At 47.4% G+C, this 72,089-nt stretch overlaps 1 protein-coding gene across 2 annotated transcripts; it reads left to right on the forward strand.

The window, feature by feature from the left end:
* The first annotated feature begins 1,838 nt into the window (after positions 1-1,838).
* LOC123121307 (uncharacterized) lies at positions 1,839-6,381 on the forward strand. 2 transcript variants are annotated; one of them, XM_044541238.1, is made up of 10 exons: positions 1,839-2,152; positions 3,046-3,071; positions 3,751-3,835; positions 3,923-4,132; positions 4,472-4,594; positions 4,911-4,968; positions 5,048-5,121; positions 5,547-5,635; positions 5,720-5,791; positions 5,991-6,381. In XM_044541238.1, exons 1-9 carry the CDS (start codon positions 2,066-2,068, stop codon positions 5,787-5,789), a joined length of 822 nt encoding a protein of 273 aa, XP_044397173.1. In that variant the 5' UTR covers positions 1,839-2,065; the 3' UTR covers positions 5,790-5,791; positions 5,991-6,381. The 2 variants fall into 2 exon arrangements, with proteins under 2 accessions (XP_044397173.1, XP_044397172.1); XM_044541237.1 differs by having other exon boundaries at positions 1,841-2,152; positions 6,063-6,381.
* Positions 6,382-72,089: the final 65,708 nt, after the last annotated feature.

Genomic DNA, 72,089 nt, shown 5'->3' on the forward strand with positions numbered 1-72,089 from the left:
CAATTGCAATAGGCAACAGAGAGTTTGCAAGCCCATCTCGGTGAGACCGAGATCCCATCGGTGAGACCGAGATCCCATCGGTGAGACCGAACTGATTAGGGTTTCTGGCAGTGGCTCTGTCACGTGAACTCGGTGGCGCCGGATGAATCAAATCGGTGGGGCCAAGTTTGACTTTAGGTTTTGGACATATATGGAATTTGAGAAAGTGGTTGAGGGTTTTGGAGCATATCACTAAGCACTTTGAGCAAGTAGACCATTAAGCAACACCTCATCCCCTTTTAATAGTATTGGCTTTCATATGGACTCAATGTGATCTTGGACCACTAAAATATAAATGAAGAGTCTTGAGCTTTTGCCAATCTCCTGTCCTTAGCATCTAGAAGGGGTTCCACATCCTCTTGTCCATGACACGTCTTTGCCGAACTTTCTGAAATATACTAGATGAAAATATTAGTCCAACCAGAGATATGTTGACATTGATTACCAAAATCACTTAGGAAGCACTTGTGCTTTCAGTCGGTTATCCGGATCGGACGACGACGATGTCTCGGCGTTGTTCTCCTTCCTGAAGGTGCTGTCTTGTTTGCTCGCGGTGTCTTCGGTTCTAGATCTGGATAAGTTAGTCATCTTGTTGTTGGTGTGGGCTACTTCTCAGGATGGCGAGTTTAGTTGTGTTTTTCTCTATTTGAGCTGAGCATCCCATGTCTTTTTGCGCCGCGCACCATGTTCACGCCTCTTGTGTCTGTGCCATGTGTTGTACACCTCTTGTACTCGCTCTAATTTCTTCTATCAATGAAATGATACGCAAACTTTATGTATTCGTGAAAAACGAAGATGGCAGAAGCTGGTTCGTACTGCGCAACCATAAAAGGCAAAATCTAGAATATGGTGCGTGTAAGGTATATGCAATGTAATATTGATGTTGAACTACTAAAATATGCAGGACTTTGATAAGTGCCACACGTTACGGAAATCCAATTCGGCTCTTGGGAGCATATGCTCCTGCCCGTGAAAAATGTTTTTTCCAAATGTAAAAAAATAGAAAAAATAGATATGATCGTTGTCACACGAAAGCGCTACGTGCAATTTTTTAGCAGGGAAGGTTAAGTATTTTGATCTGTGCAAAAAAAAAAGCCAAGTCGAACGACAAATGATACCTCCAAATATTACACTTATTTTTGTTTTTTTCACCGACGAATCACCGCCATCCCGTTTCGCATGAAAATTGGCAAGCACTCTTGTTACACTAACAAGAACATCTATGGAAATTTCAGAATTTTTAAATTTTTATTTTGAATTTACTGTTCATTAGGGAGCATATGTTCCCAAGAGCCAAAACTGCCTTCCCCATATGTTAGGTGCAACTACATGGCAATTTCAAATGTTTTCGACGGGCAAGTTCAGTGACACGAGTATAACAACTTTCGTGCTTTAGTTTTTTGATAGAAATTTACCGTGTGTTACATGCCAACAGTGTGTGACTAGAATTGTCATCGGAAAACCTCAGAGCTAGAGTGCCAAGCACCTTAAGGCCTTGTACTACGCTGATGCTTGGAGACCGGTGCTAGTTGCGTCGCTCCTAGAAAATTTCTTTGATCCACAACGCGTAGTGCTTGGTATGGGTGCTAGCTGGACCATTTTTCTTATTTTTTTTCCTGCCGATGGAGGCACTGAGTCAAGGCATCGTGACTTGAGTGAGCGGTTATTTCTTGTAAGCATCGGCTGGCACCGGAAGCAAAACTTTGCTTCTGCCACCCGTCCTAAGCACCCGTGTAATCCAATTGTAGGAAAAAAAACCGGGTTTTTCTCTCAAGCACCTACGTAAGGACCTGCCGTTGTACAGGGCCTAAGTGGGAGTGCCAAGCACCTTAAGTATGGCTAGATGCAGTTTGTATGGATTCGAGGATGAGAAGTGGGGGTCAAATTAGGCAATCTCGGTTGGAGATGCTCTGACCGCGCCGCCGGAACCCTTCCGCACGCAGTAGCTCCTCCTCAGCCCGTCTGCTTGACTGGCGCGGAGTGGAGGGCAGATCCATCCGGGCTGACGATTCTAGGGGCTTCGAGGATGAGGAGCTGGGCTAATCGCCCCCACTCATCCCTTCTCGCCTCTTTCCTCGCGGCCTCTTGGCTTCTCGTGGCCGCATCGCCTCAGGTACATCTCTATCACTGTTACCCCCTCCCCTCTGTTGCTGGATTCTGGATTTGTACGCGCAATTCTTGCTTCGCCAGCTGTTACGACGCAAATGGGTACTTATTTCGTGTAAAAATCAGTCTTTGAACCGCTCAGATTTAGCAAGTTAGGAATTTTGGGGTGAAATCTAGAGCTTTGTTCTGTATTTGTGGGCGGCCTGCGAACCCTAGTATTTCGTCGTACTACAGAGTACAGACCATGTCACTAGTGTGACTGTGTGAGGCATGTGGTTCGTTCTGGACGCTGCTCAGCAAGGTCCAAGCCATCTTTGTATCGTCCGAGTGATTATTGTGTCGGTCCTTGCAAGAATATTTGCTACTCTTTGGGTTTGGAGGCCCAACGCTATGCACACAAGCTTACATAACTTCTTTTGCATGAAGAATTTGCTCTCTGACATGTGGTATGCTTGCAATTGACAATTTGTTAAATCAACAGGGCTGGTCCAAATCTTTTGCAAGGCAAAAGCTAGTTTTATTGTGCATTGTGTGTGTGTGTGTGTGTGGGGGGGGGGGGGGGGGGGGGGATGTCCAGACGTTTCAGCTGAATGTTGGCAATACCATATTGTGTCACCACACTCCTTGATCTGGCCAGACTAGCAATTTTTTTATGCCTTCCATGAATTCTTTCTAGAAAAATGTTACACCCTTAGGGTTCTATGTATATGAACTGGGTGAAAAATTTGTCTGGAGATGTCATCATCTTTACGAATATTCAGATATTATAGATATAACCATGTCGTAGCCTACCCAAAGACACATGCTTACTGTTGGACTTACTAGTTGTCTTTGATGTTAAGGTGAATACATGATTTCCCTGGTCTGGCTAATTTGGATTTTTTTTTTGTTATGATCTAGGAATTGCATGAAGCATCTGGATCCAGGTACTAGACTTAAGCTCGCAAACTAGTTGCTACAGTTGAAATTACGACAACGTTTTATTCTGGACATGCCACAAAGATATGTTGCTTATGTTTTTCTCTGTGTATGCATGGCAATACAAATAAGGTCCGCGACGGGATCTTCTTAAGTAACTCATTACCTATAGCCTGTTAGAGCTTCTCTACACAGGAGTACCCTTGGTCAGGAGACACCAGAGGGCTGACCAGACGTCAGTGAGTAGGCCTGTAACTGTTACAGATCATAAGATAACAGGGGTATAGGTTATTATTTATGGAAAATGTTGATAATTTGTGGTGGACATATCCCTAACATATGGAAACTAAACATACTCTTATTCTAACTGGACTGTTAACTTGACACAGGAAACTACTCGAACTTGACCAACTTAACTTTATACCGCTCTAGATGGTGACCTCTAGATGATCCAGATGCTTTTCTTCTGATCCAAACGGCAAGGGACCTAATGGTTCCTTTGCTGCATCCTTTTCCTGCTATATACTGGCTGGGCCCTGTGGGCCAGCGGTGAGGAATTTCCCACATAACATAGTTCTAACAAATGAACACTATAGATAAATTTGTCACCTCATGGGATGTTAAACTGTTCTATGCAGAATCTTGGGACACAATACTAAAGAGTTGTATGTTTCTACTTGATGCCAGGATTCTTCATCACACAAAGTCACACACACATGAGGTGCATTGTTCAAGGGAACGGAGCCGTGCAGCTTGGAAAGCTGTTGATGAGGTAGGACATGCAATATGATTGCTCACTGGTCACTGCATTGGTGCATCCATAATGACATTGCTGGTTAAACACTCTCTCTTTATGCAGTACTTGATGCCCTTTGTGGAAAAGGAGAAATATGAACTCCCAAGCAAGTGTAGGCTTCGTCCTGAAAACGACATGTTTCGGGAACAAGAGCAACATAAGATCCATTTTGATGTGAACGAGTGGCGTTGTGGCTTCTGCAAGAAATCCTTTCGAGCAGAAAAATTTATCGATCAGCATTTTGCAAACCGGCACAGTAATCTGTTGGATAATGTATGCTTCTCACTTTCTATTATCATTGTTCCCATTTATTAATTCCTTAAACAAGTAAATTTGGTTCATATATGTTTACTTAGTAATAATTTTATATAGCCTATGCAGTTGTCAGCACAAGTATGATGTTTCTCGTTTTATGTCTGTTATTTTCATATCATTGAAAAAACGGATGCAATGCGAAATAAGATAAATTTTATGACATTTCTTGGCCATGCACTTGACTTGAAGTTCTCATATTAACAAGTTAACTTGTTTGATATATATTAGTGAATTCAACTTTGTGTATTTATTATTGTTTAGAGTTATGAAATGCTAAATCTTGAATTGTTTTCTTAGAGTCAAGGAAGGTGCTTGGCAGATCTTTGTGGAGCACTTCACTGTGATCTGACAATGGAGTTCAAGAAACCAAAGAGTAAATGCAATGCTGCTGCAGCTGCAAGGAACCGTCATCTTTGTGAGGTTCTTATTATTTTGTTTGAACTGCTCTAAATATCTTTGTTTGGTCGGTTTTGTGCTACTTTTGTAGGCTTGTTGCATTTTACCAATGGAAAGACTAGTAAAATTTGATTGTTGTACCTGCCTGAAAGTTAAGCACTAGAAGATGATCATGACTCATTGTGGGATAACTATAAAAGATTGCTGCACATTTCCTTGGTTTTGTTGATTTTGTTTAGTATTTGGTTGAAATAATAGATGCGCTATATACCTATATAGATATCATTTATAGTTGTATTTGCAATGGCAATACTGAACTCCCTTCTGCTTCTGCTAACAGAGCCTTGCAGACAGTTGCTTTCCTGTTAATCAAGGGCATTCTGCCAGCCGTCTTCATGGTGAGTGCTGGTAGAATGCAATGGTCCTATATTCATAGTTCCCCCATGTGGACTTCTTGCTGATACAGCTGTTTTGCAGAATTTTTCTTGCGCCAATTCTGTGATGCTCACACTTGCAATGGGGCCTCCAAACCTTTCCCCAAAGGTGGCAGGGTGAGGAATTTTTAACCTATTTTTTTGTTTTAAGTATTAGTTTTGAGCTTTCGACTGCTATTAAGCTTCGTAGTAGCCAGTTAAGCTTCATCTGATAGCGTTTTATAAGTTAAGTTATTTTATTCAGAGCTTGTTGTTGTGTTATTAAGCTTTAAGATCTTTTTGGTAAGATAATATCGTTCATTTTCGTATGCTGTAAACCTTCAGGTTATTATGTTGTATAACTTTTCAAACGACTTTAATCTACATTGCTTTCAGTGCAATTTGAGATTCTCAAACTATAGCATAACATTACGCACTCAACATGTTCGTTGTCGATGAAAAAAAATAGCCATTTGCATTTGAACAATACAATTCGCTTCTGTCTTTATAAGCAGAAAAAAGAAACCTTACGACTTAATGTTAACTTTTATCCCATTGTGCAGAAACAAACAAACAGATTCTACCTGGCTCTCTGCATCTTGACGATGCTGCTTTTGCCTGTGTTCTATCTCATAGTATTTTTACACCAGAGGTTTGTGGCATTTACTTTTATGTATATGACCCTTTGTTAATACCTTGGGAAATTTCTAGCACCGTTCTCATATTTGTTGTGCAGGGAAATGAAGAAAGGAGATCAAGTTTTCAAACGAATTGGAAAAACCGTGCACAAGAAAAAGCCGTCCTAGTTGTAAGATCCCTCGCTACCCATTACCCAAGCTCCTTGAGATGAACTCACCATTTTGCTCTTAGTGGCAATTAGCTATGCATGTCATGTTGTCTCTTCATATGTCTCTCTTCCCTTCCCCTTTATGACTCAAGTTCCTTCAACATATATATTGTTTGGATCGTCATTTACGTTCAAGCAAAATGTGTTTGTGTTACCACAGAAGCGGGCTACTGCTTTGGCCTAATTCCATTCATGAAACTTTTCGTGATGCCTGCCCCTGCTTATTCTGCAGCCCCGCACGGATACACAAGATCCAACAAGCAGTCATGTGTAATTTTTGATAGGTTACAGAACATATCCTTTGATGTAAACCGAAACATTGTTGACCGCGACAAATTGCTCCTGGAACTTGGTGCTTACATGACTCTGTACAGCCAATCTAATGTCAGGAGACTGTTGTACAATATTCAAGGATGGGAAAGGTTAAAGCTATCTAAGTATTGTCGGTGTTACTGGGGCTGTAGATTCTGGGGTAGCAACATTTACTTTATCTGAGAGGTGCTATCTATGGTTTTCATAAGAATATATAGAGGCCCTTTGATTTGGTTTGATGCTCCTATTTCTCGAAACAGGCTTTCGTTCTGCTTTATTTAAATCCAGCCAAACGGCGGAACGATACCAGGTGCTGAGGGAAGCCTCATACAATCCGGTTAAAGAAAAACATGACAACACACGCCAAGCAAGGCCAACAGAACACCAGAAATGTCATGTTGGACGCCACCAGCGTGACATCAAAATAGTAGTAGCCGAATCATCATAGCTAAAAGAAACCAATGAATTGACACCCAACGAACGGCCCCCGTGTGTGCTTGGGCCTGGCCTGATCCTTGGCCTTCTCCATCGCCAACATCGCTAACTGGAGTCAAGAGGGGAGAGGCGCATGGTGCTCCCATGTGAATTGTAGATGTAGGTTGTGTCTTCCTGCTGGCGTGTTCTACACCATGTCGTGTGGTTGCTTGCCACGACCCCTTCCGAGCCGCGACATGTGGCTTCTGCTTTCTCAATGACAGTGTTTGTTGTGGGGAAGTTGCGGGCTCCGGTCTATTGAAAATATTCCCTAGTGGCAAATAATATGATGATGTTTGTTTCCTTATGTATTCATGAATTATTTGTATTGTCCTTGAACATCATTATTGGTATGTACCAATAAGTACGTGACTTATTTGTGAGATATATATTGTATGATGATTTCTCTAATGCACCCTAGTTGATAAGGTTATGAGGAGACGTATACTTTGACTAGTATATGATTTGGTTGATGACTATGTGAAAGGATTGATATGGTTGACTAGGGAGGGAGGGGGGGGGGGGGGGGGGGGCGTGAATAGGCAACTACCTTTTTTAGATTTTCTTAACAAATTAGGTTTAGCGACAAATAAGTTGTTTAGATATGCAACTAGGTGAGCAACCTATATGATGCTAGCAACAATAACAACATAAGCAAGCAAGAGATACAACACAAGTAAAACTTGCTCAAAGTAAAGGTAAGAAGTAACTATAAATGGAGCCGATGAAGACGAGGATGTGTTACCGAAGTTCCTTTCCTTTAAGAGAAAGTATGTCTCCGTTGGAGCGGTGTGAAGGCACAATGCTCCCAAGAAGCCATTAGGGCCACTGTATTCTCCCCACGCCCTCGCACAATGCAAGATGTCATGATTCCACTAGTGGTGCCCTTGAAGCCAGCAACCGAATCTTTAGAAACAAGGTTGGGGCAATCTCCATAACCGAATTGGAGGCTCCTAACACCCCATGAAGCTTCACCACAATGGATTGTGGCTCCGAGGTGACCTCAACCGTCTAGGGTGCTCAAACACCCAAGAGTAACAAGATCCGCTAGGGCTTAGTGGGGAGAATCAAATTTCTCTTGGTGAAAGTGTAGATTGGGGCCTTCTCAACCAATCCCTAGAGAATCAACAAGTTTGATTGGCTAGGGAGAGAGATCGGGCAAAAATGAGCTTTTGAGCAACAATGGAGCTTGGGGGAGGAAGAGGTAAGTCCACTAGAGGAAGAAGACTCACTTATATAGTGAGGGAATGAATCCAACTGTTACATCTAGCCCGCGCATAAGCGGTAGTACCGCTTGGGCGAGCGGTACTTTCGCTGGAATGGAAGTTCCAGTACTGTACGTTGAACTGAGCAAGTTAGAGAGGCAGTAGTGCCACCGGAGCGGTACTACCGCTCTCACCAGCGGTACTACCGCGTAGTGTTGAGCGACCAGCAGGAATTGCGGTAGTAGAGAAGGACAACGCGGTAGTGCTGCATGGAGCGGTACTTGTAAGTGCATCTAGTGCCACCCCTAGTTGGTTTTGGAGTATTGACGACAAACTTGGTTAAGGGACTAATGTGTTTGTGAGAATTGCATAATAACACAGGTAGTAGTCCCATATTGATTCGGTTTACCTACCAGAGATGACCCCTAAAAATGTGTGAAGACATTGAAGACAATGGTGGTTTGTGAAGATATTCACACTGAAGATTATGACATGAGAAGACATTCACATGAAGACTATGGAGTACGAAGACATAGTTGTTTCGTAGTTTCCTTTTCTTCTTTGTTGAGTCATAAGAACCACCGTACTGTTAAGTGGGGTCCAAGTGAACAAAATCAGAGTGACTGATGTGATGCTCAACCAAATCCTATGTCTTCGGGCGAAGGCAATGAGAGCAAATCTTTTCCAGAGCTGGATGAGTCAGCTTTACTTGTAGCCCAAGTCAAGCTGCCGCGTGTGTTTGAAATCTGACCATTGGACACGTGTCAGTTCCTTAGTGACCCAGGGTCATTTTGGACAAATCAGGTTGGGTTGCCTCCTGGCTATAAATAGCCCACCCCCTACACGATAAATCGGTGGCTGCTGAGAGCTAGTGCACGTCTTTTGTCATTTGAGAGCAACCCACCTCCGAAGCATTTGAGAGAGAGATCCTTGCGAGGACAAAGCTCAAAACACCCAGAGCCAAAGAGTGTTAGGCATCACTGAAGTCTTTCTGTCCGCGTGATCTGAAGACTTGTTACACTTGAGGACTGTGAATCCTCTAGCCGGTTAGGCGTTGCGTTCTATGCATCCAAGAGCCATTGTGGATTGCCAGTGAACGAAGTCTGTGAAGGTTTGGAAGTCTACCTTGAAGACTTACCAGAGTGATTGGGCGAGGACTAAGTGTTCTTAGCTCAAGGGGAATAAGGTGAAGACGCGGTCTTCTGAGTTAAATCTCAGCCTCCCTAACCAGACGTATAGTTGTCACAACAACTGGAACTGGTCTACCAAATCCTTGTCTTCACCAAGCAACTGGTTCTATCCTTCCCTTCCCTTTACTTACAGTTTGTCTTCGGGAAGTCATTGCCTGCTTGCATGATCTGAGTGTCTTCACTGCTTGAAGACTGTTTACTGATTGGCTTCATACTATCTTCCATCCTGATCCATACTACTAGCTGCTGATAGTCTTCGTGCTTTCACTTTATTGCTTACTTGACTATGGCTTGTCTAGTGTAGTCTACCTTCCGCTGCATATCAATATGTTCATTTCTACTGGTTGTCTTCAAAGCCCCCGTGTTTTGAAGACTTTCATAAAAATCGCCTATTCACCCCCCCTTCTATGTGATTCGGTTTAACCACCTGGAGTTTTAGCTATGTCGACTTCAGGGATAATCAAGGTCTCCGCTGCGTGCCCTATCTTCGATGACACTGATTACCCCTACTGGAAGAATAAGATGCGTATGCATCTTGAAGCCATTGACGTCAACCTCTGGTATGTCGTCAAGAACGACGTTCCCAAGGTCGGTGAAGGTGTCACCGCTGCTGATGTCAAGAGGTTCATTCAACTGGACTCGACCGCCAAGAACATCATCTGTGGTCATCTGACCAAAGGACAGTATGGCCGTGTGAGTGCTTGATATGTCTCCAACGTATCTATAATTTTTGATTGTTCCATGGTATTATATTATCTGTTTTGGATGTTTATGGGCTTTACTATGCACTTTTATATTTTTTTGGGACTAACTTATTAACCCAGAGCCCAGTGCCAGTTTCTGTTTTTCTCCTTGTTTCAGTGTTCCGCAGAAAAGGAATATCAAACGGAATGAAACCTTCGGGAGAGTTATTTTTGGAACGGAAGTAGTCCAGAAGACTCAGAGTGTACGTAAGGGAAGCAACGAGGAAGGCACGAGGCAGGGGGGCGCGCCCACCCCCCGGGCGCGCCCTCCACCCTCGTGGGGCCCTCGTGGCTTCCCTGATCGACTTCTTTCGCCTATATATATCCATATACCCTAAAACCATCAGAGAACAGCATATATCGGGAGTTCCGCCGCCGCAAGCCTCTGTAGCCATCGAAAACCAATCTAGACCCGTTCCGGCACCCTGCCGGAGGGGGGGATCCCTCTCCGGTGGCCATCTTCATCATCCCGGCGCTCTCCATGACGAGGAGGGAGTAGTTCACCCTCGGGGCCGAGGGTATGTACCAGTAGCTATGTGTTTGATCTCTCTCTCTCTCGTGTTCTTGAGGTGGTACGATCTTGATGTATCGCGAGCTTTGCTATTATAGTTGGATCTTATGATGTTTCTCCCCCTCTACTCTCTTGTAATGGATTGAGTTTTCCCTTTGAAGTGATCTTATCGGATTGAGTCTTTAAGGATTTGAGAACACTTGATGTATGTCTTGCATGTGCTTATCTGTGGTGACAATGGGATATCACGTGATCCACTTGACGTATGTTTTGGTGATCAACTTGCAAGTTCCGTGACCTTGTGAACTTATGCATAGGGGTTGGCACACGTTTTCGTCTTGACTACAGACTGATTCCAATTGCAGTAGATCAATAATCAAATTATCTAGGTCGTCCTATTTTTGCAGATTTTTCTGATTTCCAGAAGTTTGCGTGATGCAGATTACTACAGACTGTTCTGTTTTTAACAGATTCTGTTTTGTATGTGTTGTTTGCTTATTTTGATGAATCTATGAGTAGTATCGGAGGGTATGAACCATAGAGAAGTTGGAATACAGTAGATATTACACCAATATGAATTTAGAATGAGTTCACAACAGTACCTAAGTGGTGATTTATTTTCTTATACTAACGGAGCTTACGAGTTTTCTGTTGAGTTTTGTGTTGTGAAGTTTTCAAGTTTTGGGTAAAGATTCGATGGACTATGGAATAAGGAGTGGCAAGAGCCTAAGCTTGGGGATGCCCAAGGCACCCCAAGGTAATATTCAAGGACAACCAAGAGCCTAAGCTTGGGGATGCCCCGGATGGCATCCCCTCTTTCGTGTTCGTTCATCGGTAACTTTACTTGGAGCTATATTTTTATTCACCACATGATATGTGTTTTGCTTGGAGCGTCATTTTATTTTATTTTGTTTTGCTTGCTGTTTGAATAAAGTACCAAGATCTGAAACTCTTAAATGTTAGAGAGTCTTCACATAGTTACATAATTATTCAACTACTCATTGATCTTCACTTATATCTTTCGGAGTAGTTTGTCATTTGTTCTAGTGCTTCACTTATATCCTTTTAGAGCATGACGGTGGTTTTATTTGAAGAAATAGATGAACTCTCATGCTTCACTTATATTATTTTGAGAGTCCTAAACAGCATGGTAATTTGCTCTGATTGTGAAACTAGTCCTAATATGATAGGCATCCAAGATGGGTATAATAAAACTTTCATATATAATGAATTGAATACTAAGAGAAGTTTGATTCTTTATGATTGTTTTGAGATATGAAGATGGTGATATTAGAGTCATGCTAGTTGAGTAGTTGTGAATTTGAGAAATACTTGTTCTAAAGTTTGTGATTCCCGTAGCATGCACGTATGGTGAACCGTTATGTGATGAAGTCGGAGCATGATTTATTTATTGATTGTCTTCCTTATGAGTGGCGGTCGGGGACGAGCGATGGTCTTTTCCTACCAATCTATCCCCCCTAGGAGCATGCGCGTAGTACTTTGTTTCGATAACTAATAAATTTTTGCAATAAGTATGTGAGTTCTTTATGACTAATGTTGGGTCCATGGATTATACGCACTCTCACCCTTCAACCATTGCTAGCCTCTCTAATACCGCGCACCTTTCGCCGGTATCATACACCCACCATATACCTTCCTCAAAACAGCCACCATACCTACCTATCATGGCATTTCCATAGCCATTCCAAGACATATTGCCACGCAACTTTCCACCGTTCCGTTTATTATGACACGCTCCATCATTGTCATATTGCTTTGCATGATCATGTAGTTGACATCGTATTTGTGGTAAAGCCACCGTTCATAATTCTTTCATACATGTCACTCTTGATTCATTGCACATCCCGGTACACCGCCGGAGGCATTCATATAGAGTCATATTTTATTCTAAGTATCGAGTTGTAATTCTTGAGTTATAAGTAAATAAAAGTGTGATGATCATCATTATTAGAGCATTGTCCCGGTGAGGAAAGGATGATGGAGACTATGATTCCCCCACCAGTCGGGATGAGACTCCGGATGAAAAAAAAGAAAAAAAAGAGAATGCCCAAAGAAAGAGAAAGGACAAATAAAAAAAGAGAAGGCAAAAAAATGAGAGAAAAAGAGAGAAGGGACAATGCTACTATCCTTTTTCCACACTTGTGCTTCAAAGTAGCACCATGATCTTCATGATAGAGAGTCTCCTATGTTGTCACTTTCATATACTAGTGGGAATTTTACATTATAGAACTTGGCTTGTATATTCCAATGATGGGCTTCCTCAAAATGCCCTAGGTCTTCGTGAGCAAGCAAGTTGGATGCACACCCACTTAGTTTCTTTTATTGAGATTTCATACACTTATAGCTCTAGTGCATCCGTTGCATGGCAATCCCTACTCACTCACATTGATATCTATTGATGGGCATCTCCATAGCCCGTTGACACGCCTAGTTGATGTGATACTATCTTCTCCTTTTTGTCTTCTCCACAACCACCATTCTATTCCACCTATAGTGCTATGTCCATGGCTCACGCTCATGTATTGCGTGAAGATTGAAAAAGTTTGAGAGCATCAAAAGTATGAAACAATTGCTTGGCTTGTCATCGGGGTTGTGCATGATTTAAATATTTTGTGTGAAGAAGATAGAGCATAGCCAGACTATATGATTTTGTAGGGATAACTTTCTTTGGCCATGTTATTTTGAGAAGACATGATTGCTTTGTTAGTATGCTTGAAGTATTATTGTTTTCATGCCAATATTAAACTTTTATCTTGAATCTTATGGATCTGAATATTCTTGCCACAATAAAGAAAATTACATTGAGAATTATGTTAGGTAGCATTCCACATCAAAAATTCTGTTTTTATCATTTACCTACTCGAGGACGAGCATGAATTAAGCTTGGGGATGCTGATACGTCTCCAACGTATCTATAATTTTTGATTGTTCCATGCTATTATATTATCTGTTTTGGATGTTTATGGGCTTTACTATGCACTTTTATATTATTTTTGGGACTAACTTATTAACCCAGAGCCCAGTGTCAGTTTCTTTTTTTCTCCTTGTTTCAGTGTTTCGCAGAAAAGGAATATCAAACGGAGTCCAAACGGAATGAAACCTTTGGGAGAGTTATTTTTGGAACGGAAGTAGTCCAGAAGACTTGGAGTGTACGTAAGGGAAGCAACGAGGAAGGCACGAGGCAGGGGGCGCGCCCACCCCCCTCGGCGCGCCCTCCACCCTCGTGGGGCCCTCGTGGCTTCCCTGACCGACTTCTTTCGCCTATATATATCCATATACCCTAAAACCATCTGAGAACAACATAGATCGGGAGTTCCACCGCCGCAACCTTTGTAGCCACCGAAAACCAATCTAGACCCGTTCCGGCACCCTGCCGGAGGGGGGATCCCTCTCCGGTGGCCATCTTCATCATCCCAGCGCTCTCCATGACGAGGAGGGAGTAGTTCACCCTCGGGGCTGAGGGTATGTACCAGTAGCTATGTGTTTGATCTTCTCTCTCGTGTTCTTAAGGTGGTACGATCTTGATGTATCGCGAGCTTTGCTATTATAGTTGGATCTTATGATGTTTCTGCCCCTCTACTCTCTTGTAATGGATTGAGTTTTCCCTTTGAAGTGATCTTATCGGATTGAATTCTTTAAGGATTTGAGAACACTTGATGTATGTCTTGCATGTGCTTATCTGTGGTGACAATGGGATATCACGTGATCCACTTGATGTATGTTTTGGTGATCAACTTGCGAGTTCCGTGACCTCGTGAACTTATGTATAGGGGTTGGCACACGTTTTCGTCTTGACTCTCCGGTAGAAACTTTGGGGCACTCTTTGAAGTACTTTGTGTTGGTTTGAATAGATGAATCTGAGATTGTGTGATGCATATCGTATAATCATACCCACAGATACTCGAGGTGACATTGGAGTATCTAGGTGACATTAGGGTTTTGGTTGATTTGTGTCTTAAGGTGTTATTCTAGTACGAACTCTTGAATAGATCGATCCGAAAGAATAACTTTGAGGTGGTTTCGTACCCTACAATAATCTCTTCGTTTGTTCTCCGCTATTAGTGGCTTTGGAGTGACTCTTTGTTGCATGTTGAGGGATAGTTATGTGATCCAATTATGTTATTATTATTGAGAGAACTTGCACCAATGAAAGTATGAACCCTAGGCCTTGTTTCCTAGCATTGCAATACCGTTTGTGCTCACTTTTATCATTAGTTACCTTGCTGTTTTTATATTTTCAGATTACAAAAACCTATATCTACCATCCATATTGCACTTGTATCACCATCTCTTCGCCGAACTAGTGCACCTATACAATTTACCATTGTATTGGGTGTGTTGGGGACACAAGAGACTCTTTGTTATTCTGTTGCAGGGTTGTTTGAGAGAGACCATCTTCATCCTACACCTCCCACGGATTGATAAACCTTAGGTCATCCACTTGAGGGAAATTTTCTACTATCCTACAAACCTCTGCACTTGGAGGCCCAACAACGTCTACAAGAAGAAGGTTGCGTAGTAGACATCAGTGCTCTGGAAACTGCAAAGCTAGTCTGGGACTGGCTCTCCAAGGTCAACGAAGGCGTATCAACCCAGAGGGACTCAAGGATTGATGTTCTTCGCAACCTCTTCAACCGCTTTAGGAGAAACGACAATGAGAATGTCCAGCTCACGTTTGATCGCCTCACTGATATCACAAATGAGCTTCACGCACTCGGCGCCACTGAGATCACTAAGCACGAAATCGTCAAGCAGCTCCTGAGATCACTTGACAGCTCATTCGACACCCTGGCCCTAATGATTCTAGAATGTCCTGACTTCAAGACTCTCAATCCGTCTGACATACTTGAGAGGCTCAACACACATGAGTTCTTGTTATCTGAGAAGAGAGATATCTATGGTCCCAACTATGGCCGAACTCGCGCTTTGAAGGAAAAGATTGTTTCCTCATCTGAAGAAGAATCTGACTGCAGTTCTGGGGATCCTGAATACATTGGAAAGGAGCTAGCTATGCTCATGAAGAAGTTCCAGAAGTTCACCAAGAAGAAAGGCTACAGAAAGTCTTCAAGATCCAGCTCAAGAAATGATGAAGCTTCCACTCATGACCACAAGAAGAGAACATGCCACAAGTGCAAGAAACCTGGTCACTACATCTCTGAATGTCCACAATGGGACAATGAGACGAAGAAGAAGAAGAAGAGCAAGGAATATGATTCTGATGACAAGAAGAAGAAGAAATCCTCAAAGTCTTCTTCAAAGTCTTCATCAAAGTCTTCATCTCACAAGAAGAGCTCATCAAGCAAGGCTCGTGCGTTTGTTGGCAAGGAGATGGATTCAGAGGAGGAGTGTGCTTTTGAGGAGGCGGAGGTGGAGTCTGAGGAGGAGTCCGATTTAGGCGTGGCAAGCATGGCGCTGACTTGAGCGTATGTCGCCAAGTCCATCTTCAACACTGAAGACAATGGTCTCGTCCCCAACGCTGATGCTAATGATGAGGATGACTCTGCTCCTACCTACTGCTTCATGGCACGTGGTGCCAAGGTAAACTCACGCGATGCTTACTTTCAAACATCCAGTGAATATGACTCTGAATGTGAATCTAAACCTAGCTACAAAACACTTGCTAAAATTGCAATAGAACAACAAACTGCTATGGAACATATTCAAAAGTTGCTAGACAAAAGCGATGACCTGTTGGACGCGGAAATGACTCGAACTCAGTCCTTAATTGAAGACATTAAAAATCTTCACGTTAAGTATGAGGAACTTGAAAGTCGTCATGAAACGCTCTCAACCACTCATGAAAAGCTTTCCTATGATTATCTTCAAAGGAAGCAAGAACTTGAGAACTTGAGAGTGACTCATGAAGATCTTCAAAAGGAGTACGAGTCACTCCGCGCTCAACAGATCAATTCCGCTCAGGAAGGCTTTGAACCACCATGTCTAAAATGTCTTGAGCGTGATAATGCTGTCCCTGTTGCTGAATGTTCTACTGCTGCTACTGTTGCAATACACTGGTGCGCGTCGGTCCTAAACAAACAGTTTTTAACCCCTTTCCGCGACGGCATTTGGAACCGTCACCAAGTGAGTGTGGGCGATAGGGGGGTCCTTCCCACACGACCCAGAAACCGTCGGGGATATACCCTCCTAGCACACACGCTCGGCAAAATGAGGTCGTGTGCGACCGGCGAGCGCTCAAATACAGAAATACGTACAGTAGAGCTAAAAAATACAATTATACGGCGAAATTGTTTCCGGTCGCAGATACATCCCACACAGTCAGTCCCCGCTAAACATTTCCGTTCGTATGTACATCCCACACAGTCGCTCCAAGGAAAACGTTTCCATTCACAAGTACATCACACACAATTTTTCCCGTTAAATCGTTTGTGATAGCATTGCTAGTGCACATCGTTTGCGTTATTGAATGCATTACACACGGTGCGTAGAAGAAACTATGTGGCAAAGGCTGTCCATCACACACACTTTTTATGTGGTAAACGTTTGCGCAAGGTGTCCTAACGCAAACAGTTTTCAAGAGAAAGTCGTGTGTGCAGTGGAGATTGATCGCACACGTAGTGGATCCTAGAAATGTTTCGGATCTCCACGTATATCACAGACATTTCGCTTTCGCAAACCGTGTGCAGTGTAATCCCTAATTAATCCCTAATTTAAAAATCACATGTTTTGAATTTGAAAGTAGGCAATCACTTATTTCATATCCAACCATGTTTATTACAAATATAGGTTCAACCACAAATCCATAATTCGATGCACAGGTACATATACTGAAGAACTACAGAAGCACCAAGTAAAGAATGATAAACCACAGTTGTACTAAAGACTGTAAAGAGAGAGGCGAAAGACATTCTGGTTGCTGGAGAAGGTGAAGCGGAATGCCCATATTGTGCCCTCCTCCATGCGTAATGCGCGCACGACTCTAGGCCAACCCCTTGTGATGGCTGCCCGTCCATCCTTCACTGTCTTCATTAGGACTTCTCGATGCTCATTGTAGTCTGGATGAAATACTTTAACCTTCATTGCGTGTCCACCAATCATGTACTTTGCGAGGTAATCTTGAGTGAACTGCTTCGGGAACCACTGGGAACGAAAAAGATTCAGACATTGTTGTCTAACAACTCATTATGGGCAGTAAAAAGAGAAGGCTGCAGAGTCTGTAGTTACCATCCTACAGCTCACTGTTGTGTTGGATAGAGCATAAACAAATAATTTGCTTGCCACCATTCGTATCTTTTTGCTAATAATCCTTATCAGTTTCCTCACTTGATGCTTGTTCATCAATATCTCATTGCCCCATACGCAAAAAGGGTCGATGCGTGGATCCTTGCCAAGGGCATATGTACCTACAAGCAACAAGTCAATATTAGAAGCTAACTAGTGTCCAGGCCTGGATCTATATGCACTACATTATGGAACGACGGGGGGAGTACAAGCCGAGGGATGAAGCTAACCTCGGCGGAAAATGGTGGCCACTCCCGTTGTTGTCTTGCATAAGTAGTGGAAAGGCATGATAAGTACAGCAGTCTTAACATCAAACAAATATAGCAAAGTTAAACAACATCATCTCCAAATGATAGGTTGAATGTGTTGGTTTCGGCATGCTGTTAAAGCAAATATAAAATGGAAGGCAATGTTACTGACAGCAGGCTTAACAGCCATCAAATATTGCAATTCAAACTGGTATTGTTGAAAATGAATAGAACGTAGGTAATGCTTCAACATCACACTGGATAAATGTGTAAAACTGAAATAAAGGGCATGTGTTAACTACACCAGGAATAACTGGAACCAAATATAGCCGTTAAAACTGGTATTGATGTAGTCGAGCGGCACAGTTCCGACTTGCACATAATGAACAACACATTGTGAATGACTGAAATAAACAAGGCATAAATGACCAGTATAACAACCAAATATAGCCATTGAAAACTGGACAGAGTCTCACTGCAACCAACCTAACAAGCAAATACAGATAAACAGGGCATATGCTTGAAAACTGGACAAATGCTCACTGCAACCAACCTAACAAGCAGATAAAGATAAAAAAGGCATCTGCTTGATAACTGGACAAATGCTAAAAAAAGCAACCTAACAACCAAATACAGAGAAACAAGGCATCTGCTTGATAACTGGACAACTACTCACTGCAACCAAATTAAGAACCAAATACAGATAAACAAGGCATCTGCTCGATAATTGAAAAAATGCTCACTCCAACCAACCTAACAACCAAATACAGATAAACAAGGCATCTACTCACTATAAACAACCAAATATAGCCATTCGTGAAACTAAAGTGGATAATTCATACTTAAACATCACATAGACCTATTGAACAATACATTTTTGCATAACTGAAATAATTAAACACGACACAGTTAAAGCACCGCACGACAAATGCTACCACAACAAAGGGTATGGGTTGGCAAGCTAGAAAAGGTAAGATTTGCTGGTAGAATGTTGCCTCCCATTTCATGGATGGGATCCTTCTAGTTGGAAGAGCACAGACCCATGGTGCGCTCTCTGATGTCACAGATGGGCTGTTTCACCTTGGAAGAACCTTCGTGGGTGCCCTCCTCGTGGTCGTGGTCGATGAGATCTGACTTGGAAATTGAGGATCCCAAGCCGCCGCCGTAGAACGTGTCCTTCAGAAGTGACAAAATGGGCTCGATGGCATATAAAGCTCGCAAATCCTTGATCGCTTGGCGGAGGAGATCAGCAGCAGGGCCGTCAAAGAGATCGATGGCGGTTGAACCAGAGGGGTTTGGGATGGACCACTTAACCTGTGACATGGCCTGCGTGAAGCCGTCGGTGTGGACGAGCTTGATGTCGTAGCCAGCTTTCCCGAGATACAGTAATACGCTAGCCCGCTGACATGAAGCCTTCGGCATGACAACGTAGTCAACGTCTTCGTCGGCTTCCGCGGTGACGTGTTGCTCCGGGATCGACAGGTCGGGGCGAACGGCGGCCACCTCGCCAACGTCCGCCGGAGAGGCCATGATAAACCTCTTCTTGGCCGAATGCTCGTCGGGCTCCACGGGATACGTGGTCGAGCTTAGGCTGCGACATTCTGGAGCAGGGGATGTGGATTTGGCGGGAAGGGACACCGCAGGTCTCATCTAAACACTCAAGGGAGTGGGGCGACGGTATGGGAATCGCTGGGTAACCTGAACTTTATTATCTAAGCTAGGAGGAACGGGCAGACCGACAGGGTTGGCGGCGGCGCCGGCCGCGGCCGCGAGCTAGGGTTCGAGGGGGGGAGGGGGCGGGTGGGGGACTATGGAGGGGGGGGGGTGGTTGTGTTTGAGGATACGCCATGGCTACTGAAAATTTTAGTAATGGTGGGTGGAGATGGTGGTGGACGAGGGAGGGCGACGGTTCAAATGCCTCGGCTACTGCAATTTTACTATAAGGTCGGTGCTGGAGGAGTGTGGGCGACGGTTGAAGTACGACGGCTACTAAATTTGGGTAAAGGAATTGATGCGGGGTGGGAGTGCCCAAGATCGCGCACGGTCCAATAACAATATGCGTGTATGATAATAAGGAAAAGTGGCGCGGATCCACCGATTTTTGCAACGCTCAAGGCGGGTAGTTTGTTTTTTATATTCTAGCTAGCTGGTCTATCGCACACGGTTCGTCCTAATTTCCAAATAAACTTACCCACCTTTAGCTTGCACAGGTAGTGGTTTTACAGCGCACTTGCATCGCACACGGTTGAGCCAGTACCTCCACCCTTTGCTCGTGCTTGCGCGGTCGTGGTGATTTCAGCGCACTTGCATCGCACACGGTTGAGCCAGTACCTCCACCTTAATTTGCTCGCGCTTGCGCGGTCGTGGTGATTTTAGCGCACTTGCATCGCACACGGTTGAGCCAGTACCTCCACCCTTTGCTCGCGCTTGCGCGGTCGTGGTGATTTCAGCGCACTTGCATCGCACACGGTTGAGCCAGTACCTCCACCTTAATTTGCTCGCGCTTGCGCGGTCGTGGTGATTCACATCGCACTTGTATCGCACACGGTTAAGATATTATACCCCGTGTCCATTGAGGGTCATCAGAGTCTTTGCAGCAAAAAATAACGTTAGAGAGGGTCAAAAGACAGCCACAACAGCATGTGGCCCAAATATATATGAGTGAAAAGGGTGGTCTGTGATGTTCAAAATTCCAATGCACAACTTTGACCCCGCGGGCCCACGGTTGGGCGCGTCGTTGAAGATCGATGAGAGGGTCCAGAAGTCAAGAACCACCTGTAAGTGGCCAAATATATGTACGAATATTGGGGATGTTTAAAACTTTAAATACACAATGCATAACTTTGGTGGCACCTGCCTCGCAAACCCGAAAGCACCCTAATAACCACCTAGCTAGGATATATATAATGACATAATGTCGTACCTAGCTAGGATGCTTGGCCAACCACCTCCCACTTCGTGTTAGCGGGGCGGATGCACGTAATGATCGATACTTTGGTCATACATGCATGTCGCTATGACCTACCATAAGACGGACCAATGAATCTTTCGTTTGGTCAAATGACAGTTGTTGTTGTCGATAAACCGCTTGGGCCAATAGATTGAACCATCATAAAAATCGCACGAGAGGGACCACAAAACCAGCACCTCTTGCATGCGGCCCAAAATGATGTATGTTGGGAAGGGGTGATGTGTGTTTTCAATATAGAATAATGTACAATTTAGATGTGGTGCCTACCTCTCGATACAGACAACAACCATGAAGGCAAGGTAGTTAAGGACGAGATACGTACGCAGGGTTTGATGTAGGTCGAACCCAGCAATCCGAGCATCTGGGAGGGAATCCTGACAACGCATGAGCTTGAGCTTTGGTTGACCGACATTTGACGGTGACCGGCCCTAACACGAACTAGGAGGAATCCATTCATGGCCAACACACATACCCCTCATTATCAGTCAAAGGGATGATATGTATACACTCGGGGAGCCCACAGATATCCGTGTCGTCACAAAAAACCGCACAAGGGAGACGTGGTCAATCAGAAGACCCCGTATACACTGCATGCGGCCCGAAAATATGTATGGGTACGATGGTGTATGATGTGTTTAAATCCCAAATGCACAACTTCGATGGGCCACGCCAACTACATTACAAACCGAACATCGTACCCGACTACAAGCCTGGTTCAATACCTATGGTGTCAGTTTCCCAACTTCGAGGCGGCGGCGGGGGGCAGGGGGGTCATCCCACGCATGCGCTAAAACTTTATTTTCTCTAGCATGGGACACATCTATATATATCTATACATCTATACACCTATATAGTGTGCGAATAACTTTTAAAGTTGCTCATTGGATGAAGCCAATCCGACGGTACAGAGATGGCAAATCCGAGCACTACTGGCCATTGGATATCATCTACATTCCACCAGATTCTGCCACATGTATAATCTAGAAGACTCCATGGTTGAACTTAAGCATAATGCACAAACCTCAAAACACAAGCACTTCTCCTTTGTTCTCTAGAATCTTTCATATCTTAATTTCCCAAACCTTTTTTTCTAAATGAATTGTCACTTTTTGTTTTTACCTTTACAATGCACAATTCCATGAAACTTAAAATAGTTTTTTATAAAACTAATTGATTTAGGATGAGATGAACTATAAGAATTAAACGAATATCTACATCATGCATATCTGGGAGAAGATGCGGGAAACCGATGAGAGGAGTGGCGAGAAACGGTAGCCTGTTTTGAATGAAAATCTAGTAGAGAAGGAAGCGTGAGCTACACGACGCATGTGCACAGTGCTTACCCATGTACTGCATGTGCTGTCGAAAGGGCTCAGGGTTGTCGTTCGATCTGGGAGCATCCAATGTTACACACGTATGATCCGTGGGCATTGGGTTCTGGCCAGTCAGAACACACGACTCAGATCGCGCGCGCAGCAGGGGGGGATATCATACGGAAACCAACATTTGGTGGAAACCGGTGAAAACCACGAGAAGAAGATGTTTTGAAGTTTCAAAAATATTTCAAAAAAATGCGGGATGTTAAGAGGATGATGTTTTATTGCCACACAAAATTTCAAGTTGAACACATTACGAGATGTGAGCTATGAAAAAGACAAAATCAGTGTTGAATAGTGCCGAATAGTAATGTCACTATTCAGGGCGGAATTTGTCTTTTTCATAGCTCACATCTCGTAATGTTTTTCAACTTGAAATTTTGTGTCGCAATAAAACATCACCTTCTTAACATCCCACATTTTTTTTAGATTTTTATGAAACTTTAAAATATGGTTTCCACGAAGTTTTCATTGAATATCGGCTTTCGTGAGTGAACCGTGTGCTATTTGAAAACATTTCGTGAGAAGAATCTCGGTTTTTAAATCCCCGTAAATCCAAAACTAAGCTGAAAATCGTGAAACCTGCCATGGTGTCACGACATCGCACTTATATGTCGAGGAATTTTTTTCGTCCATTGTGGCGCAAGTTTTATTACAAGCCTCTTACAAACCGGAGCTTCTCTCAAAGAAGCCTCGTGGTTCCGATAGGGAAACGTGTCCCCCTTGTGGGCGAAACGTAATCACTGCCTCTTTTCGCCTTGTATTTTCTTCTACGGGCAACATGGAACGACAGGATATCCGTGCTGAAATTTAAACTTATTCAGGGTTCGTTTGGCCTTTTTATACACTAATTGAGTTTCCTAGGCATTTAATGTCCATAATTCAAATCTGAACTACAAATACATGCTCCAGTTCACCAAAATGGCTAGAAAAATTATACATGTGTCCTTGGGTGCATGTTTAGGTCCCATGCCAGGAATGGGAACGAATTACAACCGTACCGGTGTCATGGCTCGTCCTCAAACATTTCGAATCTCGGTTTTTAAGTCCCCATAAATCCTAAACTCACCAGAAAGTCATCAAAGGTGGCATGGTGTCACGTCATGGCACATATATGTCGTGGTAAAAACATTGTCCAATTTGGGCCAAGCTTTATTACAAACCTCTTACAAAAACTGGAGCTTCTCTCAAAGAAGCCTCGTGGTTCTGATAGGGAAACGTGTTCCCCTTGTGGGCGAAACGTAATCACTGCCTCTTTTCGCCTTGTATTTTCTTCCACGGGCAACATGGAACGACATGATATCCGTGCTGAAATTTAAACTTATTCAGGGTTCGTTTGGCCTTTTTATACACTAATTGAGTTTCCTAGGCATTTAATGTCCATAATTCAAATCTGAACTACAAATACATGCTCCAGTTCACCAAAATGGCTAGAAAAATTATACATGTGTCCTTGGGTGCATGTTTAGGTCTCATGCCAGGAATGGGAACGAATTACAACCGTACCGGTGTCCTGGCTCGTCCTCAAACATTTCGAATCTCGGTTTTTAAGTCCCCATAAATCCTAAACTCACCAGAAAGTCATCAAAGGTGGCATGGTGTCACGTCATGGCACATATATGTCGTGGTAAAAACATTGCCAATTTGGGCCAAGCTTTATTACAAACCTCTTACAAACCGGAGCCTGTCGCAAGAACCCTCGTGGTTTCGATAGGGAAACGTGTCCCCTTGTGGGCCAAACGATAATCACTCCCTCTTCTAGCCTCGTATTTTCTTCTACACGCGACACGGAACAACTGGAGATTCGCGCTGAACTTTGAAATTATTCAGGGTTCGTTTGACCTTTTTTATTCATTAATTGAGTTTTCTAGGCATTTAATGTCCATCATTCAAATCCGAACTACAAATACATGCTCCAGTGCACCAAAATGGCTAGAAAAAACGTACATGTTTCCTTGGGGTGCATGTTTAGGTCCCATGGAACGAATGGGAACGAATTCAACCGTCTCGCCGTCCTGGCTTGGCCACAAACATTGCGAATCTCGGTTTTTAAATGTCTGTAAATCCAAAACTCACCAGGAAATCATGAAACTTGGCATGGTGTCACTACATGGTACATATAATTGTCCAATTTGGGCGAAGCTATATTACAAGCCTTTTACAAACCGGAGCCTGTCGCAACCCTCGTGGTTCCGGTAGGGAAATATGCCCCTCTTGTGGGCGAAACGATAATCGCTGCCTCTTCTCGCCTTGAACTTTGTTTTCTATAGGCAACACAGAATAACAGGAGCGTCGGGCTGAAATTTGAAACTATTCAGGGTTCGTTTGGCCATTGTATATATATTACTAATTACTAAGTTTTCTATGCATTTAATGTAGTCCATAATTCAAATTTGAACTACAACCACATGCTCCAGTGAAGCAAAATGGGTGGGAAATCGTACATGTGTCATTGGGTGCATGTTTAGGTCTCGTTTTAGGAATGAGAATGAATTACAAACTTGTCGTCGTCCTGAAACAATGAGAATCTCAGTTTTTAAATCCCAGTAAATCAAAAAGTCACCCAAAAAACATGAAACTTGGCATGGTTTCATGACATGGCACATATATGCCGTGGTAAAAAAATCGGCCAGTTTGAGAAGAGGCGCACACATTAGTAGCCAACGAAGTCCTTTTTGAAACAAAAAGCTGACACGTTAATATCGCAAACGGTTATATTATATTTACCGTGTGGCGTGCGTGCAACTGTTTGATTAGACGGGATGAGCGCGAGAAGTCCGCCGTGCAGGCTTGACGGGACGCGTGCGACCAGTCCGCCGCGCAGGCTCGACGGGATGCGTGCATCCTGTCCACCTCGCAGGCTCGACGGGACACGTGCGAGCAGCAAGGCCGCCCATGCTCACCGGGAAGCGAGCTCTTTGACCTCCATGCACCAGCCGCCGCCCGCCTCGCTCACAACTTCTCCATTAATGGGTTAATTAAAGCACCTGGACGGAGGGTGTTTGCTTGTGATCCCATGGCAGCATTTGCTTTGTTCGTGTTTTCAACTCGTATTCCGCCCTAATTTAAATTGCCACATAGGGCAACGAATAATACGACCACAAATAAAATGGCAACGGATAATACGATGACAAATTTACAATGGTGCAGATAATAATTGTCTTACATATTCCGGATAATTTAAAATGCCACATGCGGCAAAGCCCGAAAGACACGGGGGCAAGAGAAGAAGGAAATTGCAGACAACGATCTGGGTCGCTACTGTCTATACTCATCGATGGATCGCCGGGCGGCGAAATCCTCCAGCTCCTTCAATTCCTCACGAATTTGCTTGAAAGTAGCCACGGATTCCTCCACCTCCTGCTCGCGCTCGATCCAGAGCTTCCTCAAGCCACCCATCAGTTCCTCGACGACCGCTTTCAGCGTCATCTCTGAGGCACTGCTCTGCTCATGTAGCATCTTCCAGTCGGCGGCCTCCTCCTCCTTCTCGGCGACCCTTGAGGAGCTTCACATTTTCACCCATGAGTTGCTTGACGAGGCCGGTCGCCTTGTCAACCGAGGCATCACTGATCTTGAGCAGGTTCATCAAGCCGTCGACCAGCTCCTGCTGCGTAGTGACGCCAGCGAGAATGTCGTCGTCGCCGGCGAAGGACTTCAGGAACGCCGACTCGTCGCAATGGCCGACGCCGCGAATGCGCTTGTGAAAGCCCTCGCGTGCCCGTGAGAGCTCGTTCGAGGGCTCTGCGGCGCGCCGGGACATCTTTGCTGCGGCTGCGGCTTTGTGGCGGGACCTCTCTAGTGCTTCCGCGGCCTTGGTCTTTGCTGCCTGGTTATATGTCCACCCTAAACTCCTCCTACCGGTCATGGCGGAATGACTTGACAGAAAAAACCAGTTTTGTGGGTGACGAGGAGAGGAACTGTGAAGTAATTTTTGAGTGGGTGGTTTTTATAGCCCGGTGCTAAGTGTGAACACATATTAGTTTGATAGTTTTGAACAAATTTGCAATTACTTATTGCGTTGTAATCAACAATGTGACGAGAAACAAGGTAAAAATTTATTGATGGTAGAAGGTTGACCACATGGTGGCTCGTCGTTGAGGCGCCCGCGGCGCGCTCCGCTCTGGCGTCCCTGCGCGCGCTCTGCTCGCCTTGAGGCAAAGTTACAATGGAAACTGTTAGTAATTCTTAATAATTGTCTTGCATATTCAGGATAATTTAAAATGCCAAATGCGGCAAGGCCCAGAACACTCATGACCTACATAATACAATTATAATAAAATATAAGCTAAAAGGCTGAGCTGGCGGCCTTCCGACGATGGTCTTCTCGGACTCCATGATCAGCATAGCACCCTTGCGGTCGTTCACTCCAAGTGTCCCGACCCGCCTCCGCCTATGGAGCTGCTAGCGCTGGGAGGCTCTTGGGGCTGCTGGGCCTCTTCCAGAAGAGCTTGACAGCGTGCAATCACGCGCATGACAACTCCGCGGAACCGCTCCATTTCCATGTCTCTGGCCTGGTAGCAAATTCCGTCGATCACCTGCATCCTCAAGATATCACGTTGGTGATGTTCTACTTCGTCGGGGATGTCAACTCCGCCAAGGATGCACTCGAGCCTGGCCACCACATCATCGGGATCGAGGTTGACACGGCCGCCGCGGGCAATGATGAAGCCGTAGGCTGCCTTTGTCTTGACTGAATCGTAGAGGCCCTCTGCCCATTCCTTGCGGGGCATCAGGCTCTTGATGAGCACTGGTGACGGCGGCTCTTCGGGTGGGTCGTCGATCATGCCGCCAAGCAGCTCTGGATCTTTTGCATGGTGGATGGCAAAATGCTCATCACACCTCCTCTGCAATATGTCGATTGTGCTCCCAAGGACTGTGGCCGATATCGCTGCCGATGGGCCATGGTGCCTGCATCGGCCGATGAAGCTCTTGCTCCCCGACCTGCTCCAGCTCGTTCTCCTTGCTGAAGATGTAACACATGTAGGCGTCGACGTCGAAGCTTTGGTCGTTGCCTGGCATGCTTGGAATAACTAATGGTAGATGGGTGAGGACTAGATCTTCGCAGAGTGTCGCGGCGGTTCGTTGCCACCTGGGTTATATGTAGCAAGCCGTTAGCTGGTGGCGGGAAACCGGTGAGGGAATAGGCGTGGATTTTACAATTCACCCATGTGGAGCACGGGAAGCATTCGCTGGAGCGCGGGAAGACTAAGTGGAGCACACACACAACCCGAATACCGTATCCGGTGCCGCGTGTTATTTATCACACAAGTGTTAACATAAGGAAACGTATGTGTAACTTACTAATCATCGCACACGAGTACTCGCAGATGCATCGTGTGCGGTACTCCTAGCCATCGCAAGCAACTAGTTTGCATTTTTCAAAGTTTTTTGTACACACAGAATCGCACACGAACTGACTGTATTAACCGTTTGTGTTGTAATTTCTCATCGCAAACAGTTCATCCGACTCGGCTGTTTGCCACGTATCACACACATCTTGTTAAGTTGAACCGTTTTTGTTGCGTTCACTAATCGAAAACAGTTCGTCCGAGTGAACCGTACACTGGTACATCAACGTCCTAAACAAACGGTTTAAAACCCCTTTCCGCGATGGCATTTGGAACCGTCGCCAAGTGAGTGTGGGCGATTGGGGGGGGGGTCCTTCCCACACGACCCAGAAATCATCGGGGATAGGCCCTCGTGGGACCCGGGCTGGGGCCGTGTGCGATCGGGCGAGGCATGGAAACCCAATCATTTCCGTAGGTATGTACACCCCACACGGTGAATCCCAGAAATCATTTCCGTAGGTATGTACATCCCACACGGTGAATCCCAGAAATCATTTCCGTAGGTATGTACATCCCACACGGTGAATCCCAGAAATCATTTACGTAGGTATGTACATCCCACACGGTGAATCCCAGAAATCATTTCCGTAGGTATGTACATCCCACAGGGTGAATCCCAGAAAATCATTTCCGTAGGTATGTACATACCACATAGTTCTTTGTGTGGAAACGTGTGTGCAAGGTGGCCTAACGCAAAAAGTTCGCTGCCGAAAGTTGTGTGTGATTGTTAGTTGATCGAAAACGCCTACTTTCTAGAAACCATGCGGGTTGTTTGAGTTCATCGCCCACGGTGCTGTCTGAGAAACCGTTTGCAATAGAAAACCCCAATAAGCAGGGTAATTAGCCTATTATTGATAATCCATGTACTAATCAAACTGATATTTCTTATAAAACACGCCAGATATTTCATATCCGTATAAAAGCAACCAGGATTTCATAATCGAATTACATCAGATAGCTTCGGCACTCAGTTACGCCATTACACAACAGCACCAAGTTTCACATGCAGCATCAAAAACCTTTGGAAAGTAGCATCATTTGGGAAACTGCAGAAGCGGAAGGCAAATATTGAGCCTTCAGTGATGTTGAATGTCCTTGCAACTTTAGGCCAGTGGCTGTGGATAATTGCCCGCCCAACCTTCGTCCTTTGCAGCAAGACTTCAATATTGTACCGTGGGTGTTGAATGAATACCTTCCTCGCCTCTTGACCATGCAGGTGGTTTGAGAGGTAATCATCGGTGAACTGCTTTGAAAAGTACTAAAAACAAAGCTATGCATAAATCGCTGTTGTAAATTTTGAAATGGCGCAAGGGGTAAAAACAGGGTAAACGAGTTGGTACCATCCCATAGTTGACTGATGTCTTCATCATTGTGCAAACAAAGATCTTGTTGTTATTCGTCGCAAGTTTCTTCATCCTAACAATCTTTCTGAGTTTCTTGACTTGACTGATATTCATGGACATCTCATTTCTCCATATGCAAAATGGGTCGAACAGTGGGTCTAAGCCTCTGATAGCAGGACCTACATGTGCAAGACCAAATTGTAAGAAACCTAAATATTAGAATGATTCCTGCAACTGCATAATAATGTGCTATTAGCCAAAGGACCCTGCTTGAACGAACCTCGATGGTAAACCGCAGTGTCTCCCATTGTTTTCCTGCAACACACATAAGGAAGATCTTGATCAGGTTAACTGAGAGTTGCCATACTATCAGTAGAATATGTATTGAGTACAGCCAAATTTGATTGGTGTCACATGCATAACAATACAAAATTGTACCCACAACAAATGAAAATCAAATTGCAGAACTGAACCAAACAGTTAAATGGACAACAGACCAAATGAACCAAAATAGTTAACTGAGCACGACATTGCAGAATAGAAACATGTACTAGAAGATAATACAGTTAACAAAACAAAGAATGCTTGAGAACAGTACTACGAAATGTAGCAATTGTTGGACCAAAGTGTTAACTGAACATTACATTTCAGAGGACCAAACTGTTAACTGAACATCAGATTGCATATTAACATTACAGATGACAAATCACTAGAAGGCACTAGCGGTGGCCTCGAGAAAACATCACGAACTGTATTTTAAAGTAGACAACCGCGCGGCGGTGTCGACGGTGGCCTCGAAGACAAGGTGCTCCTCTAAGATCTGGCGGTCGACACGCATGTCAGCCATAGCGACCTCGTTCGTGCGTGCGGCCGCATGCTACTCTGCTCCATGTTATACTGCGTGTAAAATGGCTGTGGGCGGCGCTTAATTGGAGGAGGGGGGGGGTAGTGATTTCGGTGGAAGGTGTCGCAACGTCAGTCGAGGCATGTGGGACGGGAAAGGAGGAGGATGGTGTGGGTGGGGTGTGGAGTACCTGACCATATCGACGAGGCCGCGTAGCAAGAAGAAGGGTCGGTGGCGAGGTGGCCGCGCAACAAGAAGAAGGGTCGCCGACGAGGAGGCGGCGCTGCAAGAAGAAGGGTAGCCCGCGAGTAGGCGGTGCTGCAAGAAGAAGGGTCGCCGGCTAGGAGGCTGAGCTGCCAGTAAGCAGCCGTGAAGGTTTGAACTTGGAAAGCAAGGAGGAATAGTGGAAATGTGGCTTTTGGTAGGAGGGAGGGGGCGGGGAGATAGATATTTCCGTGGTGGCCAAAAAATTTCGCTCGGTGCCGCGAGAAACTGGCGCGCAAGTGTGGTTCAAGTGGGGGCGATGGACCGTAGACGACGAAGCTTCCTGCGTAAGCCAGACAAGACGGTGCGCCAAGATATTTTATATCGCATCCCACACGATTCTTTCTAGTAAACTGTTTGTGGTATACCTAGTTTTTTCATTATGTTTTGAAAGACAGAATGGTGTTACAGAGGGAAAGGATGGTGTTTGAATTGCTAGAACATTTATGTACAGTGAACATGCAACTAGTACATGAGTGTCGTGTTTAAATTTGGAATTATTCCGGGTTCGTTTGGCATTTTTATGCATTAATTGAGTTTCTGGGCATTTAATGTGCATAATTCAAATTTGAACTACAAGCACATGCTCCAATGCACCAAAGTTTGCTGAAAAATCACATGTGTGTCTTTGGGTGAATTTATAGGTCCCATGCAAGAAATGGGAATAAAATTCAAACATCTGGGTGTCGTGGCTCAGCCGGAATGATTGAGAAACTTAGTTTTTTAATTCCTGAAAATCCAAAACACGGTTGAAAATCATGAAACTTGGCATGGTGTCATGACATGGCACCAACATGCTGCAGTAAATGTTTTGGCCGAATTGGGACAAGCTTTGGTGTAAACTTCTTGCAAATCGGAGCTTCCCTCAAGAAGGCTCCTGGTTCCGAGAGGGAACATGTCACCTCCGTGTGCGAAACGACATACGCACACTGCCTTCTCCCGCCTTAATTTTTTTACACAGGCAGATTAGACCAAATAGAAGTATCGTGCTAAATTTTGGAATTATTCCGTGTTTGTTTGGCCTTTTTTATACATTAATTGAGTATCTAGGCATTTAATGTGCATAATTCAAATTTGAACTACAAGCACGTGCTCCAGTGCACCATAGTTGTTTGAAAAATCACATGTGTGCCCTTGGGTGAATTTCTAGGTCCCATGCAAGAGATGGGAGTGAAATTCAAACATCTGGGCGTCGTGGCTCGGCCGGAAAGATTGAGAAACTTGGTTTTTTAATTCCTGTAATTCCAAAACACGCCTGAAAATCATGAAACTTGGCATGGTCTCATGACATGGCACGATCATGCTGCGGTAATTTTTTTGGCAGAATTGGGACAAGCTTTGGTGTAAACTTATTGCAAACCGGAGCTTCCCTCAAGAAGGCTCGTGGTTCCGAGAGGGAACGTGTCACCTCCGTGTGCGAAACGACATACGTACACTGCCTTCTCCCGCCTTAATTTTTTTGCACATCCAGATTAGACCAAATAGAAGTACCGTGCTAAAATTTGGAATTATTCCGGGCTCATTTTGCCTTTTTTATACATTAATTGAGTTTCTGGGCATTTAATGTGCATAATTCAAATTTGAACTACAAGCACATGCTCCAGTGCACCAAAGTTGTTTGAAAAATCACATGTGTGTCCTTGGATTAATTTCTAGGTCCCATGCAGGAGATGAGAGTGAAATTCAAACATCTGGGCGTCGTGGCTCAGCCAGAAAGATTGAGAAACTTGGTTTTTTAATTCTTGTAATTCCAAAACACGCCTGAAAATCATGAAACTTGGTATGGTGTCATGACATGGCACCAACATGCTGCGGTAATATTTTTGGCCGAATTGGGACAAGCTTTGGTGTAAGCTTCTTGCAAACCGGAGCTTCCCTCAAGAAGGCTCGTGGTTCCGAGAGGGAACGTGTCACCTCCGTGTGCGAAACGACATACGTACTGCCTTCTCCCGCCTTATTTTTTTACACAGCCAGATTAGACCAAATAGAAGTACCGTGCTAAATTTTGGAATTATTCCGGGCTTGTTTCGCCTTTTTTATACATTAATTGAGTTTCTGGGCATTTAATGTGCATAATTCAAATTTGAACTACAAGCACATGCTCCAGTGCACCAAAGTTGTTTGAAAAATCACATGTGTGTCCTTGGGCGAATTTCTAGGTCCCATGCAAGAGATGGGAGTAAAATTCAAACATCTGGGCGTCGTGGCTCGGCCGGAAAGATTGAGAAACTTGGTTTTTTAATTCCTGTAATTCCAAAACACGCCTGAAAATCATGAAACTTGGCATGGTCCCATGACATGGCACCAACATGCTGTGGTAATTTTTCTGTCCGATTTGCGAAGGCCCACACATTGACAATCAACAAAGTTATTTTGGAACAAGTGCTGTCACGTTACAAATCCGAAACACAAGTATTATTGAAACCGTGGGCGTTCGACTTACCAATTACGTGCAGCCACGCGTCCCCTTTCTTTATTGGCTAGGAGGTGCCGTGCGGGGTAGCTATTTGAGTACAGGAGGCGTGCGATCAGACCCCTGCGCGTGCTCATCGGGAGGAGAGCCCTTTGACCGCTACCCGCCGCGCACCTCCCTCCCATTGTCTCCATTAATGGCACCCGAGCACCTGTTCTACGGCGTGTCTATATGTCTCACTGGACTGAGGTTTAAGAGAGAAAAATGAAAATCTGAAAACAAAGTTTTGCACGGATCTTGATGTAAGATCCGACGGACCTATATAGCATCGACTGCGACTTATAGCAAGCATGATGAATATAAGGACGATGACAGTGGATAATAATTGTCTTACATATTTAGAAACATAATTAAAAAAGCCACATGCAGCAACACCCGAAATACACAAGGGCAAAAGAAGAAGGAAGACAACAATCTGGCTCGCTGATCTCTACTTTCTTGATGCGTTGCTGCAGGCCGCAGGAACTAGTCTCTGCGGCGAGCGGTGACGATCTCTTTCTTGTCCTCAAGATGCTGCTTGAGAGCATCCATGGATTCCTCCACCAGCCTTCTGCGCTCGATGCGCAGCTTGTTATTCTCGTCCATAAGTTTCTCGACGATGACACCGGTCCTCTTCAACAAGGCAGTGGTCTGCTCCCGCTGCTCCGCACTTCCGACGATCTCCGCCCTCGCCAGGTCACGCTCGGCCTGAAGCTTCGCATTGCTCTCATTTAGTTCTCGGATGACGTCGGTAGACTGTTCAAACCAGGCTTGCAGGTCATCCTGCAACCTCGCCCACCTGGAGATCTGATCCATCTGCCTATGGACGAGGGCACGCATGCGCCTGTAAGAGTCCTCGCCTGCCCGCGAGGCATTTTCCCAGGCCGTCACGGCAAGGGAGGACATCTCTGCTGCATTCGCGGCGCGGCGGGACATCTGTTCTGCTTCCACGGTGCGGCCGGACCAGTCTACTACATCGACGGTGCGGCGGGTCCTCTGTGCTGATTTGGCGGCGCGGCGGGACCTCTCTGCTGCCACGGCCGTGCGGCGAGGCGGGACATCTCGCGTGCTCGCGCTTCCAGGCTCGCCTCTCCCTGGTGGCAATCTCTCGACCCAGAACTCACGCTGGCCATGGCGGACGCAAGGGAACGATGATGAATGACTTGTTTGTTTTTGAGTTTTTGTGGATGAGGAGTTGAGGAGGAATGTGCAGTCATCTTGGAGTAGTAGTATTTATAACCGCGTAGTAATACACTCCTAAGTGGGAGACCATTTGGGTTTTGATCGGTGTGAACAGGTTTGCAATTTGGAATGTGACCGGACGCATGCTCAAAATTTACTGACGGTTATAATGCGGCACTATTCTCGGAAGGCGTAACGTGGGCACGTACGCCTTCTCGGCCACGTACGTGGCGTTTGCACCATAGGGTGCACCGCAATAGGCAATGTCAGCACATGTCTTCTAATTAGAATGGGTGTGCCTGTCTAGCACACACACATTGATCTATCTAACTGTTTCAATTTGTTGTGGCTAATCGCAAACAGTTCATCCATGTGAAGTGTATGCCATCAATCGCAGACACTTTGATCTGGCTTACCCATTTCTGTTCTGTTGCCTAATCGCAAACAGTTAATCCTTCTGAAGCGTATGCCCTCAATCACACACACCTTGATCTGGCTGACCATTTCTTTTGTGTTTCCTAATCACAAACAGTTCATCCGAGTGAACTGCATGCTGTATATCGCACACACCTTCATCTGGCTGCCCGTTTCTTTTGTGTGGCCTAATCACAAACAGTTCATCCGAGTGAACCGTATGCTCTATATCGCACACGCGTTCATCAGGCTGCCCGTTTGTTTTGTTCCGCCTCATCGCAAAGAGTTCATTGGACTGAACGGTATGCCCTGGATCGCACACGCAACTAAAATCTGAACCGTGTTTGATGCATCCTCCATCACAATCGTTTTCACCTTTTTTGACGGGTTTCATACAGCACCGTTTGTGATTATGGCATCGCACACAGTTTCTCGAAGGGTCTCTGATCGTAGTGTCGCGTTAGCAGCATCCTACAGTAGTGGTATGCCCTATATCACACACACCTTGATCTGGCTAACCGTTTATGTTGCACTCCCTGATAGCAAACGGTTCATCGGAGCGAACTGTATGCCGTATATCGCACACACATTGATATGGCTGCCCGTTTCTGTTGTTCTGCCTCATCACAAACAGCTTGAACGGGTTAACCGTGTGGCCTGAATCGCTCACGCAACTAAAATCTGAACCGTGTTTGATGGCTCCACCATCGCAAACGTTTTGCACATTTTTTGACGGTTTTTTTACATCCCCGTTTATGATTAATGCCTCGCACACAGTTTCGTCAAAGGGTCTCTGATCGTAGTGTCGCGTTAGCAGCATCCCGCAGTAGTGATATCTTCAACTGCTAATGTGGTAACTAACCCCTCTACTGAGGATAACACTACTATTGCTGATGAGAATGCCAGGTTGAAGGCATTGCTTGAAACAGGAATGTACAAAAGTCTCAAAGGGCATCAGACTCTATGTGATGTCCTAAAGAAACAGATTCTGAACCAAAACCCTAGGAAAGAGGGTGTTGGGTTCGAGAGGAAAATGAATGTTGATGGTTCATACTGGAAGCCTGAGAAGTACCCCAAAACCACATGGGTTGCTGCAAAGGGACCTTCAGTGGATCCATCTACCTTATCTGGCTTCACTTGTGCTAACCCGATTATCATTGATGAATCCTTTGATGCAAACTATAAACTGTTTAAGAATCATAATGGTGAAGTGTTTGTCAGGTATATTGGTACTAACTGCAGGAATGGACCACCTTTGAAGAAGATCTGGGTGCCCAAAAGTTGTCTTGGGAAACTTCCTATGAATGTCATCATGACACCACCTGGGAAGAAGATAAACCCAAGACCAAAGGCTTCATATGGTCCAAAGGCTTCATACAGACAGAGGACTCACCAGAGTCACCCTAACGCCAATGTTTTGCAGGGAAACCATACTCAGACTTATGAATATGAGCTTGTTTCATCAAACCACTATGTTCATAAGACCAAGAACTTTTCTGCTTATTCTTATGAGTATTATTCACCTCCTGCAAGGCTATTTGCTAGGGCTCCAAAGCCGAAGTTCTCAGATGCTGCACTTAGACTCATTGCTTCTAAGCCACCCCTGAAGATGTGGGTGGTTAAGAAAAATTAACTCTCTTTTGCAGGGAAAGGTCTCCAGCCGGAAATCAAAGGCTTTTGATGCTTATGCTGGGGACCTAAAACATCTTGTGGGATGCAAGATAAAATGCCAGAATGCTCTTAATATGTATTTCATCCCAGGATTTCTTGACAAACATCCTGTTTATCCTAACCAAGATCTGAACTTTCATAATCCGCTTGTTTGTCAAATGTTTATGCTTCACAATACCCTTGGTGAAGCCTATCCCCCAAACTGCACTGTAGGGTATGACACCAAAGGCTTCAGAATGGATTATGGACAGTGGATGCACTAACCACATGACTGGTGATCTAAGTCTTCTCATGGATTCAACCCTACGTTCATCTGACAAAAGTCACATCACATTTGCTGACACTGGTAAAAGCAAGGTATTGGGTCTAGGTAGAGTTGCAATCTCAAAGGATCAGCACATGGATAAAGTGATGCTTGTTGAATCCCTTGGTTTCAACTTAATGTCTGTCTCAATGCTTTGTGATCTGAACATGATTGTGATATTTGGAAAATATCGTTGCCTTGTGCTTATGGAATCTGACAAATCTCTAGTCTTTGAAGGGCATCGAAAGGATGATCTGTATATGGTAGATTTCTCAGCAGGACCACAGTTGGCCGTATGTCTTCTAGCAAAAGCTTCAGAGTGCTGGCTCTGGCATCGGAGGCTAGGGCATGCTGGCATGAGGAACTTGTACATTCTCGCGAAGAAGAAGCATGTCGTAGACATCGAGGGCGTCAAGTTCAAGAAGGATCATGTATGTGGTGCCTGCGAAGCTGGAAAGATGACTAGGGCCAAGCATCCCTCGAAGACAATCATGACGACGACTCGTCCCTTCGAGCTGCTTCACATGGACTTATTTGGCCCTACTCATTACTCTACCCTTACTACCACTGCTTGCCTCTATGGCTTCGTCATTGATGATGATTACTCAAGATATACATGGGTGCACATAATCCTCTATAAGAATGAAGTGCATGATGTCTTCAGATGGTTCGCCAATCATGCCATGACCAACTATGGCATCAAGATCAAGAACATCAAAAGTGACAACGGCACAGAATTCAAGAACACCGGCCTCGACACTTATCTTGATACATTGGGCATCACACATGAGTTCTCAGCTCCATACACACCTCAGCAGAATGGCATCGTGGAGCGCAAGAACAGAACCCTCATTGAGATGGCACGAACGATGCTTGATGAGTACAAGACAGCAAGGAAGTTCTGGCCTGAAGCCATTGATACTGCATGCCACGTCATCATCCGTGTTTATCTTCACAAGCTTCTAAAGAAGACATCCTATGAGCTCCTAACTGGTAAGGAGCCAAACGTCAGTTACTTCAGATTATTTGGTGCTAGGTGCTGGATCAAGGATCCACATCACACTTCAAAATTTGCACCGAAAGCACATGAAGGTTTTATGCTTGACTATGGAAAGGATTCGCACTCCTACAGAGTCTTCAACCTCTTTCACTATAAAGTGGTTGAAACTGTGGATGTGCGGTTCGATGAGACTAACGGCTCGCAAAGAGAGCACCTGCCAAATGTGCTAGATGAAGCCTCACCAAGTGAATCTATCAAGCTTATGGGTACTGGAGAAATCATACCTTCAGAGGCACAGGCTGAAGAAGAAATCATCATTTCTGCACCTAATCAACCCGAAGACACTGCTCAGCCTAAAGTCAATGCTGAAGATGAAGACAACGATCACCAGGAGCAAAATCTTTGTCCAGTTCATCCTCGTGTTGCCAATGAAGTACAAATTGACAAGATAATCGATAGCATCAATGCACCTGGTCCACTCACTCGTTCAAGAGCAACACAAGTAGCAAATTTTTGTGGGCACTTTGCATTTGTCTATATATCTGAACCCAAGAAAGTTGATGAAGCCTTCATGGAACCTGTCGTGGTTTTGTCACGGCAGATGTCCTAGTGTGAGGACTTAGTCGCGGAGTCATCAACATAGTTAGCTTAAAGGGGTTAAAGCGGGACAAAGGATGCAGGGAATTTATACTGGTTCAGCCCCTTGCGGTGAAGGTAAAAGCCTAATCCAGTTGAGGTGGAATTGCTAGGGTTTCGATGACCAGGGAGCGAATACGCTTTGCCTGGCTCTTGATCTGTTGTTTCTTGTCCCTAAACCGCCGTCGGGTCGTCCCTTTATATACATAGGTTGACGCCCGGCGGTCACAGAATCCCGGCCGGCTCATAAACGTGTCCGGCTCAGTTTCTACCCTTTCCTGTCTTACAACACAAGTCATACACCATAAGGCGGTTTACATCTACGGGCCCTAATCCGCCTTTGGGCCCTGGGCCTTCATGTTAGATCTCCTCCGTAAAGCGCCATATTCCTTATCTTCATGGGCTTCAATATGATTAACTCATTATTGGTATAACCCGGCCCCTCCTGGGCGGTTTATACTCAGTTATTATATCCCCAACATTAGGCCCCAGATTGATTTGAACCTGTTCATGTCAATCTTATATACTTAGGAAAATTCCTCCTTCAGCACCTTCACGTAAACCTTGTAATCCGCCATGACGTCATCTTCCAAGATTATAATAAACCACCATGACATCATCTGTTTATTAAAAACTGTATATACCTCACCTTTATTAATGAGCCTCCGAAAATCGAGGCGACAACTCTGTCACATATCCATTTTTTGGGCTCCTCGATTCTCGCGCCTGTCACTTATCCCTTCGCCTTATAAATTGGGCTGAGGGTCCTTTTCATTTTACCCTCCGTGCCTCTTCACATCGTCCCCTTCCTTGCGTCGACCTAGCACTCGAGGTCTGCCGCCGTCGTCGACCTTCGCCTCTGCCCCAACAACGGCCGCTGCATCAACCTGGTTCGACCAGATTCTCGTCTGCACACCTCCGCGTTCAACAGCCCTGGTGAGTCTTTCTTTGCTCTTCCCATAGATCTGTCATTAGGGTTTCTGCGAGTTCATCGAAGCTCAGTGCCGTTCTTACCTGTTCTTCTCCGTAGCGTAAATGACGAGTGAGGGAGTCCTGGATTAGGGGGTCCCCGGACAGCCGGACTATATCCTTTGGCCGGACTGTTGGACTATGAAGATATAAGATTGAAGACTCCGTCCCGTGTCCGGATGGGACTCTCCTTGGCGTGGAAGGCAAGCTTGGCAATACGGATATGTAGATCTCCTCCCTTGTAACCGACTTTGTGTAACCCTAGCCCCCTCCGGTGTCTATATAAACTGGAGGGTTTAGTCCGTAGGACAACAACAATCATACCATAGGCTAGCTTCTAGGGTTTAGCCTCTACGATCTCGTGGTAGATCAACTCTTGTAATACTCATATCATCAAGATTAATCAAACAGGAAGTAGGGTATTACCTCCATCGAGAGGGCCCGAAGCTGGGTAAACATCGTGCCCCCACCTCCTGTTACCACCCGCCTTAGACGCACAGTTTGGGACCCCCTACCCGAGATCCGCCGGTTTTGACACCGACATTGGTGCTTTCATTGAGAGTTCCACTGTGCCTACATCATAAGGCTTGATGGCTCGTCTCGTTGTCAAGGACAACATTACCTCTGGGGGAGCCCTGGCTGTAGGCCAAACTCTCCGGCTAGGCGGTTTCGTCATGACCGCCCGTTCGGCCGCTGCGCCGACGATGACTTCTCGGGTCATCGAAAACAGCCTCCACGCCGGCTTAGAATTCGCCGAGCAGTTGGATCCAATGGAGCTCTCTTCCTTGAACGAGCTCTTGGATCGCATCGCCGCCTTGGGAGTCGCTACGGACTATGATCAGATCGGGCTTAAACCCGACCAAAGGGAGATTAACTCCCCGCCGGTCACCCATCAGATAGCGGTGGTGGAGGAGCAATGCAACAATTCTTCCTCCATCTCGAAGACAAACTATGTCCGGATTCCCGAGCTCTCTGAGCCGGGTACCCGTCTACGGGAGGACATGGCCCAAGCCTTGAACCTAGAATCAGGCAGCGGGCCAGACCTATTGGGCCAGATTCCTACTTGTAATGAGCAAGGTTAAGGACTGTCGCGAGGAAGACGCAATTTCATTCTTTTGCAAAAATTGCACGGACAGGGGAATCCTCAACGCCATAAGGCACCGTGACATAGCACACTTCGCTGACTTGGCGGCCATAGTACGAAAGTACTGTGCGATGGAAAGCGCCTGGAAAACCCAAACAAAATTTTGGGATCCTCCGGCTCTCACAAAATCCCACGTCCGAACTAAAAGGGTGTACTCTCGTAAGTCACCCGATCCAATTACAAAGAAACAAAAGCCCACTACAGGGCGTGGAACCGTATTGGAGGGATGGCTTAATGGACCATGCAAAATTCACAGTACAGCGGATACGATGCCAACACACATCCTTAGAGCATGTTGGGTACTACGGCAGGTGGCCAGGAGCGGTGAGGATCTCCTCATCAACAATACCGCAGAGCACCATCCCGCGAAAAACAGCAATTCAGTATTGATAGTCTTCAAGACCTTCGCCTCAAATAATAGGAGTAAGCGAGCACTCCGCAGCCTTGCCGAAGTCTGCCATGTTGCAGCAATAAATCCATGGAGTGATACGGCTATCACCTTCAATGCGAGTGACGAACCTAAATTACGAACAGCCCGAGCACCAGCCGCCTTGGTCCTTAGTCCAATTATGGATGGCTTCCGTCTTACTAAAGTGTTCATGGACGGCGGCAGCGGATTAAACCTCATCTACGAAGAAACTCTTAGCAAAATGGAAATAGACAGGAGCCGCATTGAGCAAAGCAGCACGACCTTCAAAGGAATCATCCCTAGTCGGGAGGCACGCTGCGCGGGAAAAATCACACTAGATGTGGTATTCAGCACGCCGGAGAATTATAGGTCCGAAGAAATCACATTCCAAGTGGCCCCGTTCAGTAGCGGATACCACGCCCTTTTAGGGCAGGAGGCATTCACGATCTTCCAAGCCATACCACATTACGGGTACATGAAGCTCAAAATGCCCGGGCCCAATGGAATCATCACTCTAGTTAGTAATCCGGACATAGCACTCCGCGCCGAAAATAAAACCGCCCACTAGCCCTCAAGGCGTTATCCGAAGCCCTCGCGGCCGAAGAACTGACGGCGCTGCGCTCCACAATGGACATGGACAACGTGATACTCGACAAAAGATCCAAATCCACCTCTTTTAAACCAGCGGATGAAATAGTCAAATTCCAAGTCCACCCAACGGACCCTACCAAAACAACATCCATCGGGGCACAATTAAACCCACAGTAGATGCCGCACTACGGGAGTTCTTGCGCGAAAATTGGGACATCTTCGCCTGGCATCCTTCAGACATGCCAGGAATCCCACGCAGGCTGGCCGAGCATAGCCTTAACATTCTAAAGGGGTTCAAGCCGGTCAAGCAGACTCTTCGGCGTTTCTCTGAACCTAAGCGACAAGCCATGGGAGAGGAGCTAGCCAAGTTACTAGAGGCCAGATTCATTAGAGAAATAAAACATCCGGATTGGCTAGCAAACCTGGTGATGGTACCAAAGAAGGATAAATCCTGGCGCCTATGTGTCGATTTCAAGGACCTTAACAAGGCTTGCCCCAAGGATCCCTTCCCCCTCCCTCGCATCGATCAAATTATCGATGCTACCGCAGGACACGACTCATTGTGTTTCCTCGACGCATACTCCGGATACCATCAAATTAAGATGGCGGAGTCCGATCAAGCCGCAACGGCATTTATCACTCCATACGGCCCCTTCTGTTTCAACACCATGCCTTTCGGGCTCAAAAACACCGGTGCAACCTATCAACGCATGATTCAGACATGCTTGGAGACACAGATCGGCAAAACAGTGGAGGCGTACGTAGACGATGTGGTCATTAAAACCAGACACGTCGAATCCTTAATAGATGACTTGAGGCTCACGTTCGACAATCTCTGAACATACGACATTAAGCTCAATCCAGAAAAATGCGCCTTCGGCGTGCCCGCCGGAAAGCTCTTAGGCTTCATCATCTCCAATAGAGGAATCGAAGCAAATCCGGCTAAAATCCGAGTTTTGTCACAGTTGGCCATCCCAACAGACCTCAAGCAAATCCAGAAACTAACTGGATGCGTGGTTGCCTTAAGCCGCTTCATCTCCCGATTAGGAGAAAAGGCACTGCCTCATTATTGCCTTCTTCGACGCACCGAACACTTTGAGTGGACGGATGCGGCCACGGCCGGATTAGAAGAAATAAAAGCCATTTTGGCCACAAACCCAATCTTGGCCGCGCCAAATGTCGGCGAACCAATGCTGTTATATATAGCGGCAACACACCAAGTTGTAAGCGCAGTGCTCGTCGTCGAACGAGAGACGGACGGACATAAGTTCCCGCTTCAAAAGCCGGTATACTATGTATCTACTGTCCTCACTCCATGCAAATCACGGTACCCACATTATCAAAAGATAGCATACGCGGTCTTCATAGCATTCCGGAAACTACGAGACTACTTTCAAGAGTGTTCAATTACGGTGGCCTCTGAAGTACCACAAAACGACATAATAAACAACCGTGAGGCCACGGGCCGGATTGCTAAATGGGCTATTGAGCTCCTCCCGTTCGACATAATATACAAACCACGGCGAGCCATTAAGTCACAAGTACTGGCTAATTTCGTCGCCGAATGGACAGAAGCCAAACTCCCTAAAGAGTACGACGCGTACTCCAATTGGATCATGCACTTTGACGGCTCTAAAATGCTGGCTGGTCTGGGGGCTGGTGTCGTCCTGACATCCCCCACCGGAGATACAGTCCAATACGTACTCCAAATACTATACATAGACTCCAACAATGCAGCAGAATATGAGGCCCTGTTACATGGTCTCCGGATGGCAGTCTCCATGGGCATTCAACGCCTAGAGGTGCGTGGGGATTCGAACCTCGCAATATCTCAAATAAATGGAGACTTCGACGCCAAGGTTCCAAAAATGGCGGCTTATCGCAACGCCGTCCTCAAAATGTCAGCTTGGTTCGAGGGGCTTGAATTCCACCATGTGGTCCAGGAAAACAATCAGGCGGCAGATATCCTTGCCCGCATCGGCGCTAAGCGCGACCCTGTCCCACCTAATATCTTCTTGGAAAGGCTGTTTAAGCCATCTGTGGTATGGGAAGGAGAGACCGGAAATAATAGTCCGGACCCGGACACAACGCCAGATCCCGAACATCGCGACGTAATTGGAGGCTCTACCACCGAAATAACACCTTCCGCCCACGTGATTATGGCCGTCATCGCCCCATGGACAGAACCCTTCTTGGCCTACCTAACTAGGCAGAAACTACCTGAGGACCCAAACGAGGCACGTTGCAAGCCTACAAGGTCCACGAGGGAGAGCTTTATAAGAAAAGCGCTACCGGAGTCCTTCAAAGGTGCATCTTCGAAGAGGAAGGACGACAACTTTTGGCAGAAATTCATGCTGGACTTGGCGGCCACCACGCCGCAGCCCGGGCCCTTGTAAGCAAGGCCTTGTGTACAGGTTTTTACTGGCTGACGGCCCGAGCAGACGCACAAGATCTCGTTCAACGATGCGTCGGTTGCTAGCTTTTTGCAAATCAAAGCCATATGCCGCCTACCATTCTCCAAACGATCCCCATCACTTGGCCCTTTGCGGTTTGGGGGCTTGATATGGTCGGACCCCTCGAAGGGGGAGCCATAAGAAAAAATACTTATTGGTCATGGTGGATAAATTCACCAAATGGATAGAAGCCAAACCAGTTAAAACGGCCGAGTCCGGACCAGTGATAGACTTCATATCTGGGGTTGTACACCGTTACGACGTCCCCCACAGCATCATCACCGATAACGGCTCGAACTTTATAGCCGACAAGGTAAAAATTTGGTGCAGCAACATGGGCATTAAGCTCGATTATGCTTCTGTCTATCACCCGCAAACTAACGGTCAAGTCGAGCGAGCAAATGGTCTTATCATGAGCGGCATTAAACCCAGATTAGTGCGATCCTTGAAGGAATCAGATACGCACTGGGTAGACGAGCTCGACTCCGTACTATGGGGGCTGCGGACCACGCCGAATCGCACTACCGGATACACACCGTTTTTTATGGTGTACGGCGTAGAGGCGGTACTGCCCTGCGACATAATTCATGACTCACCTCGAGTGCGCATGTACGAAGAGAAAGAAGCCGAGCTTGATCGGCAGGACAGTTTGGACGCCCTGGAGGAGGAGCGTGACGTGGCAAAGGCCCGTTCCGCATTTTATCAGCAACATGCTCGAAGGTATCAAACAGAGAAGTACAGGCCAAAACTTATAACGTCGCCGAACTCGTTCTACGCCTACCGGAGAAGAAAAAGAACAAGCTCAAGCCCAAATGGGAAGGTCCCTTCGTTATTGACCAAGTTCTGACCGGTGGAGCGTATCGTCTGCGGGATGCATCGGACAATCGACTCGAGCCAAACCCATGGAATGCAGCCAGACTCCGAAGGTTCTACACCTAGTGCCGGACTCTATGTTTGTCTCCTTACCTCCGTCAATTTTTTTTATATCCGTTATCTGTCTTTTCTTTCTTTCTTTCTTCCCTTTTTCTTCAAGGCCTTAAAAGGCTAAAATGTGTCTTGACTACACAATCTTGACGTGCTAGCCGCGCTCATTATACCTGGGGGCTTCTTATATAGAAGCTTAATACATTTTTCGGGCTCTATGCCCCACACATGTGTTATTCTTCCACATGTACCTTTTTTCGCCATTATATGCATTGATATGACTTAAGATTTGGCCAAGCTGGGTTGCCTGGCTCTTGTGTTTATGCCCTACGTTCCCGTTAATTCGGCTAGGGCATAACTCTGTGTACCTCAGACTAGGTGAAGCCGAAAGCTAGCGTCCTTAAGGGAATATTCGGTCGATGAACAAAAGATGACCTTTATTTATTGTAATACATGCCCCCAGATGTTTATACCCCGTGTCTCTTTTCGCAGTTCGAACATGCACATTAATGCATGCGTACCCAGGGAAAGGAACCCTTAACGGAACTATTCTCCCTGGAAGATGTTTCTTACTATCCATGTAATATAACATAGCTAGTTGGGTACTTGTCTATTCAAGCACTTATGACCCCTACGCCTGGTTTCCACGCGTACCCCGGTTTTTACATAACTGAGCGGGTATTCGGATACACTCCGGACTGTCGGGTCCAGAGGTCGAAGCGAAAAGGTCCGCCATGACAAATGATTTACAATCCGGCTAGGGACAATACATGTCACTTGAAGTACACAATCACTTAGACTGACTAAATTCTTCTTCTATACCATCCAACAGGCTGTCTAGCCTACAATCCTGTTGGGAATACTTTGCGGCTAATTCTACTTGGTCATACACCAAACTGATGGGGATCTCTTTCCCATCAGACCCCACAGGTCCGACCTCGGCCATGTGATTCGGGTCAGCCTTGGTATATCGCGTCTTCACCATGGCCGAGGCTTCCCTTGCACCTTGTCGGCAGGCTGATATCTTCCATAATCGGTAGCGCCGCCGAGCTCCCTTGAGCTTCTCTACAAGCTCCCCCATGCCTCCTGGCAGAGAGGCGGATGGCCACAAGGCTTGGGCAATGCCCTGCATCACCTGCCGAACTTGTTCGTGCAGTTGCGAGAGCTCTGGCAGAAGATCACCCGCAGACCAGGGCATCTCCTCCGCGGGACGACTCGTCAGCATACGTGCAGACATAACTCTGTTAGCTGATTTCTTCGCCGAACTCTTTAAAAGTTCGTTCAAGCACTTACTGAAAATGCCGCGTCGAAGCCTCTTATTCTCCTTTACGGAGTCAGCAAGCTGGGCTCGAACATCTTTCAGTTCAACGCCCAACCGGGTATTGGCGTCTTGGAGATCGTTTTTCTCCCGCCTAACCCGTGTAAGCACGCGCTCGCCAGCCTTTAGCTGTCGTTGAGCATGTTGCTCATCCCCTCGCACGACCTCCGGATTCACTCCAGAGTCATCTGCAGAATCTATTGTTAGATTTGCATGTATGCCGCATACTACCTGGTACATGTCTTTATTTGCAATAGAAATAAGTGTTACCAGATGGGGCCTTCTCGGACTCCTTCACTGCGGCAACTGCGGCCTGAAGCTGGGCTTTGCACTCCTCCAGCTCTTGAGACAACCGGGTATTCTTCTCCGTAAGAACCTATGCAAACAATGATCCTTAAATCAGTTGTGCCAACTCTTTCAAGTCTCAGGGGCTACTGATATACATAATTATTAGATTTTCTTACCCGTATATCCTTCGCATACTGGTCCGTGGCTCTGGCAAGACCATTTTGAGCAGCTCGGATGTACGCGTCTCCTGAGTTAAAGGCATCGAACGCCTCTTGGGAGAAACAAGCGTCGCGGAGTACGGCCCGGCGACGCCTGTGATTCATGGCACTCTCCACTTCGGAATTCGTAGCGGACAGCCTATCCGCATCCTCTGTAGGAGGAACATCCGGTGTTGGCCCCATGTTAGCGTCCGCCTCTAAGTCCGGCTCTGGAGCCCGGCTGGTGGAGGCGTGGCCGGCAACCTCTCCGGATATAGTCCGGCGAGCGTTTTTCCTACTAGGAAACATGGACGTTATTATATTTTAAAAGACGACAACCACGGAGCGGGGTTCTTTTTCATACCTCTGCGACGGCGTCTCAGTCCTGACCGCCTTCCTTTTAAGCCTACCCGGCTTCGGTGCCCCTTGTTGGTGAGTCACTGCGGGTTCGGCATGGCGTCCCGAGGGCCTTCCCTGTAAGACACCATATGTGTGCGGTAGGTGAAGTGCAGAAAAAGGGATCCTTCTCGGAAGTTGGGACTCCGGTTTTACTTACATGCGATGCAGGGAGTAGTCCAGGATAATCGGCTATGATGGCCACCATGGCATCGTCGCAGCTCAATTGATAGAACGTCCTGTCAATAAGCTCCACAAATGTGTCCGGATCCTCTTCGAGTCCGGGGTCGAGGGCCCGGTCAGGGTCCTCTGGTTGTGGAGGCGGGCTGTGGACCTCCCTCACAGCTTTTCGCAGTTCCTGCTATGAAATAGCAAGGTAAATATTTATGACAAAGAATGCGGGAAGGTCTGGAGTAAAAAGTAGCAGCTCACCCAGTTTGGGGGGTTGTACATGGAGAATCCATCCCGTGGTTTGATACGGATGAACTCCTCTTCCTCTCCTTTATATAAATCGGACAGTATTTTCGCTAGAGCATCGACGGAGTCCGGACCTTTACGACCGCAGCGGGTGGCATCGTCTTCTCCATTGAAGTGCCACATGGGTTGTCCCCGATATTGAAGTGGCTGCACCCCCCGCATTATACATATTGACATAACCTCGATTATAGTCAATCCTGATTTGGCCAGCGTTTGTATCCGGCCCATCAGGTAAAGGACCTCTCTGTTATCTTCCTCCTAGGGGCTCCGAGGGCGCCAGCTGCGGCGTTTCTTCAAAGGGGTGTTATTAAACTCAGGAAGGCCCATCCGAACAGGGTCCGGAAGGGGGACGTCCTCCATATAAAACCACTCCGAAGGCCAGTCTTCGGATGTCTTCTTCGGAGTACCGGACAGGTATCTGGTCCCGGCGATGCGCCATATCTCGGCTCCGCCCAACTGATATACCGACCCCTCCTGTGTACGGGGTACGAGGCAGAATAGCGTCTTCCATAGCTCGAAATGAGCTTCACAGCCCAAAAACAGCTCGCAAAGGGCGACATAGCCTGTGATGTGTAATATGGAGGCAGGAGTAAAATTATGCAGCTGGAGGCCGTAGAACTCTAGGAGCCCGCGGAGGAACGGATGGATTGGAAATCCAAGTCCCCTTAACAAGTACGGGACAAGGCATACCCGCTTCCCCATAGACGGGTTGGGAAAGCTCTCCGCTTGTTCCCCACCATTGTAAGTGGCTAGTCCAGCTCGGACGGGGACCATATACGTAGGAGGAAGAAACCCCTGGGTCTGTAACTCTACTAACTATTTGTGGGAAACGGAACACTTCTTCCAGTTGCCTGGCTTAGGGCTACAGGAGCGAGAGGAGGAGCTGCGACGACCGGCCATGATAGGATGGATTTTTCGGGGCGCTCCAATGGATACTCGCTGAGGGAGGATGGTGTGATCTGGATCTGAGGATCCCCGGTCCCTTAAATAGACAATTTACTCACATGGTTAGAGTGCCAAGTGCAAAAATGCCCCGACTTCTCGCATTCGCTCGACACGTGGAGGATAGCCATTATTAGGCGCAGAAGCCGAGGAGTGCAACATTCATGGGAAGCCGGACACTACTCGACAGGTACTCAAGACTTGGAGAAGAACCCGCCTTGCAATGCCGAAGACAATCTGCGCGCCGGACTCATCGTCATTGAAGCCTGGTTCGGGGGCTACTGAGGGAGTCCTGGATTAGGGGGTCCTCGGACAGCCGGACTATATCCTTTGGCCGGACTGTTGGACTATGAAGATACGAGATTGAAGACTCCGTCCCGTGTCCGGATGGGACTCTCCTTGGCATGGAAGGCAAGCTTGGCAATATGGATATGTAGATCTCCTCCCTTGTAACCGACTCTGTGTAACCCTAGCCCCCTCCGGTGTCTATATAAACTGGAGGGTTTAGTCCGTAGGACAACAACAATCATACCATAGGCTAGCTTCTAGGGTTTAGCCTCTACGATCTCGTGGTAGATCAACTCTTGTAATACTCATATCATCAAGATCAATCAAGCAGGAAGTAGGGTATTACCTCCATCGAGAGGGCCCGAACCTGGATAAACATCGTGTCCCCCGCCTCCTGTTACCATCCGCCTTAGACGCACAGTTCGGGACCCCCTATCCGAGATCCGCCGGTTTTGACACCGACAACGAGTTTGAATCTGATATTTTCCTGTGCAGTCGTAGTTATAGTTCCATTTTCCATCATTAGTGCATCCTCTTTGTATAGAAAAATCTCATCTGGATCTGATGAATTGCTTAAGCACCTGTATTTTAGGTCTGAATATATTTTGATTTGCTGACATGCTGCAGATCTGAAATTATCATATCAATCTGTGAAACCTGTTTTCCATCGCTTCAGATCTGTACTTTCCATACTAGCATAGGCGGTTTAATTTTATAGAATGATAATCCGCCAGGTACCATTAGTCCCCTCTTAAACCGCCAATTTCTCGTCTTGATAACTATGATGACACCAACCTCTGGTTTAACACTTATATGCATTTCAACACCTGCTTTTTTGCTTTTGATGGTTTATGCCTTGTCATTCATAAACCTTACACCGGCTCAAACCTTCCCTCAGGTTGTGGATAAATGGCTAAGTCTTTTTATGCCTGCAACTGGGTTCCTTCCCGAGTTACTGAAGAAAAACTGAATGGGTGCGTTGCAACCGGCGCCTTAGCAAAAAAGGACGTCATACACTAGAGGGGCCCCGGTCCAGAAAATCCTCCTGAACCCAAGGATGGAGAAGTGATTGTATTCGTTGATCACTTGGGTCGAGGGTTCAGTCCTCCCGGATCAAAAAATTTCCGTGATGTGCTTGCTGGCTTCCAACTCCACCCTCAAGATATTGGACCCAACTCTGTGTCCAATATTTGTAATTTTCAAGTGTTCTGCGAGGCTTATCTGCAGGAAGAACCCACTGTTGAACTGTTCAGAGACTTCTTCTATTTGAACCGCCGTACTGAATTTACAGATGGGCCCAATATTGAACTTGGTGGGGTTTCAATTCAGAAAAGGAAAGATGTCAATTTCCCTCATGCCAAACATCATACTCACCCAAAAGATCGGAACCAGACTTGGTTCTATTGCCGAGATACGTCTCCCGCTGAAGAGAATCCTCTACCGGGTTATCGTGCTCACCGGCTTACCAATACACATCCATTCCCTCAAAGGCTGACTACAAAGGAACGGGCCAACTACGCACCACAACTTTCAAAGCTCAGAGCCTTTATTGCGAACGGTTTAACAGGCGTTGACTTTGTTCACTGCTGGATATCCTGGAGCATTCTGCCTTTAAGCCATCGCCCCGGTTTAATGTGCGAATATACAGGGGACTTAAAAGATCCTCAATGACATATCGACATTCAGCTAACCAAGGCTGAAATTACAGAAGCTGTTAAAAGATACTGGATGAACCGGTGGCTGTCTGCAGCAAAACAGGGCTTAGTCCCTTCTGCGTTTCCAATAAACCGCCAGCTGTAAGAATTGCGTAACTTTTATTTTAATCCGACCCTTATAATCTTCCCTTATAACTTTTGACAATCCTTGACAGGGTGACGATCCGTTTTGGAAGAAGAAGCCGCAGGATAAACCGGCGAAAACCCCTCGCGTCAAGACTAAGGTCACCAAGAAGCCTGCCAAAAATAAAACTGCCGACTCCACCGATTTACAAGTTGATGATGACGATGAAAATCACGAGTCATAAGTAGAACTTGATTCACTTGGTTCTCTCTTCATACATCTTATTGATAATGATTATCATCAGGAGGACGCAGAGGCTAGCCAAGCTGGTGATGTAGAGGTAATTATTCTTTCCTCTGGCTCAGAACCTCTGCCAACACCGAAAACCCGTCAAGCAAACCAGAAAGTAAGATTTTCTCACCCTCTAGCTCACATGGATCCAAACTTTCTTTTGAAGAAACAGCAACACGAAGCTCGCCGCACAACTCGGCATAGTGGCCATGTGGTAACTTCTTCCGGTTTACCAAATACGCCGGTTCGTAAACGTCACCCAGAGGTCTCTTATAATCCTGACCCACATTATCCTAAGGTGGGTTATTTTCGGCAACCTCTTACTTCTTCTGATTCAAATTATCAGGGAACTTCCCATTCCTCTTCTGGCGAATCAACAGAAACACAACTTCCAACCCTCAAAACTTTCCTGGGTGAGTTATGCTTTAAATTTACCTTTAACACCTTATGTTTGCCCGATGTACTGACCTTTATGTTTGTTCTTCTCAGTGCCAAGCCTAGACCCAGCAAAAAGGCCAAATTAAATAAATCGGCTGATGACAATGTGGTCACTAAACCGGAGAAAACTCCAGAACCGGAAGAAGCAAATGCTGACGCCATGCTTGATGATCCGCCACCGCAAGATCATGACTTTTTTGTTGAACAAGTGGAAGTTGATCCAACGGGCCATGCTGATAAACCGACAAGCCCGGTCCGAGCTGTTGATAAATCGTCAAGTCCAGTCAAGGCTGCTGATGACAAGGCGGATGATATTATGATTACTGGCTTCGGCCACACCACCCCTGGCAACCCTGTCACTTTATCAAAGCATAGTGCCAAGGAAGAATTTTCTGCTATGGACAAAGGCAAGTGGAATACAGATTTGTCAAGCTATGCCCACCTCAACGCCCAAGACATTCATTCTGGCTTTTTGAACCGTCTGTACACAAGCCGCGACTATGAAGCCAGTTTAGTGAACCTGATGAAAGAGCGATATGAGGTAAATGATGTTTAACTCTGCATAACTGTTTCTCTCTTGTGTCCAATATCTAATATCAACTCTAGTAGCCCCCAAGGGCCGGTTTATGATATCAATGTAAACCGGGACTTTGTAATACCTCAACTTTGCTTGCGTAGCCCCCAAGGGCCGGTTTATGATATCAATGTAAACCGGGACTTTGTAATACCTCAACTTTGCTTGCGTAGCCCCCAAGGGCCGGTTTATCTTTTCAAGATGAACCGGGACTTTAGAATATTAATGTTGCAACTTTTGCCTGTGTAGCCCCCAAGGGCCGGTTTATTCTTTCAAGATGAACCGGGACATTTATCCTGCCAAATTTCTTGTTGAATATCGTTGTACACCAATCATCCACTAAGCTGACTAATGGAAGAATACCCATAATGTTAACTTTGAGCAAATATACATTAGCCCCCAAGTGCCAGGAATAATACTTGTATTGAGCTTGGGACTTGTAATTTTTTTTGATAACAAGCAAATAGGCATTAGCCCCCAAGTGCCAAGTGTATAACTTGTTATGTGCTTGGTACTTCAAATATGTGCTGCCAACTCATGATATGTATATCTCTTATAGGCCGAGATGAGCAAAAAGGAATCCCAAACCGCTGATCTTCAAGAAAACATCAAGTCCCAACAAGCAGAAACCTCCAAAGCCAAAGAGGAGCTGACCAGTGCCTTAGCAGCCATGGAGAAGCTGAAGGAGAGTTTTAAGAAGGAGTGGGCGGACTGGGACATAGAGAAATACACATTGCAAAAGAGGGCTGAGGATGCAGAAGCAGCCCTTAATCCGGTGGTAGAAGAGCTGATTGGTTTGAAGCGGGACATAAATGCCATGACCACTACTGTGTTTGGTAAATATCCTCATTATAAGCTTTTAACATGTATTATCCCATAAGCTGCGGGTTCATCGATGTTCGTAATGATGCAAGAACTCGCATTACCCATCTGGGCTCTGACATGCAGAAGAAATTGAAGGCTGCCTATACTCTTATAGAGCAATTATATACCGGCGCGCAACGGATCATATGTACTGCCTCTCATAACAAGCCGCCCCCAACTTTAATCAAGGAAACCTTAGAAAGGTTGTCGATGCTGCCTTCCCAGTTTGAAGAGTTAAAAAGATCAGCTGCAAGGGCAGGTGCTCTGACCACGCTAACCCGGGCTAAAGCATGGGTACCTGATCTTGATCCAGCGGATGTGGGTAATGGCTATCATAGCTTAAGGGAGGATGGATCAGATTTTAATAATGATGATCTCCAAGCTCTAATGAAGGAAATGCGCCCCTTGGCTAGCAAATTGGCTGAAGAAACCGACCTTTCTCATTATCAGTCAATTTACGACGTCGACAACAAGCGGGTTAACGCGCCAACTTATGATGTGCAAAATCTTATCCTGCCAATCCGTAAGCATACCTATGCCCCTGATGTTGAACCCTCCACACTTATAAGCGATGAAGCTGTATTCCAAGCCCTAACTGGGATCGATTGGGCAACCATTGACTTCCAGCCACTGGGTGGAGAGGAGGAGGATGAACCGGCGCAGGATGATCCACAACCGTCAAGTCAGCCCGGCGAAGAGTCATGATCCGGAGGCCGGTTTAGCCTTCTGCATACTGCAACACTTGCTGAAAACAATTATCATTTTGGGCATCAAAGCGCCTTGTAATAAGCTAGTTTGAACACTTGGTCTGCTATGCCATCGTGCATACTCATTTTGCATGACACTGTTAATCCGCCATCATTATACTATGTCTGCTTATAATTCTTAGTAGCTTTCTTCAACCTCTTTCTACATACAACAAGTTTAAAGTGTCCTGGCGGTTTACCGCCGGACGGGTCATAATGCCCAACATATAACCCGGGTTTATAACCAAGGCTGCATTTAAGAATAATTAAATATGAAATATATCATACCTGTGACATTGAATCACATCGTTGGTTTACCAACTTTTTGTAGTAAGGGTGATAACCCAAATCTTGAGTACTGATAACTCCTCCCATGTTTTGCCGGTTTATAGTAAAGCCATACCGGGTTGTAATAAACACCGGATTATCCGTATATCATACTGGCGACTTGTAGTCGAAACCAGACCGGGTCAATAAACACCGGATTATAACTGATCATGTACTGACAACTTGTAGTTGAAAGCCAAGCCGGGTCAATTGACACCGGTCAACTTGTAATTTTGTACTTGGCAACTCAAAAGCCAGACCGGGTCATTAAACACCGGATTAATATAAACCGCATCAAAATAAACCGCCAAAAGAAAGATTTCAGAAGAAAAACATGCAAAAAGGCGAGGCTTTTCATGGGCTGCCAGGCCACTGAGTTAAACCATTTTACAAAGCCTTATAAGATGGACCTCACATTAACCAATCGTCATTTTAACTATGACAAGTTCAGGGTCTTTATAAGATTGACTTGTCAAACGTTCGATGGGTCGTACCAGGATTACCTGGGCGGAGTGGCTTACTTAAAAAGGCAGGATAACCCAGGGTTTTAGGTGAATACACCTAGCTTCCAAGACTGGCTTTTATAGCCTATTACAAGGTTATAGACTCTTTGTTCTTGTGGAAGCAAAGAGCCCCCGAGCAATATTTTGAGTTGTACTCAATGGGTGCCTATGTTTGAGTTGTGCTTTTGCAACACTCTCTTTGGCCCTTTTAACTTTGGGAACAAGCCCCCAATTTTTTTATAACCTTTGAGCCGGATCAATGGACAATCAGAACTCCGTTTTATAAACAGAAGCCCCCAAGTAATCAAAAGCTTTTGAAGGAAGAACGGCAGAGGCCCTGCTTTAGTAGGGATGTCGGTTTATTATACTGATCACAATATATACATTGTCAAGAATATGTACATAAGAGGAGCCTATGGCTCAGGTATAGTAGGGCCGAAGATGAGCGATGTTCCACGACCGGTGGGTCTCCTCCTCCGATTTACGTGAGTCTTTGTGCTCTCGAACATCGATGAGGTAGTATGACCCGTTGTTCAGATTCTTGCTAACCAGAAAGGGTCCTTCCCAAGGCAAGGATAACCTGTGCATGCCAGTCTGATCCTGGATGATCCGGAGCACCAGATCACCTTCTTGAAAAGTTCTGGTTCTAACCCGGAGGCTATGATAACGACGCAAATCTTGCTGGTAAATCACCGAATGAGCTGCTGCAATGTCACACTCCTCATCTAACAGGTCAAGTGCTTCCTATCGTGCCTTCTCCTTGTCAGCTTCAACATAAGCCGCTACGCGAGGCGAGTCATGGCGGATGTCACTAGGGAGAACCACCTCTGCTCCGTAAACCATGAAGAAAGGTGTGTAACCCGTAGATCTGTTGGGCGTGGTATTGATGCCCCATAACACAGAAGGTAACTCCTCCACCCAACAACCCGGCGTCCGTTGTAAAGGAACCATAAGCCGGGGCTTGATGCCTCTCAGGATCTCTTGATTGGCTCTCTCTGCTTGACCATTAGATTGAGGATGAGCCACTGATGACACGTCAAGCCGGATGTGCTCACATTGACAAAATTCTTTCATAGCACCCTTGGACAGATTAGTGCCATTATTATTTATGATGCTGTGTGGAAAACCAAACCAGAAGATCACCTTCTTGATGAATTGAACCGCCGTGGCTGCATCACACTTACTGACTGGCTCTGCCTCCACCCACTTAGTGAACTTATCAACCGCCACCAGAAGGTGGGTCTTCTTATCCTTGGACCTCTTAAAGGGCCCAACCATATCCAGCCCCCAAGTTGCAAACAGCCAAGTGATTGGAATCATCCTCAATTCTTGAGCTGGAATATGAGCTCGGTGTGAAAACTTCTGACAACCATCACACTTTTTCACCAAGTCCTCAGCATCAACATGAGCCGTCAGCCAATAGAAGCCGTGACGAAAAGCTTTTGCTACCAAGGACTTTGAACCGGCGTGGTGACCACAATCTCCTTCGTGGATCTCATGCAAAATCTCACGGCCTTCTTCAGGAGATACGCAACGATGAAACGCCCCTGTTACACTGCAATGATGCAATTCTCCATTGATAATGGTCATCGACTTGGATCGCCGGATTATCTGCCTGGCCAAAGTTTCATCCTCCGGTAACTCGCCCCGGTTCATATACGCCAAATATGGGACCGTCCTATCCGGGATAATATGAAGAGCCACCACCAACTAAGCCTCCAGATCAGGAACAGCCAAATCCTCCTCTGTAGGTAGCTTGACCGACGGGTTATGCAAAACATCCAGAAAAACATTGGGTGGAACCAGTTTACGTTGGGAACCTAACCGGCTTAAAGCGTCCGCCGCTTCGTTCTTTCACCGATCCACATGGTCAACCTGATAAACCTTGAAGTGACCAGCAACAATATCTACTTCTCGATGATACGCTGCCATGAGTGGGTCCTTGGAATCCCAAGTACCAGACACTTGTTGAGCTACCAGGTCCGAGTCACCGAAACACTTAAACCGGCTTAAATTCATCTCCTTAGCCATTCGAAGACCATGGAGTAAAGCCTCATATTCAGCTGCATTGTTAGTGCAAGGGAACATTAAACAGAGAACATAACAAAACTTATCACCTCATGGGGAATTTAACACGACCCCAGCCCCCGAGCCCTCTAATTGCCTGGATCCATCAAAATGAATAGTCCAATAAGTATGATCCGGCTTTTCCTCCGGTGCCTGTAACTCTGTCTAGTCATTGATGAAATCCACAAGTGCTTGGGACTTGATTGCCGTACGAGGCACATATTTTAACCCGTGAGGTCCAAGCTCAATGGCCCACTTGGCAACCCGGCCAGTTGCTTCCCTGTTTTGGATTATATCTCCCAAAGGGGCAGAACTGACCACAGTGATGGGATGACCCTGAAAATACTGCTTAAGCTTCCGGCTCGCCATGAAAACTCCATACACCAGTTTCTGCCAATGTGGGTACCTCTGTTTGGACTCAATAAGCACCTCACTGATATAATAAACTGGCCGTTGAACCGGATACTCCTTCCCAGCCTCCTTGCGCTCTACCACAATAGCCACACTGACAGCCCGGGCATTGGCAGCCACATATAACAACAACGGCTCTTTATCGACCGGAGCAGCAAGGACAGGTGGCTCAGCTAACTGCTTCTTCAAGTCCTCAAACGCCACATTAGCAGCATCACTCCAGACAAAGTTGTCTGTCTTTTTCATCATCTGATATAGAGGGATAGCTTTCTCTCCCAACCGGCTGATAAACCGGCTCAGCGCTGCAATACAACCCGCCAGACGTTGAACATCGTGATACATGCCGGTTTAGCCAGGGACGTAATAGCTTTGATCTTTTCCGGATTAGCTTCAATGCCCCTGTTTGACACCAGAAAACCCAAGAGCTTGCCTGCCGGTACACCAAAAACACACTTGGCCGGACTAAGCATCATCTTATAAACCCGGAGATTATCAAAAGTTTCCTTCAAATCATCTATTAACGTCTCCTCTTTTCTGGACTTCACCACAATATCATCCACATAAGCATGAACATTGCGCCCAATCTGATTATGAAGACAATTCTGCACACAGCGCTGATAAGTCGCCTGGGCACTCTTGAGCCCAAAAGGCATAGATACATAGCAGAAGGCTCCAAAGGGAGTTATAAAAGCTGTCTTCTCCTGGTCCTTAATTGCCATTTTGATCTGATGACAACCAGAATAAGCATCCAGAAAGCTCAAATGCTCACAACCCGCCGTAGCATCAATAATTTAATCAATACGAGGGAGAGCAAAGGGATCAGCTGGACAAGCCTTGTTCAAATCTGTGTAATCCACACACATACACCAAGTGCCGTTCTTCTTAAGTACTAGCACCGGGTTAGCTAACCACTCAGGGTGAAAAATCTCCACAATAAACCCTGCTGCCAAGAGCCGGGCTACCTCCTCACCAATGGCCTTGCGTCTTTCTTCATTGAAGCGGCGGAGAAACTGCTTGACCGGTTTAAACTTGGGATCGATATTAAGAGTGTGCTCAGCGAGTTCCCTCGGTACACCTGGCATGTCAGAAGGTTTCCATGCAAAGATGTCCCGGTTCTCACGGATGAACTCGATGAGCGCGCTTTCCTATTTCGGATCCAGGTTAGCACTGATGCTAAACTGCTTGGATGAATCGCCAGGAACAAAATCAACCAGCTTAGTCTCATCAGCTGATTTAAACTTCAAGGCCGGATCATGCTCTGTAGTTGGTTTTTTCAAAGAAGTCATATCCGCCGGATCAACATTGTCCTTGTAGAACTTCAACTCCTCTATTGCACAAACCGACTCAGCATAGGCCGCATCACCTTCTTCACATTCAAAAGCGATCTTACGGCTCCCATGTACCGTGATGGTCCCCTTATGACCCGGCATCTTGAGCTGCAGATGAACATAACAGGGCCTTGCCATGAACTTAGCATAAGCCGGCCGTCCAAACAGGGCATGATATGGGCTCTTGATTTTCACCACTTCAAAAGTCAATGTCTCTGATCTTGAATCATGATCATCTCCAAAAGCAACCTCCAGAGCTATCTTACCAACTGGATACGCTGATTTACCAGGCACCACACCATGGAAAACGGTGTTTGACGGTTTAAGATTTTTATCTGTCAACCCCATGCGACGGAAGGTTTCATAATAAAGGATGTTGATACTGCTCCCTCCATCCATGAGCACCTTGGTGAACTTATACCCTCCAACCTAAGGCGCCACCACCAATGCCAGATGACCCGGATTATCAACCCGGGGCGGATGATCCTCTCGACTCCACACAATGGGCTATTCAGACCAGTGCAAGTAATGGGGCACTGCCGGTTCAACGGAGTTCACTGCCCTTTTATGAAGCTTCTGATCGCGCTTGCACATGCTAGTGGTGAAGACATGGTACTGCCCACTATTCAACTGCTTCGGGTTGCTCTGGTAACCTGACTGTTGTTGCTGCGGACTCCCTGATGATTATAACCACCCTGGTTGCCCTGACTGCCTTGATTGCCATGTCCGCCTTGATTACCTCGAAATCCTGAGCCAGAACTGCCTCCACCATAACCCGGCCCATGAGAACTGGGTCCTGAACCGCCGGACTGTCCATGATCATATTGGAAAAGATCTGAGTTTTTGAACTCCCGCATAATAAAGCAATCCTTCCAAAGGTGCATAGCTGGCCTTTCTCGCGTCCCGTGCCTTGGGCAGGGCTGGTTTAATAGGCGCTCAAGATTGACACCTGATCCTCCACTCCGTGGGGGCGGTTTACTCTTACGAGCTGACCATTATTCTGCGTGTTGGTGTTAGCCACAAAATCTAAACTGTTATCCACTGTTTCCATGGCCCGTCGAGTTATGCTGTTGCCCTTTGGTGCTGCCGCTCTTCTTTCCCTTTCCCGGCTTTTCATCGTCAGACTCGGGGTCCTTGGTACTATCAGAGTCCGCATACTTAACCAGAGCTGCCATAAGCGTTCCCATGTCACTGCAGTGACGCTTGAGTCGTCCTAGCTTCAGCTTCAGAGACGTGAACCGGCAATTGCCCTCCAACGTTAAGACTGCTGTATCAGCATTGATGCAGTCCGATGAACGCAAGATTGCTGAAACCTGGCGCACCCAATGGGTTGTCGATTCACCTTCTTCTTGGACACAGGCGGCTAAGTCCACAATTGACATGAGCTGCTTGCACGTGTACTTGAATTTCTGGATAAACCGTGCCTTTAACTCGGCCCATGATCCGATGGAGTTAGTTGGCAAAATTTTCAGCCAAGTGTGAGCTGTTCCTTCCAACATCATGGTGAAGTATTTAGCACAAGCCGCTTCATCCACATCCAGCATCTCCATCACCATCTCATAGCTTTCGACCCATGACTCGGGGGGTAAGTCGGCAATGTAATTGGGCACTTTACGAGGACCCTTGAAATCCTTGGGCATTCGTACATTACATAGAGCCGGGGTGAGACACGGCACCCCCAAAGAACTGGAAGTAACTCCTGGTTCCACCGAAGTTGTTGGACAAACCGGAGTAAGCTGACGGGCCGCGTACTGCGCTGCTAACTCGGCTTCTCGACATGCTCTACCATGATCCACCATGTCCTGAGCATTAACACCTCCGCCCGCCGGGTTATGCCCTCGAGACGGGTTACGGTTCCGCGCACTACTTGACACAGCCGGTTCATCAATGTGCCTGCTGTAGGTCTGGCTTGGGCGGGGGGGGGGGGGAATGAATCGTCTCGCGGCTGTACGAATAAGCCTGCTGCTGAGTCAAAGCTGTCTGAAGGAGCTCCCTAGCCCGTCGCGTCTCAACCGCTATGGGGGACTCGCCTTCGACTGGGAGGGCCGCCAATCGTGAAGCGGCGGCGACTATGTTATCCAAGGGGTTGGAGTAATGGCCCGGAGGCGTCGACACATGTTGCGACAGGATATTCTGACAAGGCGGATCCATTGTGCACGGCTAAACCGGCGCCCCCGTTCCAGGTGCTTCTACCCGGTTTACCACTGGCTGGTTGCTGGTTCTTCCTCCTGGCATGTTAAAGAGATTCCTTGCCTCATAAACCAGAGGCAGGTGAGACCGGTACCTTCTCCTCATGACTTCATTTGACGCGTTTTGATCCAACATAAGCCGGTAAGCCTGTGCATCCAACTCGGCCCGCTCTGCAGCCATCCTGGTGTCCTCAGCTGCCAGGTCTGCCTTGGCTTGAGCTATCTGATCCTTCACTTTCGCAACTTCCGCATTATGCTCATCCTGATTTGCCGGGTTAACTTCTGCCGCTAGAAGCGTTGCCAAAGCATCAAATAAGTCGGACAAAACCTGAGCCGGCGGTCGTGCAGGGCCTCCTGCCCCGGCTGCTGTTGCCGCTGCTGACCCGGAGACCATCGCTGCTGCAGTCGAAGAGTGCTGCGCAGGCTGTGTACCGGCCATGAAGATCGCAATCTGGCTCGGCGGATCGAAGGGGTCCGGAATACTGTCGCCATCGGAACAGCCCCCAAACCGGCCATCTTGCAGTTGGTACAATGACTCGGTCTCTCCGGTAGATGACTCGTCATCAGAGTAAATGACGGTTTCACCACCAGATACCGATCTATCCTCAGATTCCGCTCCGTGGATGACTCCCACGAAGGCACGCTTCATGGCAGGCCAAACCCGGGCGGGTCTCGCACGCTGAGCCGTTTCGACAATGTCGGTGCAGATGTCCGGCTCAGGGCCCGGTTCACCCATCTTGCCAATGAAGACGTGAATACCACCAAAGGGGACCCGGTACTCGTACTCAATTAAGCCGGCCTCGGGGCCCCAGCCTGCATCGTCGATGTAGAGCTTGCCGCGACGACTCTTGGTGATCCGGCCCACAGCGTATCCCTTGAGCCCTTCGAAGCCGCCCTCTAAGAACTTGAAACCATCATGCGATAGCCCCACGGTGTGCGCCAACTGTCATGGTTTTGTCACGGCAGATGTCCTAGTGTGAGGACTTAGTCGCGGAGTCATCGCAACGTAGTTAGCTTAAAGGGGTTAAAGCGGGACAAAGGACGCAGGGAGTTTATACTGGTTCGGCCCCTTGCGATGAAGGTAAAAGCCTAATCCAGTTGAGGTGAAATTGCTAGAGTTTCGATGACCAGGGAGCGAATACGCTTTGCCTGGCTCTCGATCTGTTGTTTCTTGTCCCTAAACTGCCGTCGGGTCATCCCTTTATATACATAGGTTGATGCCCGGCTGTTCACAGAATCCCGGCCGGCTCATAGACGTGTCCGGCTTGGTTTCTACCCTTTCCTGTCTTACAACACAAGTCATACACCATAAGGAGGTTTACATCTACGGGCCCTAATCCGCCTTTGGGCCCTGGGCCTTCATGTTAGATCTCCTCCGTAAAGCACCATATTCCTTATCTTCATGGGCTTAAATATGATTATCTCATTATGGGTATAACCCGGCCCCTCCTGGGCGGTTTATACTCAGTAATTATATCCCCAACAGAACCTGAATGGATTCAAGCAAAGCAAGAAGAGCTTCAACAGTTCGAGCTGAACAATGTTTGGGAACTAGTAAAGCGTCCTGAACCTCGCAAGCACAATATCATAGGCACCAAATGGATCTATCGCAACAAACAAGATGAGCATGGTCAAGTCGTCAGAAACAAGGCTCGTCTCGTTGCTCAAGATTACACTCAAGTTGAAGGGATTGACTTCGATGAAACATTTGCTCCCGTGGCTAGGCTTGAAGCCATTCGCATACTTCTAGCCTATGCCAACCATCACAACATCCTTCTGTATTAAGTGGATGTAAAGAGTGCCTTTTTCAACGGCAAAATTGAAGAAGAAGTGTATGTTGCACAACCACCTGGTTTTGAAGACCCAAAGCATCCTGACATGGTATACAAGCTCAACAAGGCACTGTATGGCCTCAAACAAGCCCCTCGCGCTTGGTATGACACACTCAAAGACTTCCTGAAGAGCAACGTCTTCAAACCTGGTTCCCTGGATCCCACACTATTCACGAAGACATATGATGGTGAACTGTTTGTGTGCCAAATCTATGTGGATGACATTATCTTCGGTTGCACTGACAAGAGATACAGTGATGAGTTTGGGCATATGATGCGAGAGCAATATCAGATGTCCATGATGGGTGAGTTGAAATTCTTCCTCGGTCTTCAAATCCGCCAGCAGAGCAATGGCATCTTCATATCACAAGAGAAATACCTCAAAGATTGCCTGAAGAAGTTTGGAATGCAAGACTGCAAAGGGTACACGATGGCAATGCCAACCAAAAGTCATCTGGGCCCCAACGACAATGGTAAAGAGTTCGATCAAAAGGTATACCGCTCCATGATTGGTTCTTTACTCTATTTATGTGCATCTAGGCCAGATATAATGCTTAGTGTTTGCATGTGTGCCCGATTTCAAGCGGCACCAAAGGAATCACATCACTTAGCTGTGAAGCGAATTCTTCAATATTTGGCTTACACCCCAACACTAGGATTATGGTATCCAAAGGGCTCAGAGTTTGATCTAGTTGGATTCTAGATGCTGATTATGCTGGTGACAAGGTTGATCGCAAGTCGACCTCAGGCACATGTCACTTGCTTGGACGATCTCTTATCTGTTGGTCTTCAAAGAAGTAGAACTGTGTATCCCTCTCCACTGCTGAATCTGAATACATTGTTGCTGGATCTTGTTGCGCTCAGCTTCTATGGATGAAGCAAACTCTCAAGGACTATGGCATCCACCTGAAGCAAGTGCCACTCAACTGCGACAATGAAAGCGCCATCAAGATTGCCAACAACCCAGTTCAGCACTCGAAGACAAAGCACATTCAGATCCGTCATCACTTTCTCAGATGTCATGTCATGAAGGAAGATATTGATACCATTCACGTCAACACTGAAGTGCAATTGGCAGATATCTTCACAAATCCCTTGGATGAGAAAAGGTTTTGCAAGTTGCGGTGTGAGCTAAATATCTTAGAATCCTCAAATGTCCTGTAACTGGACACACATCCTAACGCTTATGCATGTTGATGACTGAGATGTGCAACACACAAAGTAATGTATATCTTCAATCAACAAAGACATACACTCCAAGTGTGAATACATTAACGCGGAATTTGACTTCGAAGCGCCACGATAATTGTGCGCCGTGTCTGGGTCTAATACTTGCTATACGGTGGGTAACGCCACCACCAAAACTTTCTTGAAGCTTTTCAATTTAGCGTCATGATTGCATACTCTTCGCATTTGGTTTGTCTTCAACATTGATTTGACTCCAAGGTTTATCTTCGCAATGTTGAGTTGGTCTTATAATGATATATATATATATGTGTGTGTGTGTGTGTGTGTGTGTGTGTTCTGTCCTCTACATCATTCACTTATAGATATGTCTTCATACTTGAATTTTTCTGATCTAAGTGAATGTGATCGGACCCTAACCCCTTCTGTGCTTCTTCCTCAAATTCTATATGTCTAAGTCATATGCATTCTGTTGAAACCTGTCAAATGTCTTCACTGAGTCCTTGTCAGCAGAAGACACAGAGACACCCATTTAAATCTGTTTTAATGCTATATCCCTTTTGCCTAAATACCGGAGAAGCCGGAACGACCACCCGACAATCCAGGCATGCGTGGGAACATGGAACAACTTCCAATAAGTTGCATGCAGGCCACGTGTCCTTCAGATGTGAACCGCCAGGGGCACCTGCATAATTACACTATGTAGTCCCTTTCCTTATAAATACACACACCGCGCAGTCATTAACTCTTCTTCCACCTCGCCACCTCGCTCAAACCCTAGCGCCTCCGCTAGCTCGCGTCGAAGCCGGAGACGAAGCGCTTAGCTGCCGCAACTTCTTCGACGCCGTCCTGACGCCGGCCGCAGACCTCGTCCTCTCCTCCGCCACCGTAGGTGTCTTCCGCCACCAAGTTAGGGCGCGGGGTATTGAACTGCTCGGCTTCTAACTCTGCCTCGTCTAGCAGTTTGTCAGTGGTAATTAAATCTCACTTTTTACTGTCTTTTTTTTCCGTCAAATCCATCCACTTCAACCAAAAGTGGTTTCTATACTTCCAAATCTGGATCTGTCTTTGTCTGCATCTTATATCATGCTAAGGACATTCACTTATGCTTCATAACTAGTTAGATTCCTCACTTGTACTTATTCATGGATTCGTACAAATCTGGAACCAACTCTCTTCAAATAAGTGAATGTCTTTGCTCTATGAGGTCAATGTCTTCAAACTGATTTATCTTCAAAATCTTTTGAGAATGCATATGACCTCTTCCCCTTCCCTCACACCTCTAATGCTGTCACAGGTACATGTCCGTGGGAGAATCCCTTGGTTCTCATAGTCTGCATTCATTTGCAGAGTTCTTACAGCATCATATTCACTCCCCTGAAGTCAGTTCTTGTCTGACCAGTAGACGGAAGCCTTTCACTGTTCTGAAGCCAATTAGTCTGAATATCATGGCCACAGAGAAATCAGCAAGGAAAGGTGGCAGGCAGTGCAGAGGCAACACAACTGTCGGATCACGGGTTCCGGCAAAACCCTCAAGGTTCGAACACTGGGGTGCGCGCGAAGATTTCCTCCCTACCGATCCATGCCCTAGCTTGCTAAGATCTCGCAGACGAACTCGACGAACTCACAACACAAAGGACACGAGATTTATACTGGTTCGGGCCACCATTGTGGTGTAATACCCTACTCCAGTGTGGTGGTGGTGGATTGCCTCTTGGGCTGATGGTGAACAGTACAAGGGGAAGAACAACCTCCTAAGGTTGAGGTGTTCTTGTGCTTGACGAACTTGTGTGGGTGAGATGCCTCTCAATGAGTTGTTTTCTACGGTGGTGGCTAGCTCTACTTATATAGGCCCTGGTCCTCTCCCCAATATTGAGCGGGAAGGGAGCCAACAACGGCCAATTTGAAAGGGGATAGCTAGTACAACTTATCCTAACAAAAGTGGTCTTCGCCTGCACAAGGCTCTGGTGGTGACGCCGTCTTGGGCTCCATGGTGACCTCCGTCCTGCCGTCCTGCTGGTCTTTGTCTCATTGCACTGATATGGAAACCTTTGCTTGATGCCTCGGTACTCCGCGCCTGCACTTGCCTCCTTAGCACCAAAGAGGAAACAAGGACGCTGCGCGTGCTGGCGCCTACCTGATCTTGATCGTCATGGCTCACGTCACGAGAGCCTCACGAGGTTTGCCCTGCCTTGATTTCTCCGCTCCTCGCGAGGCAGCCCGGTGAGGCCGCCCCTGAGGAGGTCTTGTGTCGTCCGCCTCGCGAGGCTTGGCCCCTCGCGAGGGTCTTGAACGTCTCGCTGATGAAGATGGGCCGTATAGGCCTGCAGTACAGCCACGCCGTGGGCCGCAGGCAGGCAAGTCTGGGGACCCCCATTCCCAGAACACCGACAATAGCCCCCGGGCCCAAGGCGCGCTCGGGCTTGGCTTCGAGGTGAAGCCAAAGGTCAAGCGCGGAGCACCGCAGGCCCCAAAAGCCTGCGACCTTGGTCGACGCGTTGCGGTTGATTGGACGTGGGCGTCTCCGCTTCCCCACGCTGCCTCGGCAACTGCCCGACTTGACAAAAGGCTGGCGCAGACAACGCTCGCCTTCACTGTTCCCTTTCGCCTTGCCTCAGATCCCCTTTCTTGCTCCTCACTGCCGAAGCCTCCAGATCTGCTCCAATCTTGCTCCGCATCTACGACCAATGGCGCCGCGCAAGGTCAAGTCCTCCTCGGCGCCGACTTGGTACGCGCCTGCTCTCGATGCGCCCAACGACTCCGGCGGGGGAGAGCAATGAATGGGGAAAGATTGAGCTCCAGCTTTCCTCTGACGTGCCGGAGCCTGAGGGAAGCACTTTCTTCCCCTTCTTCACGAGCAGCATCACCGCCGGGTTGGTTCCTCCCTTCTCCGATTTCTTTTATGAGGTCCTCGACCACTATGGGCTGCAGGCGTTGCATCTCCATCCCAACTCTATCCTCCTCCTGTCCATCTTCGCCTACTATTGCGAGGCGTATCTGGGCGTGATGCCGTCCGTGGCTCTTCTGCGCCACTTCTTCTTTGTTCGCGTCAGCGAGGGACACGTCTTCGGGTGCGCCAATTTCATCGCATCCGGCAAGGCCAACTCGATCTTGAACACCGGGAAGAGGGTCGACAACATCCGGGCCAAATGGGTCATGATGGACGCCAAGTGCGTCCATCTGCACTTGGTATTGCCGACGGAGGCGCCCCAGTCTGACAAGGGGTGGCCTCGCGCGGAGCTCACAAACGAGCGGGCGTCGTCGGTGTTGGAGCAGATGACGACCTACTTGAAGCCGGGCAACGCGAAGGCGGCCAAAGTGACCGGGCCTATGCTTCTGAGGGAATTCTTGATGCTCCGCGTTGCTCCAGTTCAGGTGCACGCGCGCCCTTTGTGGAGGCTTGGAGATGAAGAAGACAAGATTCGCCTGAGGCCGGGGGCCCTGCCTGACGATGAGCTGACTGCTGCCCTGCGCCTCCTGGTTGGGGACAACCAAGAGTACCCACCGAGCGCCTTCGTTCCTTTGTTCCTCCGCAAGGACTGGGAGCCAATCGTGGCCTCCAGGCCAACCTTTGACGCGCGCGGGCTGGTGCCGCCGGCGCTCACCGGGGCATCTGCCACGCCGAAGCCGGTAGAGCTGTCTTCTGATGAGTCCTGCGGGAGGGAGGAAGAGGAGGTGGACTCGGAGGCGACCCCCAAGGAAATGGGGTAGACCTCTCCCTTGAGCAAGGCCGACATCCTCCGCGCCCTGCCAGACGACGCCGAGATCGACGCCCGCCAGGGGGAGGGGGAGCTGCCTCTCATCCCGACATGGGGTAGATTGTCGCTGGTCTCCCGAGATGCTGCCTCCGCCTTGACACCACCTGGAGCCGCCTCCAGCCCTTCTGCTGCGCCGTCTTCTGCTCCCGGAGCCCATGCGCCTACTCCTTAGGCTCCGACGCTTTCAGGTTTCAGGCTCCCCAAGCGGAAGGTGGACTATGTCGCGGTGGATCAGGAAGTGCTTCGAGCTTCGTCTTGCTTCTGCTTGTTATTTTCTGACGCTCACCCTTGGTTGATCAGGCTGGTGCCTTCGGCGAAGAAACGGAAGGAGGACACAGCGGCCGCGCCCCCCTCTATGGAGAAAGGAGGTGGCAGCACTCGCACCTTCCCAGCCCGGTCGCCCTCGCGAGGCCAAGAGAGACATCATCGGGAGGAGTCAGCCCCCGTGGCCCCGCTGGCTCCGGAAGTGCCGGCACCTGGCTCGGCTGATGAGGTCCCAAAGGCTCTGGAGCCCTTGATCTCCCAGGCCCAGGTAACGACGTCGCCCCTCCTCCTGCCGCGCTCCTGGCCCCATGTTCTTCCGCTTCCTCTGTCATCTTGGAGCGCGCCCTTTTGGAGATGGCCCAGCTGCGGGAAGATCTCCTGAGTGCGGACCCGCGCCTGGTGGCCAAGCGCCTGGAGCTGGCCTCCGGCTGGCTTCACTCTGATGCGGCGGTCCGAGCGACGCTGAACCAGGCCGCGACGGCCTCCGAGGAGGAGAAGCGGGCCACCGCAAAAGTTGCGGCCGATCGTGAGGCGGCGCTGAAGGACGCCAAGGCCGCTCGTGACCGCTGCCGGGTGCTGGAGGACGAGTTAAAGAGTCTGCGTGACCAGCACGCCGAAGAAACCCGTGGCCGCCAGGCGAAGGAGGAGGAGATGACGGCTCGGGAGGACGCCATCAGGAGCCGCGACGCCGAGCTGGTGGAGCTGGCGAAGGCGCAGGCCGTGGAGCGCAGCCGGCTAGAGGCGGTGGAGCACAAGGCGAAGGCGAGGGAGGACGATCTCGGCGCCAAGGCGAAGGTCCTGGCCGAAGACCGCGTGGCCTTCTCGCTTCTTGCGAAGAGGTCCAGCGTGGCGCTGAAGTCGCTGTACGAGAAGGGCTTGGAAAAGCCGCTGACCATCGACGAGGATGGCCCTGCTCAGGTGCTTCCCCACTTGGTGAAGGCGCTTGAGGAAGTCGTGGAGGGCATCGGTCCCATGGCTGAGGCAGAGGCTCGCGTCCTTTCTTCAGCTGCGCTGATGTGTGTCTTCAGTCATTTGTACCTTCGCGACCCCAATGCTCATCTCGATGAGCTGCTGGAGCCTGTAGCTGATGTGCACTGCGCGGCTGCCGCCGCAGCTGTGAAAGGTCAGGTGGAGGCCCTGCTGAAGAAGTTCCGCGGCTTCGTCCTCGCACCCTCGACCGGCGATGCCAGCAATCCTGCGGCTGGTGGTGCAGGTGAAGGCGATGCTACCATGGGAGGAGCACCTTCTGCGGGCGATGGCGGTGTCCAAGAATGATCTACGACTGCCTTCCTGTTTCGTTCCTGCAACATGCATCAGGCCTCGTGGAGGCGTTAAAATTTCGTTTGATATTGTGAGAACAATATGTCTTGTAATATTTGCTTCGAGATTTTGCGATTTTCTTCCTATCTGCTTTGTGTTCTGCGTCGGCAGAGCCCGGCCCCGCGCATACCTCCACCGCTGTTGGGCCGACCACAGACCAGGACGGACCAAGGAGTGAGGGGCTACGTGACCAGTTAGGCTCCTGAGTCGCGATGCTCAGGAGTCCCCCTTGACGCGCAAACAACTTATAGGGAGAGTACGCGAGGATACGTTAATGTTCTACGTCAGCAGAGCCCGGCCCCGCGCATACCTCAACCGCCGTTGGGCCGACCGGAGACCAGGACGGACCAAGGAGTGAGGGGCTACTAGACCAGTTAGACTCCTAAGTCGCGATGCTCAGGAGTCCCCCTTGACATGCAAACAATCTCCATACCTTTGCCCTCGCCGAGGCTCGGCTCAGGAGGGGCGTGTGACGACCAGGTCTGGGAGACCTAGTTGGGTGGCGTGCGCTTGGGCGTGACCCGAGCGCAGCCCCCAGGTCCGAGAGACCTGGTTGGGTGGCGTACGCTTGGGCGTGACCCGAGTGCAGCCCCCGTGCCCAGCCCCCTCGCGCGGCTCTCCCGAGGAGAGGCGTTGCTGTGAGGTCGGACGCTGAGCTCTGGGGCTCCCTGAGGTTGGTACGACCGTGAAGCCGCCCTCAGTTGTTTATCACCAGTGCGGAGCATAGTGCTTCCGCTTGTGCACGGGCATAGCCGCTCCTCGGCAGTGTCGACGGCCAGCGCGGAGCATGGTGCTTCCACTTGTGCGTGGGAGGGGGGCTCCCTTTGCGGAGAGCCCCCGGGGCGTGTACAGCCCCGCCCTGACATGTGGCTTGCACGGCAGGGCTAGACGAGGTGTATCTGGCCACTCGTGAGCCAGCGCGGGACTCACGAGGCCCTACCTCAAGGCGGGTTGCGCCTGGTCTTGGTTCTTGTTCGCTGTGCTGGTCCTGCGAGGTGGTCAGACAACCTGCACCGAACGAATCTCCTAAGGTTATCGCATGAGAAAACCAAGCACCAACGGCCCCAGGAGGTGACGTAAACGGGGCCGGCCCGCCAACAAAGCTCAGCCGTTGGATTTATCTACGCTGCAGGGACGGGCCCAAGCACAGACGCCGTGCTCAACTTACTCACGCGGAGGGTCCTGAAGAAAGACGGCCGGCGCGCGGTCCCCATGATGGTTGGCGATTGAGCAGGTGATAATCATAGGTTGTAACAGCCCCAAAATTGGGTTATCAATTTTTGTGCTGTTATTCTCTCCTGGCACTCATTTTCAAAAATTTCTCCTGAGTTTGCTGGATGACCCTGAGAAAATTTTGTCATTTCCAACCTTTCAAAATCCTGCTCATGTCTTTTTCAGTGGGCAAGACCTCATTTGCATCAGCTCAATTCCTCTTAAACCCTAATTCCAAATTTTTGGAATTTGGATATGCCCTTGTGATTACAAAGCAGCCACCATTTTCCTTGTTCTGTTGATCCTCCCAATTGATCCCAGAGATCATCCTATCTTTCTTAACCTTGGATATGCAAAGATATTGCTAAGTCCAATGCAATATTATGATTTATTCCTTTTCTTGCCTTTCTAAGGAATAAAATCCAAAGGCATATCTAGCCATCTCCTAAATTCATGAGAATTGGTGGAGTTGATGCTTATGCCTAATCCAAGCTCTGGCAAGTATATTGGCCATAATTAAATAAGGAAAATTGCCTTTTCCTATTTAATGCCAATATTGCATTTCTGCCAATTTCCAAAGGAACTACTATTTTTATAGCAGAGAAAATTCCCACATAAATTGTGGAGCTTGTCCTTGCTATATAATCACTAGTTCCATCCTAATATCATGATTCCACAGTTCAAAATTAGGCACATGATCCAATGCAAGTTTCTGCCTTCTCTGAAATTTTGCAAAGGAAGTGCTTTATTGCTAAGTCCAATTGAGCTGCAATTTGGCAGGGTGTTTAACATTGTTAAATAACCCATGGATACCAAAGATGAGCTTAATCCATTCACCCTAGCTCCCTGTGCAATTTTTCAAAGTTTCTGACCAGAACACAAGTTTGTGGAGGAAGTACCTTCATAGTGTTTCCAAATGGGATGAAACTTTTCCATCCTCTCAAGTATCTCAAATCATTATCCTCCACCCAAATTCAGTTCATTTCATTGAACTATGTGAGCATAGGAGCAATTCTTGTTTTCTGTCCAAATTTTCAGTTTGTGAGCAAGTGTATTTTATCTTGCTCCATTATGGCTGATAATTTTTCCAGGCCTTCTCCTACTCATATAACCTATCTCCACAAGATTGTGGCTCATTTCACTTGACCAATTGCCCTGAGGATTTTTCTGAAGTTTTTGGACAGAAATGATAGCTGTGAAGGAAGTACCATTTTGGTGAGTCCATTTGGTATGAACTTTTTACAGCATCATGGTATGTTCAAATCATCAGGCTCTGCCAAGTTATAGCCAAATCCATCACTCCTAGTGAGTGTTTCATCATGATTAAGTTTCTGGGTCAGTTTTGGTGGTTGTACAGCAACTATGGTAAATAGTTGTCCATTTTACCTCAAAACTCCCAGGACCATAGTCCTTTCTACCCCAAGCCTCCCGGACATCAAGTTTACCATTTACCCTCTCTGGTTTAATCTCTAGGATGTTGCCAAGTTTGCAACAGCAAACTTGTGGAGCTTGTTTCACTCATCTCCATTTGTCTCTGCCCGATCTTTCACCATGGTAACACTCCACGCTGGAAGGACTACGCGGTAGACATGAATTTACATCAGTTAAAACCCCAGAGCGTGCCAGCCAGTGGTGACCACGCGTGTAACCAGCCAAAACGGTGGTCTAGCCACTGTGGTCGTCGGCATCGCTGCCCCGACCGCCTCTGGCCTCGCCATTAATGTCCAGTAGCCCCCCCTCGTCGTCGTCTTCCCTCCGGACCGCTGCCCCCTTCGTTTTCTTCTCCGGAGAGCCGTGCCAACGACCGGAATAGTGCGCTCCTGTGCATCGTCGTCTTCCTTGCCGGTGTCTTCTTCCTCCGTTCGTCCGCACGCCTTCCTCGTCTCCGTGACCCTCTGGCGTTCGTCTTGATCCCCCTCGTCGCCTTCCCGTGCCTCCCCGTGAGCCTTGGCCGCGCTTGCGCCCTCGCCGGCGCATGGACACGTCGCACGCCGCGTGCCACCTCGGCCCCCCTTCCCGAGCTCTCCCGCGGCTATAAGTAGAGCCCTCGAGCTCTTCCGCAGCCACAACGCCTCTCAAAGCCTCCCCACTCGCCTCGGAGCTCCACATCCCCCTCCATGGCCGAATGGCCGCCATCGATCCCCCTCGGCCATTCTCTCTCTCCAGCCGTCCCCTGCCCAGTCTGAGCCCATGGATGGACGCGCCACTCCCCGTCGATCCTCCCTGGCTCACCGCCCCTCCGCTTCCCCCACCAGAACCCCATGCCCACCAGAGCCCGAAGCCCCTCTCCGCCGCGTGCCCCGCTGCTTCTTCTCCCACGCTCCTCGCCGGCAACCGAGCCCACCAGGAGATGCGCCTCGTTCTCCTGAGCTCGTGGGTAGGTCGGCCATTGCGAGAGGTGGCCGGACGCGCCGGCGATCGCCGTCGGGGCGATCCCCTCCCGCTGCCTCGCTCGACCCCGAGCGTGAGGAAGAAGAAGGCTAGGCGGGCCTCGCCCACGTTGACCCTGCCTCTGGGCCCCACCTGTCGGCGAGACGGGGAGCGCCACATTGGATAAGTGGACGCACCCCAGGCGCGAAGTCGTTTTCCCCACGCGAAAGCGTATTGCTGGATAATGCGCTTTCAATCACCGAAAGCGTATTCTTCCTCTTCTTCGGGTTAGAATGCGCTTTCCTTTCTGGAAAGCGTATTTCTGAGAAAGACGCGATCTGTTTTTCTGCTAGGGCCCCGTTTGTAATGATTTTCTTTACAGATTGGTCCCTGATAGTTAAACGGTTATATCTTTTTACCCACAGCTCCAAATGAGGTGAATCCAAAGCCCACGTCTTCGTTTCGTCGAGCCCGTTCCGTTGATGTCATTTTCATAATATTTTCACACAGTGAAAATGACCTTTTTTCCCTTGCCCGTAAACAGCCCCCTCCGAGAAGGAACTGTTTCCGGCAAATCTTTTCGCGATCATTTCGCACTTCTTCCCGGAGTATTTGTCGACCCCTAGGCAAGCCAACCTCTTATCATGAGCCCCGAAC

Source organism: Triticum aestivum, chromosome 5D, assembly GCF_018294505.1.
Source record: "Triticum aestivum cultivar Chinese Spring chromosome 5D, IWGSC CS RefSeq v2.1, whole genome shotgun sequence".
Taxonomy (NCBI): Eukaryota; Viridiplantae; Streptophyta; class Magnoliopsida; order Poales; family Poaceae; genus Triticum; species Triticum aestivum.

What these genes read in the sequence shown, in the direction of transcription:
- LOC123121307 (XM_044541238.1), top strand. Translation starts at nt 2,066, where the DNA reads ATGAGGAGCTGGGCTAATCGCCCCCACTCATCCCTTCTCGCCTCTTTC. An exon ending in CTTGGAAAGCTGTTGATGAG is followed by an intron (nt 3,836 to 3,922) that starts GTAGGACATGCA and finishes CTCTTTATGCAG; the next exon opens with TACTTGATGCCCTTTGTGGA. An exon ending in CTTTCCCCAAAGGTGGCAGG is followed by an intron (nt 5,122 to 5,546) that starts GTGAGGAATTTT and finishes CCCATTGTGCAG; the next exon opens with AAACAAACAAACAGATTCTA.